Source organism: Capra hircus, chromosome 13, assembly GCF_001704415.2.
Source record: "Capra hircus breed San Clemente chromosome 13, ASM170441v1, whole genome shotgun sequence".
NCBI classification, from domain to species: domain Eukaryota; kingdom Metazoa; phylum Chordata; class Mammalia; order Artiodactyla; family Bovidae; genus Capra; species Capra hircus.
This window is the reverse complement of record NC_030820.1, coordinates 28,857,613-28,929,701: the sequence shown is the minus strand read 5'-3', so window position 1 is coordinate 28,929,701 and position 72,089 is coordinate 28,857,613. Positions and strand designations below refer to the sequence as shown.

At 40.3% G+C, this 72,089-nt stretch overlaps 3 protein-coding genes across 9 annotated transcripts in view; 1 reads left to right on the top strand and 2 right to left on the bottom strand.

Moving 5' to 3' along the window:
- MEIG1 (meiosis/spermiogenesis associated 1) overlaps positions 1-15,047 on the bottom strand; it is a 16,141-nt gene extending 1,094 nt beyond the window's left edge. Inside the window, exons 1-2 of the mRNA XM_005687963.3 lie at positions 14,860-15,047; positions 3,426-3,592 (exon numbers count right to left, since the gene is read on the bottom strand). Of these exons, the coding sequence (XP_005688020.1) occupies positions 3,426-3,592; positions 14,860-14,899 (207 nt within the window). The 5' untranslated portion in view covers positions 14,900-15,047. The remainder of the gene's footprint in view (positions 1-3,425; positions 3,593-14,859) is intronic.
- Positions 22,712-61,363, top strand: LOC102176896 (protein artemis). 6 transcript variants are annotated; one of them, XM_018057134.1, is made up of 15 exons: positions 22,712-22,908; positions 31,488-31,539; positions 34,074-34,158; positions 36,644-36,703; positions 38,386-38,441; positions 39,639-39,740; positions 40,139-40,211; positions 40,357-40,497; positions 40,854-40,955; positions 44,066-44,167; positions 50,625-50,761; positions 51,810-51,813; positions 55,378-55,466; positions 55,966-56,060; positions 58,378-61,363. In XM_018057134.1, the coding sequence occupies exons 1-15, from the start codon at positions 22,800-22,802 to the stop codon at positions 59,352-59,354; spliced, it is 2,184 nt and encodes a 727-aa protein (XP_017912623.1). In that variant the 5' UTR covers positions 22,712-22,799; the 3' UTR covers positions 59,355-61,363. The 6 variants fall into 6 exon arrangements, with proteins under 6 accessions (XP_017912623.1, XP_013823969.2, XP_005688019.2 ...); XM_013968515.2 differs by having other exon boundaries at positions 51,759-51,813; XM_005687962.3 differs by lacking the exon at positions 40,854-40,955 and having other exon boundaries at positions 51,759-51,813.
- SUV39H2 (suppressor of variegation 3-9 homolog 2) overlaps positions 64,055-72,089 on the bottom strand; it is a 22,074-nt gene continuing 14,039 nt past the window's right edge. For both annotated transcript variants that reach the window (XM_018057138.1, XM_018057139.1), the window contains 4 exons: positions 69,363-70,034; positions 67,328-67,474; positions 65,561-65,690; positions 64,055-64,733 (listed from right to left, as the gene is read on the bottom strand). In XM_018057138.1, the coding sequence (XP_017912627.1) occupies positions 64,627-64,733; positions 65,561-65,690; positions 67,328-67,474; positions 69,363-70,034 (1,056 nt within the window). In that variant the 3' untranslated portion in view covers positions 64,055-64,626. The remainder of the gene's footprint in view (positions 64,734-65,560; positions 65,691-67,327; positions 67,475-69,362; positions 70,035-72,089) is intronic.

The window sequence follows — 72,089 nt, the reverse complement described above, 5'->3', positions numbered from 1 at the left end:
CAGCTACTCATTCTCCAGACTTATAAACCACAGCTTCCAAACTGGAGTACAGAAGCTCCACGAATATAAATGGATATACATCTTTTATTTTCTAACAATGTATTTTTGCTTTCTCCTGTCATTTCATTTATTTAGGAGTTAGCAAGAATGGGTAGCAGTCTATCTGATGAACGCTGGCAGGCTCTCTGACAGGTACATCACAGAGAAAGGCGATGTTTTCCATCACTTAGGTCAAGCCTGCTTGACTTCGTGGTTTCCACTACCCTCAGTGGAGAAAGAAAGAAGTTCTCAAGACATTATTACCACTCTCTTTCTCTTGAGGCCAACAGTAGGCTCTCTCATTTACTAGGGTCCCCCAACCACCTCACTCAGTGAAGAAGCAGTAGCCTGCAGCTGGTTTAGGATTACCCACAGCACTTCATGTGGAGTGAGGAAGGAGACAGGTGGGCCCAGGCTGAGCAGCTGCGGCCACTTCTGCCGACACTTTGAGGTAAGACCAGCAGGATGAGAGCCCTGACTGGGGCAGAAGACAAAGCGACCCCATTTTTCTCATTCTTGTGGTCAAGGGGATTTCCCAGCTGGACACATGCACAGAGGAGATCATCAGTCTCAGAAGGGGACAAAAGAGGGAGGAGCCACCAGCTCACAGTATGTCCTGCCAACCTCCCAGACACCTTTGCACTGGACTTCATCTTGGGTGAAAGATGCACACACGTCCACCATGAAGGACCTTGAGTCAGACCAAATGTGGGCACAAACAAGACAGCTAGTCAGAGATAACCCAGGTGACTGCCCCCCATATCAGCGATCTAAGCCACCTCTATTGGGTACAGCTCACTCTGAGCCTGCCCAGGTGTTCCTCTACAGGTTCTTTGCTTCCAATAAACACTTTATGTGCTTCACAGTCTTTGCTGAATATTTCTTCAAGGAAGTCAAGGACCAAGGTCCTGCTTCCAGCTGCTTTGTCCCTGGAAATCAGGAGGGGCCTCCAAGTAGCTATATTGGTTTTGTCTCATCAACCTCTAGGCTTTTTTCCTTCTATAACCCTTCACTGTTTCATAATTTTTCCTTCTCGGCTTTCTACCCATCACTCCCATTCAACCTAGGAAAACTTCATTCCTTAGAGAGTGGTGGTGGGGATGGGGTTGGGGGGTTGATATAATCCTCAAGTCAGCTCTCCTTGGGCAGGAAATCAGTCAGTAACGACAGTGTCTATAAGGACATGTACTTCAGATAAGAACAAAGGGCTCAAGCCCTTCAGACAACTGCCAATCAAAGCAAGCCTTTGGGTATCATCCTGCCCATCCTCTACAGCCCACTGCAAATGCCTCTTGGGGCCCAAAGCCCTTTTGGAAGATTGTCCTTAAAGGAAGAAATTTTTATCTTCCTCTAATCTGGGGGCGCATATATTTTCACTCACGTAAGTTTTCATTGTTTGTCATTCTTAATCTTCCACTCCAAGATACAAGAACAATAAGAGCTATCATTCACCAAACACCATTCACTCAAAGAATTACTACCGAGCACCACAAAATCAGGTATTTCCAATGCTTGATTTCATTTAATTTGAGACATTATTCCAAAGCAGGCACTGGCATTGCCCTTTTACACTTGAGCTCTGCAAGGTAAGCATTAACCTTATTCAGGGTTACACAGCCAAGGAGGAGAGCCAGGATGCAAAGCCTGGACAGACTGATTTCACAGTCTGTACCCTTTCCACTGGCCCACTAAATTTCCTGAGGTCAGGCACTTGATTTTATATTTATCTTTTTAAAGCTTCTGGCACAGAAACTGGTTACAGGGCAGGTACCCAAAAAATATACACAGAAGTAAGATATAAAACATCTCTGTAATTGTCAAGTCATTCAATGGATAGTGGTGTTCTTCCCTTCATTATACACACATACACACACAAATCCCTCAGGTGCTTTTTGGGGACTTTCTCTTTAAAGGTGTTCTTCGTGTTCCCTTAAATCTGATCTCATCTCTGAGCTCAGTCCCAACAGTTTCTGTAACGGTGTAGGTGCGGGAGTGCCTGTATGTCCCTGGGTCTTTGGGTCTTATACACCTTTCAGGGGCATCCCAGTGTGAAGGCAAGGTATATGGAGCTTATTTCTGACCTGCAGTAAAATGTTAATGCTTGTGTTTTGCCTATTTAAAAGCCACAGATAATAAAGTAATGAAAACTCCCTTTTGGTAATGTGGACCAAAATGTAAAATGCTACTAGAATTGAAAAAATGGATGTGGGATGGTCACAGTCATCAGTCAAATCCTCATTAGAGAGTTTTTTTTTTTCATTAAATTTTTATTTTTACTTTATTTTACTTTACAATACAGTATTGGTTTTAAATTTTATACCTCACCACTGCTAATACTCTCTATTAAGTTAACGTCCATTAAACAAAAGAGTCTATTACACTTTAGCTCTGGGTTGCCTTCATCATATTTTTCTGTCTAGTTTTTTAGGAAATGTGGAGTAGAGATCAACAAATAGAATGAAGAAAGAAAAAGAATAAGGGGATCTGAAAAACCTGCTCATGAATGAGTCTGTTAAAAAAATAATAAAACAATTTGAAAATAAACAATAATAAACACTTTGTGGTAATATCAACTCCAAAACCTAATATACATTTATGAATACTATATCATATTCTATAATATTCCTCAAAACTCAGTCTCCCCATATTCAGTAGGATAAATGAATTTTAAAAAACACATTATAAACTAGGGCCATATCTAGATTTTGTCTAGTCTTTGAAAAGCAAAACCATGTCTCCACTCTCTCAAGAAAGCCTGGAGTATACAGCCAAAGTCAGGAAATTTTGTTGCCTAAGGCAGAATTTGGTAGGTCAACTGATAAAGAATCCACCTGCAATGCTAGAGAACCAGTTTGATCCCTGGGTTGGGAAGATCCCCTGGAGGAGGGCATGGCAACCTACTCCAGTATTCTTGCCTGGAGAATTGCCATGGATAGAGAAGCCTGGCAGGCTACAGTCCATGGGGTTGCAAAGAGTTAGATATGACTGAGCGACTAAGCATATAATTTGCAGTTGAAATTTAAAAACACAGAAAGGAAACAAACTGAATATCTGATAAGAGAACTTATCTTATCAGAACCCTCACCCTAGTGAGAGTTATGGCCTACCATAACGGATTTGTCTGGCACAGCACAGTTGCTCAGTAAAAGCTAGAAAATTCTTAATGTTTCTGTGCTGAGACCTCTTGCTGCAGTCTACCTGAAAATCATTCTTCTGAACCTTAGTCTCTTTATCAATAAAATCAGGGGGTTGGGGTAGAATTCCCTTTCAGTATTCTCTAGTGCTTTATTGGTGGTGGGTTTTCTGTTTGTTTTTTTATTTTTTAATGCTTTTCACCCTCTAACAAATTCATTTTGAGTTCCGATTTGTAGAGGCATAAATCTTACCATAGAAACTTGCTTCACTTGTTTATATTCAATTTCATCTCGATATCCTGCTTGTTGAAATCTGTACAGATTTTCTATCTCTTCTGACCATTTTTTGGCACGACTTATTGATTTTGGTTTCACGTCAGAACTAGCCATGGCTACACAGGTCTTCTTACTAAGTATTTCTGAAGGATGTTTAAAAAAAAGTTCATTAGATAACACAGTAGTGACAGTTTGGGAAACCCCTTTAAGAATGAACCAAAGTAGATTTTTTTAAAATTAGAGTTAAGAATCCCATTAAATATGTTAGCTTTTTAAACATTCAATTCCAAAAGTAAGAAGGATCCATGTTCTATTTTGGAAATAAAGTCAATCCTGAAGTGATGTCTTAAGTGGTGCAGACTGATTCTGGCATTTCAAATAATAGTTTACACATTTCTGAAATCCTTTTCTTACTTTTGTTTTTAATTTTATTTATTTATGTGTTTGGCTGTGCTAGGTCTTTTTTGCTGCGCGGGCTTTTCTCTAGTTGCAGTGCAGGCTTCTCATTGCCGTGGCGTCTTTTATTGTAGAGCATGGTCTCTAGGGTGCACAGGCTTCAGTAGTTGCAGCACGTAAGTTTAGTAACTGTGACTCCCGGGTGACTCAACAGCTGTGGTGCACCGGCTTAGCTGCTCTGAGGCACATGGAATCTTCCCAGATTAGGGATTGAACCTGTGTCTCCTGCACTGACAAGTGGATTCTTACCACTGAGCCACCAGGGAAGCGACCCCTCACTCTCTTATTTTTAACTACTCAGGAGATTGTCAAAGTATCCTACCATTATTTCATTTAATCATTTTCAAAATTTTATCTCCCTCTTTTTCCCTAAAAAGGGAATGTAAGATCAGTCTTCCTTTTCTTCTTATGGGGAAGCAAGGGTTTCCTCCTTTTTCTTTTCTTAACTGTTCGGAAATATGCCACTCACTGCAGGCCAGTAACTCAGGTCACTGTGCTCTGATGTGAGAAGATGGACCATCTACGCAGTAGGTAAAAGCTGTCTCTGTGTCCTAGTACTGAGATCACTGATTTTAAAACAACTTAGAAGCAAGACAGCTAAGATGGCAGAGGAATAGGGAGGGGGAGACCACTTTCTCCCCCACAAATTCATTGAAAGAACATTTGAACGCTGAGCAAATTCTGCAAAACAACTTCTGAATGCTGGCAGAGGACATCAGGCACCCAGAAAGGCAGCCCATTGTCTTTGAAAGGGGGTAGGAAAAATATAAAAGATAAAAAGAGAGACAAAAGAGGTAGGGATGGAGATCCATCTGGGAAGGGAGTCTTAAAAAAGAGAGACGTTTCCAAACACCAGGAAACACTCTCACCGGGGAGTGTGTGGCGAGCCTTGGAACCTCAGCGGGCAACATAACCGGGAGGAAAAATAAATAAATAATTAAACCCCACAGATTATGTGTCTAACAGCAACTCCCAGCAGAGACACAGCGCAGACACCGGCATCCGCCACTAGCAAGTGGGGACTGGACAGGGAGGCGGGGGCTACATTGCTTAGGGTAAGGACCAGCCCTGAGTGCCCCAAGGGCAATCTGAGAGAACTAACTAGAGACAGCAACCCAAAACTGCGGGATAGCTATCCCGTGAAAAGCCCTAACCTAAGACACCGCCAGGCCTGCTCACAGAACAAAGGACTGAGCAGAGCTAGCCAGCTGTGGACCAGCCCATCCCCCACCGGAGACAGGCAGGGGAGGGCAGCCATAGCCAAAATGGGGCAATCGCGGCCCCAGAGAGGCATCATCTACCAACCTGCAAGCAGGCTTCGTTGCTAACCAAGACTTCTTGGGATTCTGGATGGTCGACATCCACCGGGAGGGTCGCAGCCAGAGATCAGCTCCCAGGAGTGACACGCGGCACACCTGAGAAGGCACGGCCACTGTACACCCAGAAAACTGAGCCGCAGGGATGGGGCAGGCGATAAGCCACAGCCCCCAACTGGGGGCGACTGCACTCGCCAAGCACCTGGTCACCTGAGCTGCTCGGACCTGGGAAGGGCACAAAACGAAGGCCCAACCAAGTCTGTGCCTTTGTGGAGTACCCGAGAATCTGAATCTGAGCAGCTTAGACCTGGAAAGTCCATGCAACCCGGGGCCCACCTCAGACAGTTCCCAGCAGAGCAACCTAGAGCCTGAACAGTATAGACTGGGAAAGCACACATGCTATGAGCGGGGGCAAACCCAGTGTGGCCGAGACACTGTGAGCACTCCTCACACATGCCAGTGATATTTGTTTGCAGTGTTCCTCCCTCCCTGCAGCAGGACTGAACAAGCGAGCCTAAAAAAGTGACCACCATCTCTCCCTTGTGTCAGGGTGGAAATTAGACACTGAGTCAGTCAGTCAGTTCAGTTGCTCAGTCATGTCCAACTCTTTGAGACCCCATGAATCGCAGCACGCCAGGCCTCCCTGTCCATCACCATCTCCCGGAGTTCACTCAGATTCACATCCATCGAGTCAGTGATGCCATCCAGCTATCTCATCCTTGGTCGTCCCCTTCTCCTCCTGCCCCCAATCCCTCCCAGCATCAGAGTCTTTTCCAATGAGTCAACCCTTCGCATGAGGTGGCCAAAGTACTGGAGCTTCAGCTTTAGCATCATTCCTTCCAAAGAAATCCCAGGGAGATGAGGCCAGCAAACAGAGAAGCTAAAATGAATAGAGGGAATCACTTTGGAAGTGACAGGTACAATAGATTAAAACCCTGCAGCTAGCAACGACTACATAGGAGGGGGCCTATAGATCTTGAGAAGTATAAACTGGATCAAGGAACTATCTGAAAATGAACTGACCCCACACTGTCCACAACACCACCAGAGAAAGTCCTAGATATATTTTTACTATTATCATTTTTTAATTAAAAATATTTAAAAAATTTTTAAGTCCTCTATTACTCCTTTAATTTTCATTTTTATAACCTACTTTTACTTTGCAAAAAAAAAGGACCTATTTTAAAAGCAAACTTCATATATATATAATTTTGTGACTTTGGTTTTTTTTCTTTAGTATTTTATTTTTGAGAATCTAACCTCTACTCTAGATTTTTAATCTTTGCTTTTTGGTATTTGTTATCAGTTTTGTACCTTTAAGAACCCAATCTTCAGTACCTATTTTTACTTGAGAGTGAGATTACTCTCCCCCTTTGGTCTCTTCTTTTTCTCCACCAGGTCGCCCTCCCCCTTCTCTTCTGTACTCAACTCTGTGAATCTCCTTGTGTGTTCCGGGCTGTGGAGAACACTTAGGGAACTGATTACTGGCTAGATCTGTCTCGCTCCTTTTGATTCCCCCTTTTATCCTTCTGGCCACCTCTCTCTCCTTCCTCCCTTTTCTCTTCTCTGTATTATTCCGTGAACATCTCTGAGGGGTCCAGATTGTGGAGAGCACATAGGGAAGTGATTACTGGCTAGCTTGCTCTCTCCCCTTTTGATTCCCCCTCTTCTCCTCCTGGTCACCTCTATCTCCCTCCTCCCTCTTCTCTTCCCCATGTAACTCTGTGTACCTTTCCGGGTGTCCCTCACTGTGGAGAAACTTTTCATCATTAACCTAGATGTTTTATCATCAGTGCTGTATAGATGGAGAAGTCTTGAGGCTACTGTAAGAATAAGACTGAAAACCAGAGGCAGGAGGCTTAAGTCCAAATCCTGAGAACATCAGAGAACTCCTGACTCCAGGGAACATTAATCAATACGAGCTCATCAAACACCTCCATACCTACACTAAAACCAAGCACCACCCAAGGGCCAACAAGTTGCAGAGAAAGACATACCACACACATTCTCCAGCAACACAAGAACATAGCCCTGAGCTTCAATATGCATATTGGCTTCCCAAAGGCACACCAAACCCATTGACATCTCATAACTCATTACTGGACACTTCATTGCACTCCAGAGAGAAGAAATCCAGCTCCACCCACCAGAACACCGACACAAGCTTCCCTAACCATGAAACCTTGACAAGCCACCCGTACAACCCCACCCACAGTGAGGAATCTCCACAATAAAGAGGAACCACAAACTGCCAGGATACAGAAAGGCCACCCCAAACACAGCAATATAAATGAGAAGAAAAGGCAGAGAAATACCCAGCAGGTAAAGGAACAGGATAAATGCCCACCAAACCAAACAAAAGAGGAAGAGATAGGGAATCTACCTGATAAAGAATTCCAAATAATGAGAGTGAAAATGATCCAAAATCTTGAAAACAAAATGGAGTTACAGATAAACAGCCCGGAGACAAGGATCCAGAAGATGCAAGAAAGGTTTAACAGGGACCTAGAAGAAATAAAAAAGAGTCAATATATAATGAATAATGCAATAAATGAGATCAAAAACACTCTGGAGGGAACCAACAGGAGAATAATGGAGGCAGAAAATAGGATAAGTGAGGTAGAAGATAGAATGGTGGAAATAAAGGAAACAGAGATTAAAAAAAAAAAAAAAAAAAGAAGAACAACCTCAGAGACCTCTGGGACAATGTTAAATGCTCCGACATTCAAGTCATAGGAGTCCCAGAAGAAGACAAAAAGAAAGACCATGAGAAAATACTTGAGGAGATAATAGTTGAAAACTTCCCTAAAATGGGGAAGGAAATAATCACCCAAGTCTAAGAAACCCAGAGAGTCCCAAACAGAAACACCCCAAGACACATATTAATCAAATTAAAAAGATCAAACACAAAGAACAAATATTAAAAGCAGCAAGGGAAAAACAACAAATAATACACAAGGGGATTCCCATAAGGATAACAGCTGATCTTTCAATAGAAACTCTTCAAGCCAGGAGGGAATGGCAAGACATAATTAAAGTGATGAAAGAAAATAACCTACAGCCCAGATTACTGTACCCAGCAAGGATCTCATTCAAATATGAAGGAGAAATCAAAAGCTTTACAGACAAGCAAAAGCTGAGAGAATTCAACACCACTAAACCAGCTATCCAACAAATGTTAAAGGATCTTCTCTAGACAGGAAACACAGAAAGAGTACATAAACTCAAACCCAAAACAATAAAGTAAATGGCAATGGGATCATACTTATCAATAATTACCTTAAATGTAAATGGGTTGAATGCCCCAACCAAAAGACAAAGACTGACTGAATGGATACAAAAACAAGACCCCTATATATGTTGTCTACAAGAGATCCACCTCAAAACAAGGGACACATACAGACTGAAAGTGAAGGGCTGGAAAAAGATATTCCATGCAAACAGAGACCAAAAGAAAGCAGGAGTAGCAATACTCATGTCAGATAAAATAGACTTTAAAACAAAGGCTGTGAAAAGAGACAAAGAAGGACACTACATAATGATCAAAGGATCAATCCAAGAAGAAGATATAACAATTATAAATATATATGCACCCAATACAGGAGCACCACAATATGTAAGACAAATGCTAACAAGTATGAAAGGGGAAATTAACAATAACACAATAATAGTGGGAGACTTTAATAGCCCACTCACACCTATGGATAGATCAACTAAACAGAAAATTAACAAGGAAACACAAACTTTAAAATATGCAATAGACCAGTTAGACCTAATTGATATCTATAGGACATCTCACCCCAAAACAATGAATTTCACCTTTTTCTCAAGCACACACAGAACCTTCTCCAGGATAGATCACATTCTGGGCCATAAATCTAGCCTTGGTAAATTTAAAAAAAACCTGAAATCATTCCAAGCATCTTTTCTGACCACAACACAGTAAGATTAGATGTCAATTACAGGAGAAAAAGTATTAAAAATTCCAACATATGGAGGCTGAACAACATGCTGCTGAATAACCAACAAATCACAGAAGAAATAAAAAGAAGAAATCAAAATATGCATAGAAATGAATGAAAATGAAAACACAACAACCCAAAACCTATGGGACACTGCAAAAGCAGTGCTAAGGGGAAGGTTCATAGCAATACAGGCTTACCTCAAGAAACAAGAAAAAAGTCAAATAAATAACCTAACTCTACACCTAAAGCAACTAGAAAAGGAAGAAATGAAGAACCCCAGGGTTAGTAGAAGGAAAGAAATCTTAAAAATTAGGGCAGAAATAAATGCAAAAGAAACAATAGAGACCATAGCAAAAATCAACAAACCCAAAAGCTGGTTCTTTGAGAAGATAAATAAAATTGACAAACCATTAGCAACACTCATCAAGAAACAAAGGGAGAAAAATCAAATCAACAAAATTAGAAGTGAAAATGAAGCGATCACAACAGACAACATAGAAATACAAGGCATCATAAGAGACTACTATCAGCAACTATATGCCAATAAAATGGACAACTTGGAAGAAATGGATAAATTCTTAGAAATGTACAACTTTCAAAAACTGAACCAGGAAGAAATAGAAAATCTTAGCAGACCCATCACAAACACAGAAATTGAAACTGTAATCAGAAATCTTCCAGCAAACAAAAGCCCAGGACCAGACGGCTTCACAGCTGAATTCTACCAAAAATTTAGAGAAGAGCTAACACCTATCCTACTCAAACTCTTCCAGAAAATTGCAGAGGAAGGTAAATTTCCAAACTCATTCTATGAAGCCACCATCACCCTAATACCAAAACCTGACAAAGATGCCACAAAAAAAAGAAAACTACAGGCCAATATCACTGATGAACATAGATGCAAAACTCCTTAACAAAATTCTAGCAAACAGAATCCAACAACGTATTAAAAAGATCATTCATCATGACCAAGTGGGCTTTATCCCAGGGATGCAAGGATTCTTCAATATCTACAAATCAATCAATTTAATACTCCACATTAACAAATTGAAAAATGATTATCTCAATAGATGCAGAGAAAGCCTTTGACAAAATTCAACATCCATTTATGATTAAAAAAAAAAAAACAAACCTCCAGAAAGCAGGAATAGAAGGAACATACCTCAACATAATAAAAGCTATATATGACAAACCCTCAGCAAACATTATCCTCAATGGTGAAAAATTGAAAGCATTTCCCCTAAAGTCAGGAACAAGACAAGGGTGCCCCCTCTCACCACTACTATTCAACATAGTTTTTGAAGTTTTGGCCACAGCAATCAGAGCAGAAAAGGAAATAAAAGGAATCCAGATTGGAAAAGAAGTAAAACTCTCACTGTTTGCAGATGACATGGTCCTCTACCATAGAAAACCCTAAAGACTCCACCAGAAAATTACTAGAGCTAATCAATGAATATAGTAAAGTTGCAGGATATAAAATCAACACACAGAAATCCCTTGCATTCCTATACACTAACAATGAGAAAACAAAGAGAAATTAAGGAAACAATTCCATTCACCATTGCAACGAAAAGAATAAAATACTTAGGAATATATCTACCTAAAGAAACAAAAGACCTATATATAGAAAACTATAAAACATTGGTGAAAGAAATCAAAGAGGACACAAATAGATGGAGAAATATACCATGTTCATGGATCAGAAGAATCAATATACTGAAAATGATTATACTACCCAAAGCAATCTACAGATTCAATGCAATCCCTATCAAGCTACCAGTGGTATTTTTCACAGAGCTAGAACAAATAATTTCACAATTTGTATGGAAATACAAAAAACCTCGAATAGCCAAAGCAACCTTGACAAAGAAGGATGGAACTGGAGGAATCAATCTGCCTGACTTCAGGCTCTACTGCAAAGCCACAGTCATCATGACAGTATGGTCCTGGCACAAAGACAGAAATATAGATCAATGGAACAAAATAGAAAGCCCAGAGATAAATCCACACACCTATGGACACCTTATCTTCGACAAAGGAGGCAAGAATATACAGTGGATTAAAGACAATCTCTTTAACAAGTGGTGCTGGGAAAACTGGTCAACCACTTGTAAAAGAATGAAACTAGAACACTTTCTAACACCATACACAAAAATAAACCCAAAATGGATTAATGATCTAAATGTAAGACCAGAAACTACAAAACTCCTAGAGGAGAACATAGGCAAAACACTCTTCCACATAAATCACAGCAGGATCCTCTATGACCCACCTCCCAGAATATTGGAAGTAAAAGCAACAATAAACAAATGGGACCTAATTAAACTTAAAAGCTTTTGCACAACAAAGGAAACTATAAGCAAGGTGAAAAGACAGCCTTCAGAATGGGAGAAAATAATAGCAAATGAAGCAACTGAAAAAGAATTAATCTCAAAAATATACAAGCAACTCCTGAAGTTCAATTCTAGAAAAATAAAAGACCTAGTCAAAAAATGAGCCAAAGAATTAAACAGACATTTCTCCAAAGAAGACATACAGATGGCTAACAAACACATGAAATGATGCTCAGCATCACTCATTATCAGAGAAATGCAAATCAAAACCACAATGAGGTACCATTTCACGCCAGTCAGAATGGCTGCGATCCAAAAGTCTACAAACAATAAATGCTGGAGAGGGTGTGGAGAAAAGGGAACCCTCTTACACTGTTGGTGGGAATGCAAACTAGTACAGCCACTATGGAGAACAGTGTGGAGATTCCTTAAAAAACTGGAAATAGAACTGCCATATGACCCAGCAATCCCACTTCTGGGCATACACACCGAGGAAACCAGAATTGAAAGAGACAAGTGTATCCCAATGTTCATCACAGCACTGTTTATAATAGCCAGGACATGGAAGCAACCTAGATGTCCAATAGCTGATGAATGGATAAGAAAGCTGTGGTACATATACGCAATGCAGTATTACTCAGCCATTAAAAAGAATACATTTGAGTCAGTTCTAATAAGGTGGATGAAACTGGAGCCGATTATACAGAGTGAAGTAAGCCAGAAAGAAAAACACCAATACAGTACGCTAACACATATATATGGAATTTGAAAGATGGTAACGATAACCCTGTATGTGAGACAGCAAAAGAGACACAGATGTACAGAACAGTCTTTTGGACTCTGTGAGAGAGGGAGAGGGTGGGATGGTTTGGGAGAATGGCATTGAAACATGTATATTATCATACGTGAAATGGATTGCCAGTCCAGGTTCGATGCATGATACAGGGTGCTCGGGGCTGGTGCACTGGGATGACCCTGAGGGATGGGATGGGAAGGGAGGTGAGAGGGGGGTTCAAGATGGGGAACACATGTACACCTATGGTGGACTCATGCCAAAGTATGGCAAAACCAATACAATATTGTAAAGTAATTATCCTCCAATTAAAATAAATAAATTTATACTAAAATTTTTTAAAACAACTTAGTTCCTGAAATTAAATTTTCAACTCTAGTTTAAGTAACTGTATAGTCATCAAATCTGTATAGCCAATTTTTCAAAGACATAATCTTGCACTTGTTTTCTCAGCTACTTCTTATTACCCAAAAATATCATTCATTTAATATTTATTATATATAAGATGAGAGTGAAAAGGCTGGGTTAAAATTCGACATTCAAAAAACCAAGATCATGGCATCCAGTCCCATCACTTCATGGCAAATAGATAGTGAAAAGTGGAAACAGTGGCAGATTTTATTTTAGTGGGCTCCAGAATCACTGCAGCCTGAAGTTAAAAGTTGCTTGCTTCTTGGAAGAAAAGCTATGACACACCTAAACAGCGTATTAAAAAGCAGAGGCATCACAAAGGTCCATATAGCCAAAGTTATGTATGGTTCTTCCAGTAGTCATGTGTGCATGTGAGAGTTGGACCATAAAGAAAGTTGAATGCCCAAGAATTAATGCTTTCGAACTGTGGTGTTGGAGAAGACTCTTGAGAGTCCCTTGGACAGCAGGGAGATCAAACCAGTCAATCCTAAAGGTAATCAACCCTGAATACTCATTGGAAGGACTGAAGCTGAAGCTCCAATACTTCGGCTGTCTGATGTGAAGAGGTGACTCATTGGAAAAGACCCTGATGCTGGGAAAGATTGAGAGCAGGTGGAGAAGGGGGCAACAGAGAATGAAATGGTTGGATGTCATCACCAATTCAATGGACATGAGTTTGAGCAAACTCCTGGAGATAGAGGACAGAGAAGCCTAGTGTGCTGCAAACCACAGGGCGTAAAGAGTCAGACATGACTTAGTGACTCAACAGTGAACAATAATATTTTATAGTACATATTATATATGTATATTGCATTTTAATATTATAATTATTATATATTAGTATATATTATAGTCATTTATGAAAGTAGTGCCCAGAATTTTCATTGTGATTACTTGAATTCATTTTTCTATTTCAGTATGGTTCTATTAGCTGAAATACGTTAAATTAGACCTAATAAAGTAGATCCTGTAAGTGAATTTGAATTTCAGTTATAACAGTGAATGCTTATGACGTTAAAGCCAAGTGGAGTCTTTACCACTGTGCCACCTGCGAAACATTCTTACAGCTTTCTATTTACTAAAAACAGAATGAAACTAAAAATAGGAAAAAATCAACTTAAAATTCCTTAAAGATTTCAGTGATTCTCAGAAATTCAGTGACTGCACTAATTCTGCTTGTAACTTTTAGCACTTTGTAAGTTTTAATGACAGATGTAGCAAAAAATAACTGATATGAAATACTTTTTACCTCTGTAATACTAAGTTGTATCTGGAGACACAGATACAACATAGTAGGCAATGCCTCCCTACTATGCAAAGATCAGACTTTATTAAACAGTATTAGGATTCACATGGGTATTGAAAAATCCAACTGATATTAATTCCCTGACAATCTGAAGCTCAGATCTAACAGAAGAAGCATTTGATGTACTGTCAAACTCCTTTCTGTACAAACATGTCACCTTCTTCTCGCTTTTAAAAGTGCTTTTAGTTTTCAAACTCCAAGAGTCATCAGTAAGGCTAATCTCCCATTTTTTTGCCCATTTTATTTTTTTCTGTTCCTAGGCAAGGCAGGATTTGTCAGAAGGGCCCTTTAACTAGCAAGTCACTTGATAACCTCTAAATTTCTCACTGTTCCCAAAGTTGTTGGTGTTCAGCTGAACAACAAAACTGGTTCCCAGAGTCCAAGCCTTGGTGGTCCATCGTCCAGGTGTGCTGTGTACCTCTGCAGCATAAAGCCTCTCCTTTTGGGGACCCTCCAAGGTGACTAATGTGACTTCTCTGGTCCCTCAAACTTTTTTTTTTTTTCCTGCCAGAAATCAGCAATCACGTCTAGGCAAAATCTGCCTAGAGAAGGCTGGGATGGAGAACGTGTCCTCAACACTGGGGATCAAATGGTCGCCCCGCAGGAGGAACTCAGAAAGGAGCCCCAGAATTGCGACCCCTAAAGACAAAGGGGGCACAGGGCCGCCTGTAAACCGCCGAGAGTTGAAATTAAAGACCCTTCCATAAAAAGAGGAAACGAGAAAATAGAGGAGGGAGACAGACAAATCTCAGGTACCCTGAAGAAGAAGGGGTGGGCCCTGGATGGCTTCGGAGAGGGCGCACCCATCCCTCCGCAATGGGGCCTCTCACCCTTGGGTCCTGCTCGCAGGGGTAACCCTCGCTCAGCCATCCTTGAGAGGCCGGGGCGCCCTGCCCAGGAGCTTGCAAGCGAGCACACCGGTGCTCGTGCTCTCCACTCGGGATCCGTGGCCTGGGCTGGGCCAGCCAGAGGCCAACCGTCACGGCCTTGGCAACGCTTCCTTTACCTGGCAACGCCTTTCGCAGCTTACTTAGGCCCCTTTGTACTCACTCAGGCCCCACCCTCTGCGAATGGGCCTTTGTGCGCAAGCGCGTGGGGCGGGGCCCAGTTTGGAGCTTGAAAGCGGATCTCTGGATGGAGCTTTGCAATTGCCTCAACCCCTCTTAGAGGTGGAGAGAGGACTGTGTCACTTGCCACTGCATCAGTCACAGACAGCATTCCCTAAAAAAGCTGATCAAGGAACAGAGACCACTGGGCTTCTGGTCCCTAATACTAAATATCTCCTATCTGTCCCACCTCTGAAATTAACCAATCCATAGGGCTGAGCATAGTGCATGACAGTCTAGTAAGCCTATGATAAATGACTTCTATAGCTTTAATTATTTTTTCCAACATTACCTTCATTATTCTATTTAAAATACTGCCTCTTTACTTACAACTCTCAAATTTATTTCCTTAACCCAGATCTCTAAACTCCAAGGTGTAACAGCATCCATGTGTGTGAAAGTCACTCAGTTGTATCCGACTCTTTGCTACCCCATGGCCTATACAGCTCATGGAATTCTCTAGGCTAGAATACTGGAGTGGGTAGCCTTTCCCTTCTCCAGGGGATCTTCCCAACCCAGGGATCAAACCCAGGTTTCCCACATGGCAGGCGGATTCTTTACCAGTTGAGCCACAAGAAAAGCACTATTCAACATCCATATGGTTGTCCAAAACAACTACCCTCGAAACACCCATGCTTAATTCTTCCCCTTCCATCATCTCCCACTTTCAGTAAGTGGTCACTAGAGTTCATTTTCTCTTGCTATTCATCAGCAACATATCCATCCATCTGCAAAATCTGTTGGCTTTACAGCTTCTATCCACCATCGCTTTTCCCCTTCTGGTTATTGCAGTAGTTCCCAACAGGCTTCTCTTGTTCCCTGCAGTCTATTCTCAGCAAAACAATAGACTTGATCTTATTATAAAATTATGTAATTTCTCTTCTAATCCTGCAATGATTTCCCATTTTACAGAGTAAAACCCACCAAAGCCCGACAAGATTTGCACTCAATCACTCCTCCCTTGTTCTGTAGCCCTGGATCACACTGCTCAGCAACAGTGACCTGGCTGTTCATCTTCTAGCTCCCACAGTAAGGATTTAGTTGTAGCTGCCTCCTTCCATTTATCCCCTTGACTCACTTCCTTGTCTTCAATTCTTTGTTAATATCTCAACTCACCCATCTTCATCCACCTAGCTCGCTCTTCCCATTGTGTTCTCTAGTCCTCTTACTATGTTCTAGTGTTTCTTTTTTTTCTGCAAGTCTGATCACCTCCTAATATACTATTTTTATATTGCTTCTTGTTTCCTTTTCTTAGTGTAATGTTTTTTTATATTGGTTGTTTCTTTTTCAAAAAAATTTATTCAAGTATAGTTGCTTTACAATATTGTGTTAGTTTTTACTGTACAGCAAAGTGAATCAGCTATGAAAGTGAAAGTGTTAGTCTCTAAGTCATGTCTGACCCTTTGTGACCCCATGGAATGTAACCCACCAGGCTCCTCTGTCCGTGGAATTCTCCAGGCAAGACTACTGAAATGGGTTGACATTCCCTTCTTGAGGGGATCTTCCCAACCCAGAGTTGAACCCAGGTCTCCTTCCTTGCAGGCAGATTCTTGGCTGTCTGATCCACCAGAGAACATATACATATATCCCCTCATTTTTGGATTTCCTTCCCATTTTGGTCACCATGGAGCATTGAACAGAATTCCCTGTGCTATACAGTAGGTTCTTGTTAGTTATCTATTTTTCACGTTGTATCTATAGTGTATATATGTCAATCCCAATCTCCCAATTCATTCCACCCCCATTGCCTGTTTATATTTTAGTATTTATCTTTCACTAGAATGAAGTTTCCATCGAGAGAGATATCATTAACTAAATTCCAAGAACAGTGCTTAGCACTAAGTAGGTACTAAAACAGCATATTCGGAATAAATATATTTCACCACCACTGCTACTGTGATGCTGTGGAAGCAGTATAGCATGATGCCTAGAAGATACATTCATCTGTTGATTCCATGTCTTGGCAATTGTAAATAATGCTGCTGGATGCTTATTCCTTTGAAGAAAAGCTATAACCAACCTAGATAGCATATTAAAAAGGAGAAACATTACGTTGCCAACAAAGATCCATCTAGCCAAAGCTATGGTTTTTCTAGTAGTCACATATGGATGTGAGAGTTGGGCCATAAAAAAGACTGAGCACTGAAGAACTGATGCTTTTGAACTATGGTGTTGGAGAAGACTCTTGAGAGTACCTTGGACTGCAAGGAGATCCAACCAGTCAATCCTAAAGAAAATCAATCCTGAATATTTGTTGAAAGGACTGATGCTGAAGCTCCAATACTTTGGCCTGTGTGAAGAGCTGACTCATTGGAAAAGACCCTGATTCTGGGAAAGATTGAAGGCAGGAGAAGGGGACAAGAGAGGATGAGATGGTTGGATGGATCACCAGCTCGATGGACATGAGTCTGAGTAAGCTCTGGGAGATGGTGAAGGACACTATGCTGCAGTCCACGGGGTCACAGAGAGTTGGACACAACTGAGCAGCTGAACGACAACAATGAACATTAGTTAATTCTTTTTGAATTAATGGGTTTCTTTTTTGATATATACCCACGAGTGGAACTGATGGGTCATATGGTATTTTGGATATTGAGAAACTTCCATACTGTTTTCCAGTGGCTGCACCAACTTGTATTTCCATCAATAGTGTACAAGGGGTCTCTTTTCTCTACATCTTCACCAGCATTTGTTATTTGTATTCTTTTTGATGATAGTCATCCTGACAGGTGGAAGGTGCTATCTCATTGTAGTATTAATTTTCATTTCTCTGTTGATTAGTGATGCTGAGTATCTTTTCAAGTCCCTGTTGGTCATTTGTATGTCTTCTTTGGAAGAATGTCTATTCAGGTCTTCTACCCATTTTTAAATTGGGTTGTTTGGGGGAGGTTGCTGTTAATTGTATGAGCTGTTTATGTATTTTGGATATTAACCCCTTATGTTGTTGTTTAGTCTCTAAGTCATGTTTGACTCTTTTGAGATACCATGGGCTATATAAGTCATATTACTTGCAAATATTTTCTCCCATTTAGTAGGTTGTCTTTTGGTCTTGTCACTGGCTATCTTTGCTGTGCAATAGTTTTTTAAGTTTAATTAGGTACCATATGTTTATTTTGCTTTTATTTCCTTTGCTTTAGGAGCAGGCCTCCAAAAAAATATTGTTATAATTTGTGTCAGAGTATTACACCTGTATTTTATTCTAAGAGTTTTATGGTTTCTGTTCTTACATTTAGGTCCTTAATCCATACTGAGTTATCTTTGCATATGATGTTGTAAAAGAATGAAATTAGAACCTTTTCTATGTAGCTGTCTGGTTTTCCCAACACCACTGTTGAACAGACTGTCTTTTCTCCATTAGATATACTTGCTTCCCTTGAGGTAGATTAATTGACCATAAGTGCATGGGTTTATTTCTGGGATTTCTATCCTGTTGCACTGATCTATGAGTCTGTTCTTGTGCCAGAACCATATTGTTTTGATGATTGTAGCTTTGTAGTCCAGTCTGAAGTTAGGAAGTGTTATTCCTCCAACTCTGTTCTTTTTTTCTCAATATTGTTGGCTATCAGAGTCTTTTGTGTTTCCACATACATTTTAAAATTATTTGTTATAGTTCTGTGAAAAATGCTCTTGGTACTTTGAAAGGATTGTGTTGAATCTTACATTGGAAATGTGGAATCTTAACCACTGGACCACCAGGGAAACCTCATAGCTAGGTAGTGTCTCCTTAATCAGTCGTCTCCAATAGAGAAGGAATATCCCTACCAATCTTGTTTACTTTGTTTATATTCTCCTATGTGAGTGAGTGAAAGTCACTCAGTTGTGTCTGACTCTTTGCTACCCCATGGACTATACAGTCCATGGAATTCTCTAGGCCACGATACTGGAGTGAGTTAGCTGTTCCCTTCTCCAGGGGATCTTTCCAAGGCAGGGATTGAACCCAGGTCTCCCACATTGCAGGTGGATTCTTTACCAGCTGAGCCACCAGGGAAGCCCTGCTGCTGCTAAGTCGCTTCAGTCCTGTCCGACTCTGTGCAACCCCATAGACGGCAGCCCACCAGGCTCCCCAGTCCCTGGGATTCTCCAGGCAAGAACACTGGAGTGGGTTGCCATTTCCTTCTCTAATGCATGAAAGTGAAAAGTAAAAGTGAAGTCGCTCAGTTGTGCCCGACTCTTAGTGACCCCATGGACTGCAGCCTACCAGGCTCCTCTGTCCATGAGATTTTCTAGGCAAGAGTACTGGAGTGGGTTGCCATTGCCTTCTCCCAGGGAAGCCCTATATACGCTCCAATTTTTTTCAAATCTATTGAGCTATAATTGAAATGCAATAAATAGCACATATTTAGCAGCATGCATGGCATATGTATATACCTGTGAAATCATGACCACATCAAGTTAATGAACTTGTTTCCTTGTGTACAAAGTTGACTGTTGATTGCTTTCTGTCACTTTAGATCAGTTTACATTTTTCTATAACTTTATATAAATGGCATAATGTAGTATGTACTCTTCTTTTGTCTGGCTTCTTTTGCTCAGCAAGGTTATTTTGAGACTCATTCCTTTTGTTTTGTTGTATTAATAGCTTATTCCTTTTCTCTCCCAATTGTATTGTTATATAATTTATATATAACATTGCATAAGTTTAAGGTGAACAACATAATATCTTGGAACATATATATGCTGCACCAACATGATCACTACAATAAATCTAGCTAAGCATCTATCACCTCATATAGTTAGTTTTTTTCTAGTGATGAAAACTTAATATCCACTTCTTCAGTAACTCTCAAGTATACACTGAGCTTCCCTGGTGCCTCAGATGGTAAAGAATCTGCTTGCAATGCGGTAGATCTGGGTTTGATCCCTGGGTTGTGAAGATCCCCTGGAAGTGTGCATGGCAACCCACTCCAGTATTCTTGCCTGAAGAATCCCCATGGACAGAGGAGCCTGGTGGGCAGGCTACAGTCCATGGGGTCGCAAAGAGTTGGACACAACTGAGCAACTAAGCACAAGTATAGACTACAGTATTGCCGATTGTAGTTGCTATGCTGTACTTTCCATGCCATGACTTTTTCATCTTATAACTGGAAGTTTGTACCTTTTGACCACTTTTACTCATCTCCCCCACACCCCTCATCCTTCTCTGGCAACCACCAATCTGTTCTTTGTTTCCAAGAGTTGGATTTCTTTAGATTCCACATATCAGTGAGATCATATAGTAGTAGGTGCCCACTAAATAATAATGGCTGATATTTATTGGAAGCTTCCCTGGTGGCTCAGATGGTAAAGAATCTGCCTGCAATGCAGGAGACCCAGGTTGGATCTCTGAGTCGGGAAGATCCCTTGGAGAAGGGAATGGCAGCCCACTCCAGTATTCTTGCCTGGAGAATCCCATGAACAGAAGAGCTTGGTAGGCTACAGTCCATGGGGTTGCACAGAGTTGGACACGACTGATTGTCTAATATTTATTGAGCCCTTAGCATTTTCCAGGGCCTTGTGTGGGCTTTATTGTTATCTCCATTTTAAGATAAGAAAACTGAGTTTCAGAGAGGTTACCTTAACCAGGATTACATAAATAGTAGTGGCTCAGATGAAATGCTATTCAGGGCCTGTATTTTCTTTTCTGAAAGAATAGCATAAAACATAGTATGTGTATAATGCAAGTTATTTATATTGTCCCCTGAAAAAAAAGAACAACCTAAATATATGGCTCACTCATCCTAAGAGTACACATTACATGCCTCTGGGCAATGCTTATCCATCTTCACTATTTTCTATCCTATCTTTTCTATCCTATCCTCTTTTTATTCTAACTCTCTATTTGTCTTTATTCTCCTGTACTGTATCCACTGTGGAAAGAGAATGGGATAAACAAAGGGACAAATAAAAAAATAAGAATATGAGCCATATCAAGGCTTGTGGCCAGGAGCTTCATTGTCAGAAGTAGACACACAGGATTCTGCAGATATCAGCCTCAGTGTAAGATCTGGTTTTAGGTATAGACAGCCTAGCCACAGTGTCACTCTCTTTTATCCTATGACAAGCCATCTCATACCAAATCAAATGTGTTGGCAATATATACTAGCAGAGTATTTTACTCAGAGTAGCGACAATGGTGTGTACTCCTCCCCACTCCTTTCCCCTTTCTCTTCTTACTGTTCTTCTCCTCCTCCTCCTCCTCAGCACATCATCAGAATCTGTATTTGAATAGAACTGACTGCCAGGGCTGCAGGAATATGCTAATATTCCCTGAGGGTGACATTCTGACTCTTGATTTCCCTGGTTAGAACGAATTGTTGCTGGAATTATTCCTACATTACCTTGTGTCTCTGTGGAAGCATTTATTTACCATGTTCTGCAAAGGTCTATCTCCAAATTGATTGAAAGTGACTTGTAGGCACATCTTAGTCATCTCTGTCATCATGGCAGGGCTTGTACAGTGCTAGCACAAAGTAGTACTTTGCACAATGCTAAGCACAACTCACAGGTGTTGGAGTTGTGATTAAAATAATACTGTGCTGTCTAAGGAGACTTGCTACAAAGGGGGTGCAGATAATGCTATTGTGACTATTTGGTGAATGTTAATATTTTCACAAGACTTCTCCAATGGCTCAGCGATAAAGAATCCACCTGCAGTGCAGAAGACAAAAGTCATGGGTTCCATCCCTGGTTCAGGAAGATCCCCTGGAGGAGGAAATGGCAACCCACTCCAGTATTCTTGCCTGGAGAATCCCATAGACAGAGGGGCCTGGTGGGCAACAGTCCATAGAGTTACGAAGAGTCGGACACGACTGAGCATGTAGGCCCACACAATACTTTAGCAAACCTTTCCATAAAGTTGCTTTGATGTTTAAAAACTTCCGACCTTTCATCTATCACCCTACCATTTTTTTCTTTTATACATGTTGCTAACTTCCAGAAAACAATAACAACAATAAAACATCTCAGAAGAGTTGGATGTTGGGGAGGCTAGCAGCTAAACTCTCCCTGGGATCTTTACTTATCTACCCTAAGATCATGCATCTGAGCTTGATTGTCAGAGATTGTGTATTTTACTCAGTTTGTAGATTATAAATGGAAACTGAGACTAATAGTTTTCGAATATACCACAAGACTGATACAATTTTCTCACACAATCTTCACGATTATCCCATAAAGAAGACACTGGGAAGGGAAAGAAGAGAAGCCAAAGCAAGCTTTCAGGAACACAGTGGACAAGAAGGAAGCAGAATGCAGTCCGATTTCAAAGCCAAGCTCCGCATCTCGCTTCGCATCCTTGGATGTAGTCGCCTGCTCTGGACGTTGTCTCCCTTCGCATTCTTGTTCCTGCACAGACCCAGGCAACTCTTCAAAAGCGACGATGTGTTGTGCCAAGGTATCCGGGAGGAGGCCCACTGCTCGCGTTACAGCCTAGATTCCACCCAGCCTCTCAGCTGTGAACGCAGAGCAGGTGGTTGGTTTCAACCCGCAGGTGACTGGAGGCCGGAAATGACAGGAAGCTCGTTGGCACCGCCCACCCCGGAAGCGGAGCTGCTCTGATTGGACGTTGCTGCGCCAGGCCGGCCAATGGCGAGGCGGTGGCAAGTTCCCGGAAGTAGCGGCACGGCCGGCTGGGGCTTCCGCGGCTCACTCGCTAGGCGATTAGTCCGCTAAGGTTGACCGACGCTATGAGCTCCTTCGAGGGTCAGATGGCAGAGTATCCAACCATCTCCATAGACCGCTTCGACAGGGAGAACCTGAGGGCCCGTGCCTACTTCCTGTCCCACTGCCACAAAGGTGAGTGAGCGCAGCGCGTCGCCTCCTCCCGGGGACCCGGGCTGCGTGGGATCGGGCCTCTAGAGGAGGTCACCCATGTCTGGAGAGAGGGAAGGCGAGGGTCTTGCAGGAGGAAGTGCAGGCTTTGGGAAGCCATGCGAGAAACTAGCTTGGACCTTGTCCCAGCCGGGCTCTTCAGTCTATCCGAGACTTTATCTTCTCATCCCTCATACTGCGGGATAGAACAGCAACCACTGACCCCCGCCACTTTGATCTGCCACAACTGTTCGGTTCTTTTGAAAGCTCTCCCAGTGCCCTATAGTCAGAGGTTGACGGATATTACTTAGTCTTCCCCCACATCCTCGGGATTATGTTATAAAGACAAGTTTAGATGAAATTCAGCCATACAGTTCAGTTTAGTCGCTCAGTCGTGACTGACTCTTTGCGACTCCATGGACCGCAGCACGCCAAGCTTCCCTGTCCATCTCCAACTCCCGGAGTTTGTTCAAACTCATGTCCATCGAGTCGGTGATGCCATCCAACCATCTCATCCGCTGTCGTCCGCTTCTCCTCTTGCCTTCAATCTTTCCCATCATCAGGGTCTTTTCCAAAGAGTCAGTTCTAAGCATCAGATGGCCAAAGTGTTGGTGCCTCAACTTCAGCAACAGTCCTTCCAATGAATACTCAGGACTGATTTCCTTTAGGATGGACTGGTTGGATATCCTTGCAGTCCAAGGGACTCTCAAGAGTCTTCTCCAGCACCACATTGCAGAAGCATCAATTCTTCTGGGCTCAGCTTTCTTTATAGTCCAGCTCTCACATCCATACATGACTACTGGAAAAACCATAGCTTTGACTGGACAGACCTTTCTCGGCAAAGTAATGTCTCTGCTTTTTAACATGCTGTCTAGGTTTGTCATAGCTTTTCTTCTGAGAGAAGCGTCTTGTGCCATACTCCTACACACAGATTAGCAAGCATGCAGGCACTGAAAAGTCCTGTCTGTAAGCTCAACGAAGTGCAAGCTCCCCTCCCTTATAGATGTTCTGTCTAGAGGGGGAATGCAGGTTTCTTTTATAGAGGGCCAGGTCAGGCAACTAGAATACTAATGTTTCACAGCTGGAAGCTGTTAGGAATTAAGCCTGGCATCACCCTCTAAGGACAGTGTCCCAAGGCTAACTGCTCCAGGCAAGGCTGGAGCATCTCTAAAACGTTTTAGCCTATCTCCAGGGCTGGGGTACCTGCTGATTTCACAACCACTTTCCATTTTAACATCTGACATGCTGACTGATAGGTCGCTAACTTTACCTATGAAAACAGGCTCCATATTCATTGTGCTAATTAGCACAGCCTTGGGCATTGACCAGAGATGAAGCTTAACTGGAGCCGTCTGGAAGCTGCCTCTTGAGTGTGGACTTCCAGAGTAACTTAAGTAGGATCCCCAACCCCTATTTTGAGGAGTGACTCAGATACTTATTCATGTACAAATCACACCGTGTGATATTAAAGTAAACTGCAAATACCAAAACTTGGCCCTCGTCGTGTGGTTGGTGTGAAGACCAGCTGTTGTTTTGTGTGTGGAATCAGTCACTTTAAGGTGTAAATTGATGAAATTTCTGCTTTGGGGAAATGCCTCTGCTTTCCAGCTCTCAGCTCTTTTTCCCCCTCTCTTTAATGAGAAAAGTCTGGACCTCCTTTCCTGATTCACTGAAGAGCATAGGAGCCTCTGTACAGTCTTTCTGCGACTTGATATCATTTTTGTTTTTGTCTTGTTTTTCATTGGGAATTCACTGCTGGGTGAGAATATTTTTACCTTTTCTGTTGAGTCTCCACGGGAGGTGTCTGAACTCACATGTGGTGGCCACAATGAAAGAATGGATTCAGGGCTTGGCCTTCATATTTTGCAGTAGCGAATTGGAGAAAGAGTTCATATTCATCAAAAGGAATTTGTATGTTTGCTTGTTTTTGTATTTATATGTGTATTTATATTTTTACTTATTTTTTTAAATTGAGGAATAGTTGTGAAATCATCATCATTAGTTTGTACATTAACGAAGACTCTCCTGTCCAGCACTTTATAATAACTTTTCCTATTCTCTGATCCCACATGGGTCTGTTTTCCCAATAAGGATGTAGACTCATCAAGGGAAAGAACTCTCCTTCTACTTTCTGAGGTTTGCCACATTGCCCACTGGTGGTTTATAACCATTTTGGGAAACAGGTTTCTTTGGATGTGTTATGGAGTGACTTGTACACCGCCCCCGCCCCCCCGGCCAAAATCCAAATTCAGATACTGAGTCCCTAACTCCCAGTGTGGCTGCATTTGGAGAAGGGACTTTTAGGAAGTGATTAAGGTTAACTCCAATGTTCTGGAAAATTCCATGGACAGAGGAGCCTGGTGAGCTACACTGAATGGGGTCGCAAAGAGTCGGACACAAATGAGTAACTAACACCTGAAGGTTAAATGAGATTGTAAGGGTGAGGTTCTAATTTGATAGGATTGGTGGCCTTAGAAGAAAAGGGGGAGAGCTCGCTCCCTCCATATGCACAATGAGGAAAGGTGTGAGCACATAGCAAGAACATGGCTGTTTGTAAGGCAGGAGGAGAGGCATCCCCAGAAACCAGTCTCGTCACCTTAATCTTGAACTGTAGCTTCCAGAAGTGTTAGAAATGCATTTCTGCTTAATGCAGACTCTGATATTTTGTTATTGCAGCCTGAGCTGAGTGACACAGGATGTCTGACAAGATCTATGGCCTCTTGTTAACACATGTACATACACTGTTAGCATCACATCTTGATGAAAGTTAAGGTGGGCCATGGATCTGCTTGACGCTTGTTTATGGCCCATCTGGAATCCAATGCTGTGCTCAGGGCAGACCTGACTAAGCACCAGTGAGGCCTGGAGGACAAGAGGGGACCCATGGCCTTCTGAGAGTGGCCCAGAGGTGGGGAGGACCCCTTCTGGAGACAACTTAAGATGATTTATTTTGGTCAAGGAAAACAAAAAAGGCCCTGGAAAAGAGACTCTGGGTGCAGTCCTTGTTGTTGTTGAGTCTCTCAGTTGTGTCCAGCTGTTGTGACCCCATGGACTGTAGCCTCCCAGGCTCCTCTGTCCATAGGCTTTCCTAGGCAAGAACACTGGAGTGGGTTGCCATTTCCTCCTCCAGGGAATCTTCCTGACTCAGGGGTCAAACCTGGGTCTCCTGCACTGCATGCAGATGTTTTACCACTGAGCCACTAGCATCACAAAGTAAGCTCATCCAGGTTCCCTTGACTGCCCGTGAGGAAGGAGCATGGGGTGGTGGGCTGGACTGTCTTGATGGAACAGGGTGCTGCCCACTGAATTGGTTTGGGAACATGGAGCAGAGTCCTGAGTCAGCCTTCTATTTGTCATGACTCAAACAGTTTAGAAACTACATAACAGGGAGTCCTGCTCTGGGATGTGCTCATTGTCCTGAAAAGCCTGGACCAGCAGTGACGTGAGGAGATGACCCTCTGAGGGGGCAGGTGGACTGTCCTGTAGAGGCATGTGTTTGGTCAGCGTCGGCCACATGAGGTGTGGGGATGGCCTTATTTTCATTAGTTTAAGGATCATTACATACAAATTTGAGGGTGTGTGTGTTGGTAGTTCGGTTGCTCTGTTGTGTCTGACTCCTTGCAATCCCATGGACTGCATCATGCCAGGCTTCCCTGTCTATCACCAACTCCCAGAGCTTATTCAAACTCATGTCCATCGAGTTGGTGATGCCATCCAACCATCTTATCCTCTGCCGTCCCCTTCTCCTGCTGCCTTCAATCTTTCCCAGCATCAGGGTCTTTTCCAATGAGTCAGTTCTTCGCATCGGGTGACTAAAGTAGTGGAGCTTCAGCTTCAGCATCAGTCCTTCCAATGAATATTCGGAACTGATTTCCTTTAGGAGGGACTGGTTGGATCTCCTTGCTGTCCAAGGGACTCTCAAGAGTCTTCTCCAACACCAAAGCATCAATTCTTTGGCGCTCAGCTTTCTTTATAGTCTAGCTCTCACATCCATACATGACTACTGGAAAAACCATAGCTTTGACTGGACAGACCTTTGTCAACAAAGTAATGTCTCTGCTTTTTAATATGCTGTCTAGGTTGGTCATAACTTTCTTCTAAGGAGCAAGTGTCTTTTAATTTCATGGTTGCAGTCACCATCTGCAGTGATTTTGGAGCCCAGGAAAATAAAGTCTGTTATTGTTTCCAGTTTCCCCATCTATTTGCCATGGAATGATGGGACTGGGTGCCATGATCTTAGTTTTTTGAATGTTGAGCTTTAAGCCAACTTTTTCACTTTTTCTTCTTTCACTTTTATCAAGAGACTCTTTAGTTCTTTGCTTTCTGCCATAAGGATGGTATCATCTGCATATCTGAGGTTATTGATATTTCTCCCAGCAATCTTGATTCCAGCTTGTGCTTCATCCAGCCTGGCATTTTGCATGATGTACTCTGCATATAAGTTAAATAAGCAGGGTGACAATATACAGCATTGATGTACTCCTTTACCAATTTGGAACCAGTCTGTTGTTCCATGTCCAGTTCTAACTGTTGCTTCTTGACCTACATACAGATTTCTTAGGAGGCAGGTAAGATGGTCTCGTATTCCCATCTCTTTAAGAATTTTCCAGTTCATTGTGATCCACACAGTCAAAGGCTTTGGCATAGTCAATAAAGCAGAAGTAGATGTTTTTCTGGAATTCTCTTGCCTTTTTGATCATCCAACAGATGTTGGCAATTTGATCTCTGGTTCCTCTGCCTTTTCTAAACCCAGCTTGAACATCTGGAAGTTCACGGTTCATGTACTGTTGAAGCCTGGCTTGGAGAATTTTGAGCAATACTTTGCTAGCATGTGAGATGAGTGCAATTGTGGGGTAGTTTGAACATCCTTTGGCATTGTCCTTCTTTGGAATTGGAATGAAAACTGACCTTTTCTAGTGTTGGTAGTGAATAGGGTAATTAGATATTTTTCTTGTGGGTTATGCCACGCTATTTAACATTGTCTCCCCAACAACCAAGCTTGACTATCTTTGCTCTCATCAGGGGTGGTAATGGGCAGTGTTTACATAAATTCAAATGAAAGTCAATTTTGGTAAATGATTTGAGGAGGGAATGACTTTCAAAATAACCAAGTTAGTTATAGTTTTAAGTAAAATTAATTTCCAGCAGCATTTGTGTGTTAACCTTAAAAGAGCTGAAAAAAAGTTATATAGAGAGAATACTTTTGTTTTAATTAGCTTTAAACTTACTAAACTTATCAGCTTTTAGAAAACTTATAATGAAGATTGTTAATTTGTGGTTAGACAGCAATTTCATGGCTGAAAATGTCCTTCGTGCATATAAACCACAGTTTTCTTTATCCATTCATCCATTGATGGACACTTAAGTTGTTCCCATGTCTTGGGTGTTGTAAATAACAGTGCAATGAACCTGGGGTGCAGATATCTTTCTTCAGATAAATACACAGATTTGGAACTGCCAGATCATATGATAGTTCTGTATTTTAATTTTTTGAGGAAATTCCATATTGTTTTCTATAAAATAGGCTGCACTAATTTACATTCCCACCAACAGTGCACAAGGGTCCCCATTTCTCTACATCCTTTTCAACATTTGTTATTTTTCTTTTTGATAATAACCGTTCTAATGGGTATGAGGTAATATCTTATACTGGGTTTGATTTACATTTCACTGTGGTTAGTGATGTAGAGCATCATTTGATGTGCCTGTTGGCCATCTGTATGTCTTGGGGAAAATGTATATTTAAATCTGCCCATTAAAAAAATCACTTTGTATTGATCATTTGTTTATTTTTGCTTTTGGTGTCGGATTAAAAAAATCATCCGCAAGACCCATATCAAGTAGCTTACTGCCTGTGTTTTCATCTAGAAATTTTATGGTTTCAGATCTTACATTCAAGTCTTTAATCTGTTTTGAGTCAATTCTTATGTATAGTATAAGACAGTGGTTAGTTTTCATTCTGAGCTTAGCAACAAAGACTCAGCACAGCCAAAAATAAAAAAGTAAAGATTATATATAAATATAAACAACTATGGATTTGGGAGTAGTCTTAAATTTTGAGGCGGGCATGGTAACCCACTCCAGTATTCTTGCCTGGAGAATTACATGGACAGGGAAGCATGGCTGGCTACAGTCCATGGGGTCACAGAGAGTCAGACACAACTGAGTGACTAACATTTTCACTTTTTATCATAAATTGACACTATATATGTGGGTTTATTTCTGGGCTTATTATTCTGTTTTGTTGATCTATCTATGTGTTTTTATGCCAGTACCATACTGTTTTAACTACTATAGCTTTGAAATACATTTTGTAATCAGAAAACATGTCTCCAGTTTTGTTCTTTTTCAAGACTACTTTGGCTATCTGGAGTCTTTTGTGGTTCTATACAAATTTTATGATTATTTGCACTTTTTCTATGGATAATGTCAATGGAATTTTGATATTGGTTACATTGAGCCTGTTGATTGTTTTGTGTGGTATGGACAATTCAACAATTTAACAATACTGATTCTTTCAGTCTATGAACATGAAATAGCTTTCTACTTATTTGTGTCATCTTCAATTTATTTTATTAATGTCTTATAATTTTAAATATACAAGCCTTCATTTCCTTGGTTAAGTTTATTCCTAGGCATTTTATTCTTTTTGATGTAGTTGTGAATGTTTGCTGAGAGCTTGTTACATATGGCTTTATTATATTAAGGTATGTTCTATCTGTACCTGATTTATTGAGATTTTTTTATCATAAATGTATATTGAGTTTTGTCCAGTGCTTTTGTGCATCTGTTGAGATGATTATATGATTTTTATCCTCCATTTTGTTAATGAGATTATCACATTGATTGATTTGTGGATGTTGAACCCAGTTTGTATCCCTGGAATAAATCCACTTAACCATGGTGTATGATCCTTTTAATATATTGTTGAATTCTGTTTGCTAATATTTTGTTGAGGATTTTTTATTCTATGTACATCAGGGATATTGGGCTGTATCTTCTTTTTTGTGTGTGGTATCCTTTTCTGGTTTTGGTATCAGGGTAATACTAGCTTCATAAAATGAGTTCTTTGAATGTTTGTAGAATTCAGCAGCAAAGTCATCAGGTCTGGGACTTTCGTTTGTTGGATTTTTTAAAAATTACTGATATTAGAAAGGATATTTAATATCCTTACTAGTAATCAGTCTGCTCAGATTTTCTGTTTCATCGTGATTCAGTCCTTCTAGGTTGTATGTTTCTAAGAATTTATCAGTTTCTTCTAGGCCGTCCACTTTGTTGGTGTATAACTGTTCATAGTAGTCTCTTACTCTTTCTTTTCTGTGGCAACAGTTGTAATAACTCTTCTTTTATTTCTGATTTTATTTATTTGAGTCCTATGTGTATCTTTCTTTTTTATTGGTGAGTCTAGCAAAGACTTGCCAATTTTGTTTATCTTTTTAAAGAACCAGCTGTTAGTTTCATTGATTTTTCTCTGTTGCCTTTTTAGCCTCTATTTCTTTGTTTTTCTAATTTTTGTTACTTCCTTCCTTCTAATAGTTTTGGGCTTTGTTATTTTCCTAGTTCCTTGAAGTGTAAAATGAGGTTGATTTTTCTTATTTCTTGAGGTAGAAATTTATCACTTGCACTTCCCCCTTAGAACTGTTTTTGTGCATCCCACATATTTTGGTATGTTTTATTTCCATTTTCATTCGTTTCAAGGTATTTTTGAAGTTCTCTTTTGATTTCTTCTTTGGCCCATTGGTTGTTCAGTAGTGTGTTGTTTAATCTGCATATATTTGTGAATTTTCCAGTTTTCTTGTAATTAATTTTTTTCTAGTTTTATACCATTGTAGTTGGAAAAGATGCTTGATATGATTTTAATCTTCTTAAATATATTGAGACTCATTTTGTGGCCTAATATGTGTATGTCTTGGACAGTGTTCCTGTGCATTTGAGAAGAATGTGTGTTCTATTGCTTTTGCATGGAACGTTCTGTATATATTTGTGAAGTTCATCTGCTCTAATGTTTGTTTAAGTCCAGTGTCTATTTATTGATTTTCAACCGAGCAGTCACAGTTGGCTGAAAAGTTAATTCTTATTCTGGCCTAAGCCTGAATGGTTTCCTCAAGGATTCCATGGAAGCAAACTTGAATTTCCAGATGGACTAACTTAGTGACTGGAATTGAAGGGGTTAGAGAGAGCATGGTCCGAAGATGGTTGTATTGAAATAAAAGAGAGTAGAGGAAAATGATGGAAGCAGTTCCAAATGAGACCCTGGTCATGCATTCTTCTGTGGCTACAAGTGATTTAGACTCTGCCCTAAGATACAGAGGCTCATTCTCCTTTTAAAGGGCTTCTGTTGGCTCAGAGATGGTCCGCTTTGGTGGTTCCTGCCCTATTTTCAGTGGATTCTTCACTTGCAGAAGCAAGAGCTCTTACAAATCAATGCTCTTATAAAAGTGAAACTCTCGTTTATTTTCTCTTAAAAGGAAATCTATAAACAACAGACAACTCAGTTTCCCTGGGTCAAGGAATTCTCTGAAAAAATAATGTATTTATGATATCTGATTCTTTTATGTTTTCAGATCATATGAAAGGATTAAGAGCCCCGAGCTTGAAAAGAAGGTTGGAATGCAGGTAATTTTTTCTTGCTATTTATTTGTGTGTGCTTTTTTAAGTAAAAATTTTAATTGAGCTGTAACATCTACATAGGAAAGTACTTACATCGTAAGGAAACAGTCTGATGAACTTTCACAAGTAAACACATGTGTAGCTTCTGCGCAGGGTGAGAAGCAGAATAGCAATCACCTGGTACAGAACTCTGCGCCTCCCCACTCAGTCTTCCCCACTCGCAGATAACCTGTCTTCTGGCTTCTGTCGTCATTGTTTAGCTTTTGGTTGTGAAATCAATTCTGTTTTATAGATGAGAAAACTGAGGAACCAGAGGGATTAGATTACTTGCCCAAGGTCACACAGCTAGTAATGTGGCAGGACCAGGATTCCCACCAGGTCTGTTTGATTTTAGAGCTGGTATATTAGTTATCTATTGCTGTGTAACAAACTACCCACAAGCTCAGTGGCTTAAAATAACCCTAATCATGTATTCTGTCTATATTCTGTTTCTGAGGGTCAGGAGCTCTGACAGGGCATAGTGGGGATGGCTGGTTTCTGCCTGACTAGGTATTATATGGGGCTGACGTTACGTAGTGGAGGCTTATTCATTCAATGTCTGACACCTGGGTTAGGCAGTCGGGGCCCTTTACCCAAAGGGCCTCTAAAAATATCTCCACCTGTAAAAATATCTCTTCAGCATAGTGGTTTCAGGATAGCTGGAGTTTTTAAAGGGAAAAAAAAAGTGTACGTCCCAGATGAGAGCTGTGTTAGTTGCTCAGTTGTGTCCAACTCAATTTTGCGACCCCATGGACATAGCCCACCACGTTCCTCTGCCCTTGGGATTCTCTAGTCAAGAATACTTCAGTGGGTTGCCAATTCCTTCTCCAAGGTATCAGTCCACCCAGGGACTGAACCTAGGTCTCTTGCATTGAAGGCGAATTCTTGACCATCTGGCCACCAGAGACCTATAAAAGAGAGCTAGCGGCAGCCATATTGTCCAGAGATCTAGACACGGAAGCCCTACAGTATTACTTCCATCACATTCTGTTGGTTCAGGTTCAAGGGGAGGTCAACACAGACCCCTTCTGTCAATGGAAATTCCATGACCATTTTGTTAAGAGGACCGTGTGTGGTTGGGGGGAATATATGGTTAACATGGCCATCTTTGGAAAGTATGATCTGCCATAGACTGCATTCCTAACCTCTAAATTGGAGTGTCCGGACTCTTTGCAACCCCATGGACTAATACAGTCCATGGAATTCTCCAGAGCCAGAATACTGGAGAGGGTAGCCTTTCCCTTCTCCAGCAGATCTTCCCAACCCGGGAATTGAATCGGGGTCTCCTGCATTGAAGGCTGATTCCTTATGGCAGAAAGCAAAGAAGAACTAAAGAGCCTCTTGATGAAAGTGCAAGAAGAGAGGGAAAAGTTGGCTTACAACTCAACATTCAGAAAACTAAGATCATGGCATCTGGTCCATGGCAAACAGATGAGGAAACAATGGAAACAGTGACAGACTTTATTTTTTTGGACTCCAAAATCACTGCAGATAGTGACTGCAGGCATGAAATTAAAAGACGCTTGCTCCTTGGAAGAGAAGTTACGACCAACCTAGCATATTAAACCTCAGCATATTAAAAAGCAGAGATAGTACTTTGCCAACAAAGGTCCGTCTAGTCAAAGCTATGGTTTTTCCAGTAGTCATGTATGGATGTGAGAGTTGGACTATAAAGAAAGCTGAGCGCCGAAGAATTGATGCTTTTGAACTGTGGTGTTGGAGAAGACTCTTGAGAGTCCCTTGGACAGCATGGAGATCCAAACAGTCCATCCTAGGGCAAGTCAGTCCTGAATATTCATTAGAAGGGCTGATGTTGAAGTTGAAACTCCAATACTTTGGCCACCTGATGTGAAGAAAGACCCTGATGCTGAGAAAGATTGAAGGCGGGAGGAGAAGGGGATGACAGAGAATGAGATGGTTGGATGGCATCACCGACTCGATGGACATGAGTTTGAGTAAACTCCAGGAGTTGGTGATGGACAGGGAAGCCTGGCATGCTGCAGTCTGTGGGGTTGCAAAGAGTCGGACACGACTGAGCAACTGAACTGAACTGAAACTGGCGTGTTGAAGTTTTAATGTTTGTCATGAAATTGATTTCTGCCAACTAAAAACATAAATGGAATAGATTTATATGAAGTACAAGGCATATGTCTTCTGTCCCCTTGCACCTTCTGCAGAGGTAGTTTACCCACGTTATCTCTCCAGACACAGCTGATCCTGTAAAATGCATGTCTTGAGAATGGTGAGGACCAGCGTTTGAGGAGGTCAGAGGGCCCCATCCAATCTGTCTTCTGCTTCTTCTCTGTTGCTTTACACCATCATGGGACTGAAGTGGTTGGACTCTTGGGTGCTGGGAACAATTCTAATACATTTGTGTCAGCACAGTTTCTGATTTATTTGAGACAACTGACACACATTGAAACATATTTCCTAGTCACCCAGATGGCGGCTCATTTTGAATTGCACGCAAATGACTTTTTTCTTTTGTCTTTTTTCCCCAGCTTGAAGGTTTGCTTATACTGTTCACCTGTTACTAAAGAGTTGTTGTTAACAAGCCCGAAGTACAGGTTTTGGGAGAAACGAATTGTAAGTTTTATTTTTTGAATGACACTAATTCTTTTTTTTAAGTGGGAAATATTTTTCGAGGTGTACTGAACAAAATATTGTCGTTATTCAAAGCCCACTTCCTCACACAATGTATTTATCCACAGTAACCACCATGTCGATATTTATCCTTTGCAATTCATTAGTTTAGAAGAAGTTGACATTTTATTGTTGTTGATTTTTCTTTCTTGTCCCCCAATATGTTGACCTAGATGCTTAGTTTTGTCTAATTTCACAAGCTGTCTTGCTGAGTTGCATTTTAATGCTTTAAAATGTAAATTGTTTATTGACAGAATTAATAAACCTTTTATTTAGATCATGGAATAGATTAGGAAAAATAACATAACTTATGGCTTATCATAAGAAAAATAAACATAACATGATTTATAATAAAGAACTGAAATAAAAGTAGAATGGATAATTTTGAATCTGGCCATATAAAATGGATCTCTCCAACAGAAAGTTAAAGTAGAGGGGAGAAAAACAAAGCATGGTATGAAAATGTGAAGATGGCAGGCAAGGTTATGTTATAGGAGTAATTGCTCTAAATATAAATGGATTTATGTCAACTTTTGATCAGAAGACAAATTCTTGATTTAGGTTAAAAAAAAATAGATCCCCAAGTTTTGGTCTACAAGACATATAGATAACATTAAAGGAAAAGTTCGGGTTGAAGTGGGGTGGGGGTGAAGGGAAAAGATATACTGAACAATTAGAAACTAAAAATGCCAGAGTAGCAACTATTATATCACGCAGAGAGTTGAAGGCAAAAAATATCATTAATTTCAAAGAGTGTGTTTTTACTGTTCAAAGGGACAAGCTCTTAAAAGTATCAAGAAGATGCCACTTTGTGGTTGGGGAACTAAGATCCTACAAACTGCAAAGTGCAGCCAAAAAAGAGTAAAGATATCAACATATATGCAACTAACAAAATAGCTTCAGACCGGATATAACAGTCCCTGATCATTCAGTGACTGATCAGAGAAACAACCGACAATGAGTAGGTAGAATTAGGGGTCATTATATGGATTAAACCATCAATAACTGGGGGAGCTAGCAGAGAGTTCTGAACAAGAGTCTGTTTGACGTCTGACTGCTGGCAACTTTCAGCTCCCATGTCCGCCTTTCCCTTCTGCCCTACCTGTGGGCAAACTGATTTTTTAAAAAGTCTGCACCTTCCTTGGCACCTACATGGCATTCGAAGATGCAAGCCCAGGCCCACCCTGAAACCACAGTAAAAACCAGGACCACTCACTCCCATTTTCTCAGGCCACACAAGCCACTTTGTCCCTGCCTGGGTTCCACCCTACCTACCATAGAAAATAAACTACCACAGAAAATAAAAAGGAAGATGAATAAAAGTAAAAGCTGGCCTGTAGAGAAATAAACTTCTGCCAAGACTGAAAAAACAAAGATGCATATAAAAATAATAAATGATATAAAGGAAAATAACTTAATGAACAGCAGTGCCTTGTTTTGAAAATTAATATAGTATATTTGATGATTTAGATAGAGTGGATAAATACCTGGAAAAAGTAGGAAAATCCCAAACTGAGGCAGGAAAAGGAGGAAAATCCCAAATTGGGGCAAGAAAAGTAGACAACTTGAATAAAGAAGTAGCCATCAAAGACATTAAAGCAGTTTTCAAAGATCTCTTCTTCAAAAAAAGCCCCAGGCCCAGATGGTTTTATCTTGCCTTTTGCCAAATATTCAAAGAACAAATGATCCCTACTGTAGGAGAGAATAAAAAGATAAGCTGCTCAACCTCACTGTCAAATGGACAATGATAATACATGGGACAAAAAGGCCATTTCTATATGAGCACATGTGAACATCCCAATACTGAATCTAACAGTATCAAAAAATTAGTACATCATGAATACTGTGTGTTTAATCCAAAAATATAAGGTTATTTTCACACCTGAACCTGACTGTAGGTATTATGACATCAGTGGACTAAAAAGAAAAATTATCTTCATTTGTCAACTACTTACTGAATGCTTCTCTGTGCTGGTTGCCATTCTATAAAGTGTGGGGATAGCTTCTTGAATCTGTGAATTAGGCCAACACGTCACAGACTGATAGCAGACTGTGTTCTGCAGCAGAAAATCTAAATACAAAGAACATGTGACTACATGTTGTAAAGACTCAAGTTCAATGGGAATGGGAGGGTTGGGGAGGTGAAGGGGGGAAATTGAATTCATAGTAGAAATGCTGTGTCTGAGGATGTACAGGTTTGTAAGGCATCCAATATATACGTATTGCCACATCAACCTCAAGAAAGGTGTAATTTTAACTTTATCATGTTTTCAAGCTGTAAAACTGTTTTTATAGTGAAATCAGAAATTGTTCCGCCGAGAGTCTGTCATATCTCTTAGTTCCCTTTCTGTGTTTAGATGGCAAAGGCATATAAAGTCATGAAAGACTGTGTACAATATGATATATACCTGATGTCTTATTTTAATAGGTATCAATTGAAATTGAAACTCCTACCCAGATATCTCTAGTCGATGAAGCATCAGGCGAGGTAACTAAATATTAAATATTGTATTTCTAAAAATTGTTATTTAGCATTAAATGATTATCTTTCTCCTTGATTTTGAATGTTCATTTAGCCAGAAATAAAATTTATAGTAAGTGAATGAGTTTGTAAGGGAAAAAAAAAAAGTTTGTGATATATTTGTTTTCTACATCTAAGGGACTGAACATGGCTTCTATCCAGTTTTAAGGACAGAATTGCTTCTATTAGTGCCACATGCTAGTTATAGGAGAGCCATAGTAATGGTATGATTACTATGTAGTATGACTGTCACATGTATTAAGTTTATTATAATGTTAGGTATATAGAACAGTGTTTAATGTTTTGCAGCAAATTTATGTATATTGTGATTTTTTTCTGAATCATTTTCTTATTCAAGAAAAAGACATTGTTCAAGTGGATCTCGTTTATTTTTTGGTCCTTAAATTCAGATGCAGGTACTTGTGTGTTGTGCATTCAATTTTTTTTTTTTAATAGGAACTAGGATTGCGGACCCACCATTTATGTATATATTTATTTTTATCTCAAATTATACATCGGGCTGGGAGGTGTTTTCCTGTCTTACAGCAAATACAGTTAACATTTGTTACGTAGCCCAATTAGAACCTGCTTTAAATCTGAAGAGTGTCTTTGGTGGTGTGGCTGTCATGGGACAGGAACGGATTTTTCACATGTTCCTCCCTGGAGGAGATCAAACACTAAACTACTTTTACAGTAACTGTTCTGAGGGAGAGGGAAGGGATGGCCTGAAACCTTCCTGAATGCCATCCTGAGCTCCATTAGCTGGCACTTTTGGGAGATGCTCTCAGTCCCTGGTGGCCTGTGTTAGTGAGTGGCTTTCTCAGAATTGGGTAGCAGGCAGCAGGTGGCCCCCAGTGGTCAGAGTCCTGCTGCCCCACTCTGGTCCTTCTGTTTCTTCTCACACACTGAGGCTTGTGTGTTTGTCTCCAGCTCCAACCAGTGGGAGAGCCTGTTTTAAAGGGGCCTGGGGAATGAACAATGTCACACATAACTGGAGGAGTTACCGTAATGGAGCATAGCTGATTAACAATGTTGTGATGGTTTCAGGTGAACAGCGAAGGGACTCAACCATACATACACATGTATCTATTCTCCCCCAAACCCCCCTCCCACCCAGGCTGCCACATAACATTGAGCAGAGTTCCCTGTGCTATACAGTAGGACCTTGTTGGTTATCCATTTTAAATACAGCGTTGTGTCGATGTCCATCCAAACTCCCTAACTATCCCTTCCCTTCCCCCCATTCTTCCCCACTGGTAACCATAAGTTCATTCTTTAAGTCTCTGAGTCTGCTTCTGTTTTGTAAATAAGTTCATTTTTATCATTTCTTTTTAGATCCTGCATGTAAGGGATGTTATATGATATTTCTTCTCTGCCTGACTTCCCTCACTCAGTATGACAGTCTCTAGGCCCATCACTCCATTTCTTTCTTCCCAAGAGTGCAAGTGCTGTGTTGCGCTGGAACTCTACTTTTAACCATTTGTTTTGTGAATGAGGATTCCACTTGTTTCCGGGATTTGGAGAGTGGGGAAAGGATCAAGATACAGCACGTTCTTGAGAAGTGCTTGTGTACCTTCTACTCAGGAGGGCTTTGTTTAGCTGGGTCCTAATGATAACTTCTATTATTATTTATTTTTCTTTCTTTTTAGAAGGAAGAGATTGTTGTGACTCTTTTACCTGCTGGTCATTGCCCAGGATCAGTTATGTAAGGGGGTTCATCTATTTTGCCCATTTATTTTGTGTTGTTATGTAACACATTTGTAGAAATAAACTTGTAGGGTCTAGGAAATAACATGTACCAGGAGATTTGCTTCTTGTGATGGCAATTCCTTTAACCTTCATTTCCAGGGTTAAACTAGGGGGGACTGGGGCACAAGTCAAGTTTGAAATGGGGCTTTCTTACAATGGAAGACTTCAGTAGCAATCTTTCCATGGACGTTGCATTTTCTCATCATATGGATCTTTTTCTCCATGAGCAGGGGTGATCTCTGTATATGGTCAAAGGTGCTGATGCATTTTAGGGGACATCTCTTGCAAACTCAGTGATATATCCACCATGTTATTTTTTTCCCTCTTTGGGAAGACGTAACAGCTGAGGGTTCAGTGTGGTTTAACATTTTGGGAATTACATCAGCACCGTACCACAGTGGCTGTGTTTGGCAGACAACATGGGCTATGGATTTAATATATATTTGTATTTAGTATATATTTAGTGGGCTTCCCTGGAAGCTTAGCTGGTAAAGAATTCACCTGCAGGGCTTCCCTGGTGGCTCAGTGGTAAAGAATCTGCCTGCCAATGCAGGGGACACAGGTTCGATCCCCTGTCTGGGAAGATCCCACATGCCGCGGGACAGCTAAGCCCATGAGCCACGACTACTGAGCCTGTGCTCTGCAACAAGAGAAGTCACCTCAGTGAGAAGCCCGCAAACTGCAACTAGCGAAAGCCCATGCAGCAAGGAAGACCTAGCACAGACAAAAGCAAATAAATTTTAAAAATTATATATATAAAAAAAAGAATTCACCTGCAATGCAGGAGACCCTGGTTTGATTCCTGGGTCGGGAAGATCCCCTGAATAAGGGATAGGCTACCCATTCCAGTATTCTTGGGCTTCCCTGGTGGCTCAGATGGTAAAGAATCTGCCTGCAATGTGAGAGACCTGGGTTCGATCCCTGAGTTGGGAAGATCCCCTGGAGGAGGGCACGCAACCCACTCTAGTATTCTTGCCTGGAGAATCCCCATGGACAGAGGAGTCTGGAGAGAGCTACAGTCTATGGGGTCGCAAAGAGTCGGACACGACTGAGTGACTAATCACAGCACATATATTTAGTATATGGACTTAGAATAAATGTATTAGAATTTTGTATGAGATTTAGAAGCCACTGAGATCTATTTTTTTCCCAGGTTTTTATTTCAGGGCAACAATGGAACTGTCTTGTACACAGGAGACTTCAGATTGGCTAAAGGAGAAGCTGCCAGAATGGAGCTTCTGCACTCTGGGGGCAGGTACTGGGCTTTGTGGAGTTCTGGAACCTAATGACTGCATTGTTTTAAAGGTTTTATTGTTCGTTTCTCCCCACTAAATACCAGCCTTTGTTTCTGTTAGAAATCTAACTGGATTATAATAATATTTGTAACAGAAAGGCACGTTTTTCCTCTTGAAATGAGGGGATGGTAACATGTCATGTGTTGATCAAGGTGGTAATTACATGAATTGGTCTAAATTCACTGAACCATGTATGCAAGAGCTGTATTATTTCATCATATGGAAATCATTTCCCAACAAAGTTGATACAAGAAAAAATCCAAATGACAGAACAAACTGTAAAATAACTGAAAGTGTAGGCTTCGTATTTTATTTCCCGTGAAATGAGTCACACCCCTTGTTTCAATTTTGTTTTCAGAGTGAAAGACATCCAGAGTGTGTACTTAGACACAACTTTCTGCGACCCAAAATACTATCAAATTCCTAGTCGGGTACGTCTCCCTGGAGCACAGCTGTATTTCTTAAGAGGGCGGTTTGGGGAGTAACAGATGGGATGTTAATTGTTCCTGTTGCCGTGGGTATCTGGGAAGCCCGGGCGTGGAGCAGTGTTAACTGCCTTTGAACCTTCCTGCCCAGGAGGAGTGTCTGCGTGGAATCATGGAGCTGGTCCGAAACTGGATCTCACGGAGCCCCTACCACGTGGTGTGGCTGAACTGCAAGGCTGCCTATGGTTACGAGTATCTCTTCACCAACCTCAGCGAGGAGTTTGGACTCCAGGTACCTGACGACTTTCTTTTCTGTTGCTCTGAGCTTCCATCCTCCCATCTCCTCCTCTCCTCCCCTTCCTCATGCCCACTTCCCAGCATCCCCCAGACTGAAAACCGTAACAGATGGACACAGTCTTTAATTCGTTAATTTATTTTTGGTTGTGCTGGGTCTTCGTTGCTGTGTGGCAAGCTGGGGCTACTCTTCATTGTGATGCATGGGCTTCTCATTACAGAGGTTCCTCTGTCGTGGAGCGCAGGCTCTACGGCATGCAGCCTTCAGTAGTTGTGGCACACGGGCTTAATTGCCCCGTGGCATGTGGGATCTTCTTGGATCAGGGATCAAACACGTGTCTCCTGCATTGGCAGGTGGATTCTTCACCACTGAGCCACCAGGGAAGCCCTGAACACAGCCTTTGTCATCTTTGTTTGCTTCCTCTTGGGAGAATTGACACTGGAAAGAGCTCTTTGGTGAGAAGTCCCCTAAAGGATGTATTTTTTTTCAAAATCGCGGGTCATGAAATTTAGTGTTTGTGGCCAGCAATGAGAATACATTTGAACTAGGAAATATCTGAGGGGGTTGCTTACAGTTAAGAGTAATCACTGTCATGTGAAAATTTACGTCAGGAATCAGACACATGCCTATCTAGACCTTCCTTGAGTTAACCACAGGGCTTTGTCCTGCTAAGTCCATTGCTTATCATTAAGTCAAAAATTCCTTTAATAGCCAAGACCCATTGAACATCATAGCTTAGCCTCATCTACCTGAAATGTGCTCCAAACACAGATTAGCCTACAGTTGGACAAAACCGTCTAACACGAAGCCTATCTACAATGAAGTGTTGGGAGTCTCGTGTAACTTATTGAATGCCGACACACACAACCATTCTGGTTTTCACTTACGGCATTCAGTCAGTGTGTGAGTTGTTCACCCTCGTGATTGCGTGCCTGGCCAGGGGCTGCAGCTCTGCCTCTGCCCAGTATCCCGAGAAAGCAGTATGCCACAAATCACCAGCTTGGGAAAAGATCACAACTCAAAAACGTATTTCTTACTGGAGATCATGGTCGAAAGTGTATGGAGAATACTGTCCTGGGGCACTAAGCCCCTTCCCCTTGAAGGAAACACATCAGGTCAGGCTGGGAGTCAGTCTTCACCTGTCCCTTTCATGGGAGCTGAGTGCTGGGCTTTTGGGAACTCCGGCAGCAAGGTGAGCAGAGTGACTGCTTCTGGCAGTGCCCACGACCCCTGAGAGAAGATGGATTTTTGGTGGTGGCTCTGAACAAAAGAAATGCTGGAACGAGTTGAACGTTTAAATTCTGCTTCATTTGGCATCTTTTATTGATCCTCTGGTTAACAGACTTCTGCCATGAACTTAACACTTATATACAACACAATTTAGTAAAACTAAAAAGGTTTAGTGCTTTACATTTGAAATTTAAACAATTTCTGCTGCTCTCCATAAGCCTTAGGAAGCCTTACTTCCTAAGTCCTTCTTTCCTTAATTTCTTCCTTCCTTAAGTTTTCCTGTCCAAATATTTTTGGCATAAAGCTGCCAATTCTCCACTTTGGGAAAGATTTGCTTTCATTCTGAGATTGTGGTTCCTATGTGTTTTTGGTGTTAAAATGGCCTTTTAAATAAAAATCACAGTAATTATATGTTGTGTGTGTGTGCAAACTTGCGTATTTTAGTCTGCCTTTCCCCCCCTTCATGTCCTTTCTTGGCAAAATATAAAGCTAGCCACCACCTGTCAATCCTGAATTTATTTTGTGAATTTCAGTGGTGTGTGAAATCTATAAGACTGGAAGCTCCAGCTCACAGGCCTGGCAGGGAGAAACCCTGGGCCTAGGAGGTGCCCAGGGATGGTGGAGAGGAGGCAGGTCCTAGGAAGGTGACCCTGGAGTGAGCCCTCTTGCGAAGTCTCTTAATCCCTCTGTAGGGAACAGAAACAACTTTAGAGACAAGGGAGTACAGGGACTTGCCTGGCAGTCCAGTGGTTAAGACTCTGCACTCCCGGTGCAGGGGGCACAGGTTCGATCCCTGGTTGAGGAACTAATATCCTACATGCCTGGTGGAAAAAGAGCACACAGAAAAGGGGGAGAAGAGTGAGGTTTTTTGACAGAAGGATCTGAAAGATGAGATCTGAGGGTTGATTTATAGCAACCTCTTCAAGCACCTTCATTTTGTGAGGATGAAAATTCCCTGTGTCTCTCTGTACATCTCAGAATTCACCTCTTTTTATCTCCTTAGGCCAGAAAAATCCATCTGTTGTTTCTTCTTGTTAGTCATTAGGAAAACAGGCAGCGAGAGGAATAAGGCTAAGTCACAGTCATGCTTGGATTCTTTCCACACCTGTCTGGGTATTTAATTTCCACATTGATTTAACATTAGTCTAATCTGTTTTGTTATTCAGACTTCAAAATTAGAATGCTTTGGGGAGGGTGCCATTTCATTATCCTTGTATCAATTTAGGTACTTGTTGTTTACTCTAAAATACCCAGAAGATTTAAGTAAAACCAACATGTTGGTTTTAACAATTTAAAATGTATTAGCCTTAAAATTCTGAAGGTGGCTGAGCTTTGTTCTGTTTTGCTTTGTTGCGTCTGCCAGAGTCCTCCTTTCACCCAATAAAGAAGAGTGTGGAAAGGGAGGATCTGGGTCTCTGCTTCCTCTTCCTGCTGGCCTCCCCTCCTGCCAGCTGCCAATATGCAGCACGTTGTGTGTGTTTTCGTGAGCAAGTGAGTCCTTTTCTAAACATTTTATTTATTTATTTGTTTATTGGTCATGCCTCACTGCTTGCAGACTCTTGATTCCCTGACCAGGAATTAAACCTGGGCCCTGGCAGTGAAAGCACCAAGTCCTACCCACTAAACCTGCTAGGGAATTCCATAAGCAAGTGACTCGTTTAAAAAAATTATTAAATTATTTATTTAATTTTTGGTTTAACTGGTTCTTCATTGCTGCTCTCAGGATTTCTCTTTTGCAGTTAAGTAGGGTTACCCTTCGTTGCAGTGTGCGGGCTTCTTATTGCAGTGCCTTCTCTTGCTACAGAGCACAGGCTTTAGGCAGGCTTCAGTAGTTGAAGCCCTTGGGCTCAGTTGTTGTGGCACACGGACTTAGCTGGTCCGCTGGATGTGAGATCTTCCTGGATCAGGGATCAAACCCCCTTCCCCTGCATTGGAAGACAGATTCTTATCCACTGTACCACTAGGGAAGTCCAGCAAGTGATTCTTGGTTGTTTTTGTCTGCTGTGTACACTGCAATAAACCCAATATTTAGAATAAAGCATGATGTAGAACAGATGTACAAGAAATACGAATTGAATGACTTGATGGACAGATCCAGTGAAATCCACCAGCCAAGTCCCCACATGTTTCACTGCCACCCACAATGGGCAGTAATGCTGATTGCAGGGCTTGGGATCTCGATGTCCTGGCAGACACTAGCAGGCATTGAGAGAGCTGGAAACTAGGCTTTGAGGAAGAAGGGTTCTTTTCTAACCCCCGCCCAATTTACCCTTGAATACTTTATTTACAGGAATTACAGTTCCAATAACGTGCTTATTTGTGTTGTTTTCCTCAGGTTCACGTGAATAAACTAGACATGTTTCGAAACATGCCTGACATTCTCCACCATCTGACAACAGACCGTGACACTCAGATCCATGCGTGTCGACATCCAAAGGTACGCGGTGAACTCTTACTGTTTGTATGATTCACAGAAACCAGAATTTTAGATTCAGAAGGAACCCCAGAAATCCCATTTTCTAGGCTCTTCAATTTCCAGATGTGAAAAGTGAGGCTGAGATCCCGGTATTTGATCAGGATCATGCAGCGGTACCTCACTATATTCCGTTATCATAAACCTAATTAGTAAACAAACACAGATACTTGTAACTTCTAATGAAATATATGTATACAATTGATATATGTTTATTTGTAATGAATTATGTAACAAACAATTTATTTGTAAGGAAAGTAGTAACATTCAGTTCAGTTCAGTCGCTCAGTCGTGTCCGATTCTTTGCGACCCCATGAATCGCAGCACGCCAGGCCTTCCTGTCCATCACCAACTCCCGGAGTTCACTCAGACTCGCATCCATTGAGTCAGTGATGCCATCCAGCCATCTCATCCTCTGCCATCCCCTTCTCCTCCTGCCCCCAATCCCTCCCAGCATCAGAGTCTTTTCCAATGAGTCAACTCTTCGCATGAGGTGGCCAAAGTACTGGAGTTTCAGCTTTAGCATCATTCCTTCCAAAGAAATCCCAGGGTTGATCTCCTTAAGAATGGACTGGTTGGATCTCCTTGCAGTCCAAGGGACTCTCAAGAGTCTTCTCCAACACCACAGTTCAAAAGCATCAATTCTTCAGCGCTCAGCCTTCTTCACAGTCCAACTCTCACATCCATACATGACTACTGGAAAAACCATAGCCTTGACTAGACGGACCTTAGTCAGCAAAGTAATGTTTCTGCTTTTGAATATACTATCTAGGTTGCTCATAACTTTTCTTCCAAGGAGTAAACGTCTTTTAATTTCATGGCTGCAATCACCATCAGCAGTGATTTTGGAGCCTCAGAAAATAAAGTCTGACACTATTTCCACTGCTTCCCCATCTATTTCCCATGAAGTGATGGGACCCATGATCTTCGTTTTCTGAATGTTGAGCTTTAAGACAACTTTTTCGCTCTCCTCTTTTACTTTCATGAAGAGGCTTCTTAGTTCCTCTTCACTTTCTGCCAAAAGGGTGGTGTCATCTGCATATCTGAGGTTATTGATATTTCTCCTGGCAATCTTAATTCCAGCTTGTGTTTCTTCCAGTCCAGCGTTTCTCATGATGTACTCTGCATATAAGTTAAATAAGCAGGGTGACAATATACAGTGTTGACGTACTCCTTTTCCTATTTGGAACCAGTCTGTTGTTCCATGTCCAGTTCTAACTGTTGCTTCCCGGCCTGCATACAGGTTTCTCAAGAGGCAGGTCAGGTGCTCTGGTATGCCCATCTCTTTCAGAATCTTCCACAGTTTATTGTGATCCACACAGTCAATGGCTTTGGCATAGTCAATAAAGCAGAAATAGATGTTTTTCTGGAACTCTCTTGCTTTTTTGATGATCCATCGGATGTTGGCCATTTGATCTCTGGTTCCTCTGCCTTTTCTAAAACCAGCTTGAACATCAGGAAGTTCACAGTTCACGTATTGCTGAAGCCTGGCTTGGAGAATTTTGAGCATTACTTTACTAGCATGTGAGATGAGTGCAATTGTGCTATAGTTTGAGCATCCTTTGGCATTGCCTTTCTTTGGAATTGGAATGAAAACTGACCTGTGGCCACTGCTGAGTTTTCCAAACTTGCTGGCATATTGAGTGCACTTTCACAGCATCATCTTTCAGGATTTGAAACAGCTCTACTGGAATTCGATCACCTCCACTAGCTTTGTTCGTAGTGATGCTTTCTAAGGCCCACTTGACTTCACATTCCAAGATGTCTGGCTCTAGATGAGTGATCACACCATCGTGATTATCCGGGTCGTGAAGACTTTTTTGTACAGTTCTTCTGTGTATTCTTGCCATCTTTTCTTAATATCTTCTGCTTCTGTTATGTCCATACCATTTCTATCCTTTATTGAGCCCATCTTAGCATGAAATGTTCCCTTGGTATCTTTAATTTTCTTGAAGAGATCTCTAGTCTTTCCCATTCTGTTCTTTTCCTCTATTTCTTTGCATTGATCGCTGAAGAAGGCTTTCTTATCTCTTCTTGCTATTCTTTGGAACTCTGCATTCAGATGCTTGTATCTTTCCTTTTCTCCTTGGCTTTTCACTTCTCTTCTTTGCACAGCTATTTGTAAGGCCTCCCCAGACAGCCATTTTGCTTTTTTGCATTTCTTTTCCATGGGGATGGTCTTGATCCCTGTCTCCTGTACAATGTCATGAACCTCATTCCATAGTTCATCAGGCACTGTGTCTATCAGATCTAGGCCCTTAAATCTATTTCTCACTTCCACTGTATAATCATAAGGGATTTGATTGAGGTCATACCTGAATGGTCTAGCGGTTTTCCCTGCTTTCTTCAATTTAAGTCTGAATTTGGTAATAAGGAGTTCATGATCTGAGCCACAGTCAGCTCCTGGTCTTATTTTTGTTGACTGTATAGAGCTTCTCCATCTTTTGCTGCAGAGAATATCATCAGTCTGATTTCAGTGTTGGCCATCTGGTGATGTCCATGTGTAGAGTCTTCTCTTGTGTTGTTGGAAGAGGGTGTTTGCTATGACCAGTGCATTTTCTTGGCAAAACTCTATTAGTCTTTGCCCTGCTTCATTCCCCATTCCAAGGCCAAATTTGCCTGTTACTCCAGGAGTTTCTTGACTTCCTACTTTTGCATTCCAGTCCCCTATAATGAAAAGGACATCTTTTTGGGGTGTTAGTTCTAAAAGGTCTTGTAGGTCTTCATAGAGCCGTTCAACTTCAGCTTCTTCAGCATTACTGGTTGGGGCATAGACTTGGATTACTGTGATATTGAATGGTTTGCCTTGGAAACGAACAGAGATCATTCTGTCATTTTTGAGATTGCATCCAAGTACTGCATTTTGGACTCTTTTGTTGACCATGATGGCTACTCCATTTCTTCTGAGGGATCCCTGCCCGCAGTAGTAGATATAATGGCCATCTGAGTTAAATCACCCATTCCAGTCCATTTTAATTCGCTGATTCCTAGAATGTCGACGTTCACTCTTGCCATCTCCTGTTTGACCACTTCCAATTTGCCTTGATTTATGGACCTGACATTCCAAGTTCCTATGCAATATTGCTCTTTACAGCATGGGACCTTGCTTCTATCACCAGTCACATCCACAGCTGGGTATTGTTTTTGCTTTGGCTCCATCCCTTCATTCTTTCTGGAGTTATTTCTCCACTGACCTGCAGTAGCATATTGGGCATCTACTGACCTGGGGAGTACCTCTTTCAGTATCCTACCATTTTGCCTTTTCATACTGTTCATGGGGTTCTCAAGGCAAGAATACTGAAGTGGTTTGCCATTCCCTTCTCCAGTGGACCACATTCTGTCAGCTCTCTCCACCATGACCCCCCCGTCTTGGGTTGCCCTGCAGGCATGGTTTAGTTTCATTGAGTTAGACAAGGCTGTGGTCCTAGTGTGATTAGATTGACTAGTTTTCTGTGAGTATGGTTTCAGTGTGTCTGCCCTCTGATGTCCTCTTGCATCACCTACCATCTTACTTGGGTTTCTCTTACCTTGGGCGTGGGGTATCTCTTCACGGCTGCTCCAGCAAAGCACAGCCGCTGCTCCTTACCTTGGATGAGGGGTATGTCTTCCCGCCACCCTTCCTGACCTTCAGCATGGGATGGCTCCTCTAGGCCCTCCTGTGCCCGCACAGCCTCCACTCCTTGGGCGTGGGGTTGCCCCTCCCGGCCGCCGCCCTGGCCTCGGGTCTGGGCCGTCGCCCTTGACCTCGCACGTAGGGTAGCTCCTCTTGGCCATCGCCCTTGGCCTCGGACACGGGGTAGCTCCTCCCAGCCGCTGTTCCATTACAGCTTATAATTTAAAATTTAACAAAATGTGATCACCATCCATTGTGGCTTACTTTGAAACCCGTGACACATGCACATTTATAAACTTTATATTTTTCCTATTTGAAGTGAATATCTAAATATAACTTTGCCTTTTTAAAAAAAATTTTTTTGGCCACACCACACGGTATACAGGATCTTAGTTCCCCAACCTGGGATCAAACCCATGCCCTCTGCATTGGAAGTGTGGTGTCTTAATCACTGGAGCATCAGGGAAGTCCCTTAAATTTGGAAGTAGTTACGTGTATTGGTGATCCAGTTCCAAATGAATATTTTTAGTATCTTTGAAACTCACTGGTAATTGATTTTCTGATGCCATCATACTTTCTTCTCATATTAACTGCCAAGGATTCAATTTTGAATTTGGCTTTAACAGTTCCATTTTAATTTAGATTGTCATTCAGTGTAACTCAACTACTAATTAGTGACCATCAAATGCAGGGGGTTCGTGTGATCATAATTTTTCTCTAAATTTTTAATCTTGGCATTCAAATGCTGAGTAATTTTTATTTTAGTAAATAGCACATTTATACATTTGGATAATCACTGTAGTAGTAATACGATGTAACTCCATCAGCCACTTTGCCCTAAAGTAAAGCAAAATTAAAAAAAAGATTGTTATTCATACCATGGAGTATTCTATTTCAAACCACCACAGGAGAGATATGAGCTAAGAAATTCTTTTGATGATTGTTCAGCTGCATGTTATAATTTACATTGTAATTTACTTCATCATTTTGTTTGTGTATGTATATATACACACAAACACAGACACACACCATGCAGTTATTTATTGGATGGATAAAAATAATGTTAATACAAAGTAGAAACTGTTTTGTCCTTTTTCTATGGGACTTCTTGTCTTTTCCCCAACACCCCATAAATGTCTTAATTGGCAGATTTCTTTTTGCTTGGTATAGAAAATAGCAAACCACTCCAGTGTCCTTGTCTGGAAAATTTCATGGTTGGAGGAGCCTGGCGAGCTACAGACCATGGGGCTGTAAAGAGTCAGACATGACTGAGCAACTGAGTGCTACACTTTGTATAGTTGATGTACAATATTATATGTTATAGGTATACAATATAGTGATTCAGTTTTTAAAGGTTGCACTCCATTTATAGTTATTATAAAATATTGGCTCTATTCCCCCAGGCTGTACAATATGTCCTTGTAGCTCATTTTATACCTAATAGTTTATACGTCTTAATCCTTTACTCCTATCTGTCCCTCCCCCTTCCCTCTCCCCACTGTTAACACTAGTTTGTTCTCTGTGAGTCTGCTTGTTTTTTGTTATATTCATTAGTTTGTTGTATTTTTTAGATTCTACAAATAAGTGATATCGTATAGTATTTGTCTTTCTGTCTGGCTTATTTCACTTAATACCCTACAAGTCCATGCACGTTGTTGCAAATGGCAAAATTTCATTCTTTTCTTAAGGCACATGATCAGCGTTAGTTGAGGTGATAATGCTCCCGTTTTGTATTATTTTTTTCCTTTCCAACTTTTTATTTTGTATTGGGGTATAACCAATTAACAGCTTTGTGATAGTTTCCGGTGAACTGTGAAGGGACTCAGCCATACATATACATGTATCCATCCTCCCCCAAACTTCCCTCTCATAGCTCATGGCGTATATATGGACCACATCTTGTTGCTTCCACATGTTGGCAATTATAAGTAATGCTGCTGTGATCATTGGGGTGCATATATCTTTTCAAATTAGCATTCTTGGTTTTTTTTTTTCCGGATATATACCCTGGAGTAGAATCACTGGGTCATATGAACACCTTGTCCCTTCATCTGGATTCCACTGTGTGTTAACACCACCATGCCTTCTTCCTGGCAGCCTCATCTCTCTCTCCTGTGTGTGTGTCACCAGCATGCCACACCCCCTCCACCCCCCGCCAACCCATCTGAGTCATGACACTTCACCCTAAACAAGGACATTCTCCTATATGACCACAGTACAATTCTCACACTCAGGAAATTCAGCATCGATACAACACTGTTGGATGTGATATTGTCCATGTTCAAATATCCAGTTGTCCCATTTGTGTCCTTTATGGCTTGTGGAGGGAGGAGCAAGGCTGTCCAGGATTTAAAGAAATATATATTTATTTATTCGGATGCGCCGGATGTTAGCATGGCATATGACCTCTCAGTTACGGCATGTAGGAGCCAGTTCCCTGACCAGGTATGGAACCTGGGCCCCCTGCATTGGGAGTGTAGAGTATTGGCCACTAGACCACCACAGAAGTCCCCAGGATATTATTTAGAATCATGTGTTGCATTCACTCAGATCTCCTTAGTTTCTTTTGATGTAGATCAAGTAAGTCTCCAGTCTTTTGCTTTTCTTTCATCACAGTGACATTTTTGAAGAGTCCAGGCCAGTTATTTTGTGGAATGTTCCTCACTTTGGACTTACCTGTTTCCTCATGTCTGTCTGTCTATTATATATGTCTGAAAATTCATCTATGTTTGTTTTTGAGACCCTGCCTACAAACAGATTTGTTGAAAATGTTAAAACTGATTTTCTGTATTTTTAAAATGTTTTTAGGCAGAGGAATATTTTCAGTGGAATAAGTTACCATGTGGCATTACTTCCAAAAATAAAATTCCACTCCACACAATCAGCATTAAGCCATCTACCATGTGGTTTGGAGAAAGAACCAGAAAAACCAACATCATTGTGAGGTAAGCAAGCAGTGTCTCTGGAGAGAAACCTTGTTGGTCAGTCACTAAGTCATTTCTGACTCTTTGTGACCCCATGGACTGCAGAACACCAGACTTCCTGTCCTTCACCATCTCCCAGAGCTTGCTCAAACTCATGTCCATTGAGTTGATGGTGCCATCCAACCATTTTATCCTCTGTTGCTCCCTTCTTCTCCTGCCTTCAATCTTTCCTAGACTCAATGTCTCAGTGAGTTGCCTCTTCATATCAGGTGGCCAAAGGATTGGAGCTTTAGCTTCAGCATGAGTCCTTCCAATGAATATTCAGGACTGATCTCCTGTAGGATTGACTGGTTTGAACTCCTTGCAGTCCAAGTGACTCTCTTTCAAGAGTCTTCTCCAGCACCACAATTCGAAGGCATCAATTAAATCAATGGTTTAAGTGCAGTCTAGCCTAAACCCACTCCAGTATTCTTGCCTGGAGAATCCCAGGGACAGAGGAGCCTAGTGGGCTGCCGTCTATGGGGACACACAGAGTCGGACACGACTTAAGCGACTTAGCAGCAGCAGCAGCAGCAGCCTAAGCCCAAGAAGAGGATCCATTACAACTGTGGAAAATAACCTCTGAAATTTGAACTCTGTTTGAACTAAAGAAATGCTGCTTCCAAACTATCTATTGGCCAGTATCTCGCAGAGTCTATCTGCATTAGACAGACAAGAGGGTTAGAGCTGAGGTGTCTTGCTTGGCGGGGAGTCATGAATGGATGTTGTAGGAAGTAGAGCCCTTGGTGGAGTAGAGGAGCCCCGCACTGATCATTATGTTTTAGCAGATTTCCTTGATGTTCGCTATTCAGAATGTCTACAAACATTTTTATTTCTGGAAAGGGCTCCCCCTGTGCCAGGAAGAAATTACTGATGGTAGGATGATTTCACACTGCAGTAGCCTACATGAAAAGACTTGACGTTTAGAACTTAGTTTTGATCAAGTGACCTTTAATTTTGTGTTTGCATCTCCCACCAGGACTGGAGAGAGTTCCTACAGAGCTTGCTTTTCTTTTCATTCCTCCTACAGTGAGGTAAGAGGATCCCATAGGCTCAGAACCTTGGCAGCCTTCGTGGCTTCTGGGGGCATCTCTTTTTTCTACTGCTCAAGGTGGGCTGTGGCTTTTCCTAAAGAAATGTGGGGAAGACATCTCAGTGGATGAGGTATGTCACTAAGTCTAAAGGAAACTGCTGATCATCACCATTTTCAACTGAAACATTAAAGAAAACATATGATTAAGGTTTTCTCTCTGCCTTGCTTTCTAAATTTATTTGAAATACCCCACTCCAATTCTGTTTACTTGTCATAAAAGCATCGTAAATCTTACACAGCACATGGAACTATATTCACTGTCTTGTGATGATCTATAATGGAAAAGAATCTGAAGCTGTACACCTGAAGTGAATACAATACTATAAATCAGCTATAGTTTAATAAATAAAAGTTAAAGGCTAACAGACAAAAAAAGTGTCCCTAATGAAGTCATAGTTAAGGTAAAATACTCCATTATACAACACAAGGAATATAGTCAGTACAAGTGGAGTATAACCTTTTAAAATTATGAATCACTACATTGTATACCTATGACACATAATACTGTACATAAACTATACTTCAATAAAAAATTGAAAAATCTTAAATCTTCTTTGAAAGAGTACTTCAATAAAGACTGAAAAAATATCTTAAATCTTATTTGAAGGAGCACTGCAGATAAAACCTCATGATATGCTGCCTTGTACTGGCCAGATTCTTGGCCCCTTCTGGATTTTGATCGTACTGAAAGCCATTTACAAAATAGTCCTCAATATTCAGAAGTGTGGAAGAACAAAGCTGATTGGGGTATACACTCTGTCCTTAGTAGGGATCAGTATAGTAGAATTACTCAGTTGAAGAGGACTTAATATGGTTATGTGAGGATACTTTTTATATAAGATATTGACCTACTAGGATGGGAGCCTGACATACGTAATTTATTTGCAAAATTCTCAAGCATTTCCAAAGTAAATGCTAGCATCTTGCAAGTGCAGGGGTTTAGTAATTTCATATATTGGAGAAAAAGCGCGATCAAAGCTGGCTTTTTATGATATTTTGTCATATATGATTTCAGTTTTTCCATTTCTGCACTTAATGCATTTCCCTGATAATGGTTATTTTTTGTATTGGAGCTACACAGATACAGCTCTGCAGGACTGAGCTGTGGGCATGGTAATGATTCGAACAGTTCCAGTTAATGACATTCTTTAAAAAAAAAAATTTATTGAAGTATAGTTAGTTTACAATGTTGTTAGTTTCTAATGTATAGCAAATTCACTAATGTATAGTGATTCAGTTATTTGTATGTATGTATGTATGTGTGTGTGTATACATTCTTTTTCAGATTCTTCTCCCTTATAGGTTATTACAAAATACCGGATACAGTTCCCTGTGCTATACAGCAAGTCCTTGTTTATCTATTTTATACATAATTGTGTGTATCTGTTAATCCCAAATTCATAATTTATACCTCTGCCGCCCCCTTTCCTCTTTGGTAACCATAGGTTTGTTTTCTATGTCCTTTCTTCTCCCACCCCAAGTGTTATTCTCATTATTTGTGGATTCCTTATTACAAACCCACCTGCTCACTGACACTTGTATGAACCCTTTCATCAGTGTGCCTGGTGCTCTGTGGTCCTTTGCACACATGTACACCCGGGAAGCAAAGGATTGGACTCGCCTGACACGCACATTCCCGACTCAGGTCACACATGGTGGCCTCCTGCCTTCGTGTTTCAGCTCACAGACTGTAAACAAGTGTCCTTTTCACTATTTGCTGCTGCATTTTCCACATTTTTGTGCTTTTGGGGTGATTTTCTTGTTTGAAAGAGCCCCCAGGTGTAATGCTGAAGTGCTGGCAAGTGTGCCTAAGCGCAAGGAGGCTGCAGTGTGCCTTATAGAGGAGGTACCTGTTTGATTTTTGTTCAGTTGTGAGTTACAGAGCCACTGGCCGTGAGTTCACTGTTCATGGACCAACAGTATATATTATGTAAGATATCTTTAGAGAAACTCACATAAAGCAAGATTGTGTATTTGATTGGTTGACAAAGTGCTGTGACTAGAGGCTCACGAGAACCCTATAGTTATTCCACAAGGAACAGCAGTCTACTGTTTGCAGTGACTTTATGGACAAGCAGGAGAGTGTACTGGGTGTCTGCCTCCCTAAGCTGTTTCTGGTGTGTAGGTCTGACCTTCCTTTCTTCATTCTTATTCCCTTCAAAAGCCTCGGATTTCTACCAGCCTCAACTTTGGATTGATTATACCAATCATATAGGTTGTGGGCAGGTAACAATGGTTTTTCACTGCATGCCTGCTCCAAAAGTGCAAATGAAATTGTTTATGAAAAGTAGCCAAAGGAGGCAATGGCTCCCCACTCCAGTACTCTTGCCTGGAAACTCCCGTGGACGGAGGGGCCTGGTGGGCTACAGTCCATGGGGTCGCTAGGAGTCGGACACGACTGAGCGACTTCACTTTCACTTTTCACTTTCATGTTTTGGAGACGGAAATGGCAACCCACTCCAGTGTTCTTGCCTGGAGAATCCCAGGGACGGGGGAGCCTGGTGGGCTGCCGTCTATGGGGTCGCACAGAGTCAGACACAACTGAAGTGACTTAGCAGCAGCAGCAGCAGCCAAAGAATGGATCTTTGTCTTTCCCCTAGGCTTAATTAAGGTTCCTGTTTTGTTTTAATCCAGTTATTAATAATTGCTGAGTTCCCTACCTCTTGTGGTGCTTTACTTGAAAAAGTTGGGTGCTAATACTCAGTCTCCCCATGTGCAGAAATAAAAAAAAATCTTTGCATTGCCATGACCAACTCCTAATAGTTTTATTGAATATTTAACCATGTGCTAGGTACCAGGCTAAGCACTTCACACGTATTATGTCATTTATACGCTTAGATGAAGAATCGAAGAGACATGAGGTAACTTGACTGAGATCACAAGCTCACCAAGATCTAGTAAGTGACAAAGCACAAGCCTGTCTGGGTTGTTAAGATGTTTTGAGGAATGGTGAAAGTTCTTGTTTAGCATTCCGAGCTTTGCAGAGGGTATTCATGACATGACATGTTTGCATGTCACTGTCCTTGTTTAGAATAAATCCTGAGAACAAATTAGGCGATCTCAAAGGTGTAGTTCCTCTTGGTGTATTGCTAACAATTACACATCAGAGGAAAGGAATGCAGTTTGAAGACCTTGTTTCCTTGTGCATATTAAATACTCAGCTAAATCCCAACTTCCTGGAAGGAGAGGTATTTACTATGGGTAAGGAAATTAATGTCGTATGAAGGACAGAATCTCTGAATCCCAGTCATTAGTTAAACTCACACCTTACTGGCAACCAGAATCACTGCTTCCCAGGCCCCACTGCAGCTCGGTGTTAGGGGATCTTTGGGGATAGGGCCTGCACCTTGTGCATCTCTTCTTGAAAGGTCCTGGACACACCTCAAGTGCAGCCGATGTTGGGAGGTCTCTTGAGAGACCTCAGCTTCTCCTCTCTTTGCTCTTCTTTAACACCCAGGGTTTTCATGGGAGAGATAATTGATGCATTTTGTTTTCCTTCTTCCAGATTAAAGATTTCTTGAGCTACATCTGTCCTGTGAATGTCTATCCAAATGTCATCCCGTTGGGCACAACTATGGATAAAGTTAAAGAAATGTGAGTGGGCTACCTGTGGCATTTATGTTGTTGAATGGGATGGACCTAGAGAATAGTCTTGGGCTGAAAGTGGGAGCAAGGATGTGAAACAGGCTGCTTAGGGGCACACTGGCTTTCTTCAACCAAGTGTATTCTATATAACCCTAAAGGCTTCTGGCAATCTGGCAGAAGGAAGCTGCTGCGATACTGCAATTCCCTGAATGCCAGAAGGTGTTCCTCTATTAGTTACTAGTTAGTAGGCTAAGGACCTGCTTTTCTGCAGTGCAAGAACAAAGTTTTGCTCTCCCCAGTCCTACAATTAGATGAGGTCTACTAGGTTGTTCAAATGCTTCTGTTTACCACTTTGTTACAGGAAAGTGATTTTTGATTATTAAACATTGCTTTTCTGCTTTTAATAGTAGTGGCTTCCCCCGCCATAGTCAGGTTTTCATAACCTCTATAACACTTACATACCAGCAGCTTTTCCAACAGGAAAAATAAAATGCTCATATTATTTCAGCTTAAAGCCTTTATGCCGATCTTCCCAAAGTACTGAGCCCAAGTACAAACCTCTTGGAAAACTGAAGAGAGCTAGAACAATCCACCTAGACTCAGGTAGGAAGAATGACTCTGACGTTATGGATATGGGTTTCCCTGCAAGGCTGCTTTTCAGGGTGCTATGGTCTGGGGAAAGCTGTCTTTGTGGTGTCTTCTGAAGTATAAAAACTTAACTGTTGATGAAGTCCAATTTATCTAATTCCTTTTATAGCTTTTGCTTTTGGTGTCATATCTAAGAAAACCTATTGCTTAATCCAAGATCATGAGGATTTACTATCATATTTTATCATTTCTGGGTCAATTTTGACTTTTCCTTATTATAGGTTTTATTTTCTCACCTTTCTACACACCTATTGGATGCCGTAACTACATAATGGTATATTTGATCTGTGTCGTACATTTGTTTTGAACTTTTCCATTTTATAAATATTGTGATGAACATTATATGTTAAGTCTATTTCACAGCTCTATTATTATTGGGTTAAACTGTAGATATTACAGTATTTATATTGTCGTAGCATAGAATAATATGAAAATAAACTTCTAATAGCATAGAAATTTTACTTTTTTTCAGATACATACAGGTGAGTTAATGTGAAAATGGTCTGACAGATTATTTTTAGAGTTGAAACACACCATGATACTGTTATAGTCACTGATTCAGAAGAACATGAAGCTGTCCAGCTTTAGAGGTGATACAAAGACATTCCACAGAAAGGTAACTTTGGCACATTGTGAAGGAGCTATAACAAATGTATTAATCCCTGGCTTAAAATGAAGCCATAACTTGGACATTAGGATGACTACAGATACAGCAGCTAGACATCTTTAAGTCACCGTAAGTCCTTTAGAAGATGAGAAGATAAACAGTTGGTTGTTTGAACAATTGTCAGTTGTAACAGAACCCTGGACTTTAAGAGCTGGGTTTCCTCCCTTAATCGGCCTTTCTGGTTTCTTGACCTTTGCATTGTCACACATCTTCTCCAGGCCTGTCTCCTCAGTGGTAAGATGGGAAGCTTGATGATGGTTCCTATACCTCCCTTCCCTGTTAAAGCAGCTTTAAAAAATGTAGTTTTAAGCTATACCCTTTGTCACTGGGGAAATAGTTAACTTATAATTACCTGCTTCTTAAGACCAGCTTCACCACTAGAATAGTAAGTTACCCTATCCAGTAAGCAGTCTCATGAGCATTCCATTTCATTCTTCAAGCTCAGGTACCATCAGAGGGCAGGAAAATATTTGTTTCCCCTTCCCTAATTCCATGCCATGTCATTTTAACTTATGTAAAGTTCATTCTTTATGTAAGATTTCCTCATTTTCAGGATGTACGTGGACAGGGCTCACTTCAGGCCAGTGCAGCATGCTTGAGACAGTAACGTGACACCAGACGTGGCTTACTCGGTATTTTGGTTAGAGTCTCTTGTTCCCCCCACCCCCTCCACGTCTCTCATGGCCTTGTGCACTTGGCACAGGCTGCATGGCAACGAGCAGACACTGGGTGCTACTCACGGTCCTGGGGGCTGCTGCGATGGCAGGATCAAGGTGCTGGCAGGTCTGGGTCTTGGTGGGGGCCCACTTCCTGGGTTGTACCACCTTCTCACTGTGCACACACATGGCCTTTCCTTTGTGCATGGGCCTGGAGAAAGTGAGAAATCTGCTTCCTCTCTTCACAAAGACACTAATCCCATTGTATGTGTTGCCTCCCCTTCCCGACCATAAGCTAATTATCTTCTAAAGGTCCCACCTCCAAACACCATTGTGGAGTTAGAAATAAAGAATTTTGAAAGGACCACAGACATTTAGCCTGTAACATGCATGAATTATTAACAGATATCAAAAAATGTTCATAGAAGGAAAACTTAAAAAAATTGTCTTTTTATTAAATCAGCCAATGCACTGAACACCTACTGGCTGCAGAGCACAAAGAGTCTGCAAATCTCTCTCCTAGTGTAGATGGTTTCAAAGCTGAAATGATGTAAAGAATCAGCTGTAGAACTTAGAAAATAAATTATTCGGCCCTACTTTCAGGGACTGAGTAGGTCTGAAATGAAACGTAGAAAGCTATTTTATTTAAAAAGCTCTCCAGATAAGAACCACTGATTAAGACTCTGTGGTCTTATTTGGGGAGTGCAGGTCTCTCGTCTCAACTCACTGCCTGGCTTTATGACAAGCTGAAGGCTGGTAGTCAGGTCAAATCGTTCAGGATAATAAGCGGCCTTTTAACTTCTCCAGGAAGAAGAGTGAATTCCCATTATTTGTAATTCTATGAACTTAAAAATGCAGCTAAGTGCTGTAAATTGGATTTTTAATTAAAAGCATGAATTGGTTCCTTCTGCATTCTGTCACCTACACACCTGTTCTGTTTGTCTCACAGAGGAGGAAGATGACGATGGTCTCTTTGATGATCTTCTGCCGGCACCTTTAAGGCACAAGGTTCCAAACCACAAGACTCTTCACCCTGAGGTATTTCCCACGCCTACTATATCACAAAACCAGCCTGAGAAATGGAGAGAAAGCACAGGATGCTTCAAAGCAGAGAGTATGCCAACGGTCCTTTGGGCAAACTTTATAGATTGCGAGGAATCCAACAGTGAAAATGAAGAATCAGAAATCCTAGGATCAGCTCAAGGAGACACGGGTCCTGTCTTCCAGCCCCAGCAGAGGGCCGATGGGGAAGTACCGCAGTGGGAAGTGTTCTTTAAAAGAGATGACGAAGGCACAGACGACTGTTTGGAAAACCTCCCGTCTTCCACAGAGGCAGGGGGCTCCCAGTCCCCTAAGCTTTTCAGCGATTCTGATGGGGAGTCAACGCACATTTCTTCCCAGGCCTCCTCTCAGTCAACACACATATCAGAACAAGGAAGTCAAGGCTGGGACAGCCAATCGGACACTGTTTTGTTATCTTCCCAGGACAGAAACAGTGGGGATATTACCTCTTTGAACAAAGGGGTCTATAGGCCAGGAATCAAAGAGAATATTCCTGCCCCTCAGCCAGAACAAAATGTACTTTGCCTAAATGACACTTATTTGGATTTCAAAAGCAGAGATCAGGATGTAAATACACTTCCTAGTGCTGGAGAAACCACCACTCTAAGCAGTGGGAAACAGATGCTTCAGGAGAAAAGGCCATTGACTCTTAGCAGCAGTGCGGATTCACAAAGCTCTTCTGATTTTGAAATTCCCTGCACTCCAGAAGCTGAGCTTCCTAAACAAGAACATTTACAGTATTTATATGAGAAATTGGCAACAGGGGAGAGTATAGTAGTTGAAAAAAGAAAAGGCTTACTTCATTCTAGAGCAACCACTAAAAAATCTATACTAACAGATACCGGTCAAAATCATAATAGATAAAAATGGAATACTTAGAAATGATCCTATTACCTAAAAGGCAGCAGTAAAGAGGAAATGGATGACCGAAAAATAGAACAGAAAACATGACACAGGAGAACTAAATCCAAACATATCAACTGTTTTCCAGTCGCTGACTTGTGTGTGACTCTCTGCGACCCTGTGGACTGCAGCACCCCATGCTTCCCTGTCCTTCACTACCTCCCAGAGTTTGCTCAAACTCATGTCCAAAACACATCAATAATTACATGGGAACAGGGGAAAAGAAGTAAACCAACTATATACTGCCTATAGGAAACTGACTTCAAAAGACTTGGGTAGGTGTACCAGTGAAAGAATGGAAAACTTTATCCTGTAAACATTACTTAAAGATGCATTGTCTATATTCCAGTGTTAAAAGGTCCAGTTCACTGAGACAGAATCGAATCCTAAATCGATTCTAACACCTAAGCACCTAACAACGTTTAAATACACAAAGTGAAAACAACTGAAAGAAAACAAACTAATACATGATTACAACTATAACAGAATAAGTTTAGAAAAATAAGGATATGGAAGAAGAGAATGGCACCCTCAACCAACTGGATTTAACTGATAAAAGTACACTTCAGAGCAGAATACAAGCTTTTCGAGTTCACACAGGATGATGTTCACCGATGGATCATATCCTAGGTCATAAACACACTTCAAACTTAAATAAGCTTGAATCTATTACTATAAACTGATGGCTACAGAAGAAAGTCAGCCTCTTACCTACCTCAGGTGTTCCATCATCTTTAAGAATGTTGTGGGAAGACAGTGGTAAAATTAAAACCTAAAGAAAATACTTAAAAGGCATTCAACGTCTTTAAAATCCACCAGTAGGTTATGTATGTGCATTTAATATACTTATTCACAGACATTCATAACACTTTGGTTTGCTGATATTTCATATTAAGAAAGCAAAAGCAGAGCTTTCACTTAAGTGGAGTCTTTAAAAATCAATTTGCAGATCAATGAAACTGAAATGCATTATCACCATGCTGCACTGTAGATAAGCCAAAAATAAGTGCTGAATCCGTAAGACTAATTAAGGTTATAGGACAGAATCAGTGGGAGAGGAGAATAAACTGGGTGTTCAGGGGAGCCAATACCAAGTGGACCTAGGAAGCCAGCCCTCTTACTTGTCCAGAAGGGAATTTTCCATTACCAAGTTTTGGGAGAAGGATAAATTAGCCCGTGTCCATTTACATGGGAGGAAAACTGGACAGTGACTTTTAAGTTTCAGCTAAGAAATTGGCACCAGAGAGGGGTAACCCAACGTGATAAGGCTGAGGGCTGGGGGCCTGGTGCTACTCCTTTCTGTTCTTTGAGGAATATGTTGAATCATAATTTACAGCAAGTGTCTCTGTCCTGAATTACTCAACAATTGGTTTATTAATACATACACCAACAGAGACTGGGCTGAGCACCATAATATAGCTGCTGGTGAAGGAGCTGAAGAATGCAGAATTTTAAGGGGACACGGAACCTTTTTTCTAGCTCAGATGCTACCCTGAGTTTTTGATGAAATACACTCTACAGACTCAGTGTGACTGGGGAAGAATTATATATTCTATTTTGCACAGCTCCCCTATGAGTACCATTACCTAAATTCAACGTGAATATAAAGTCACTAGAGATGACCAGTGGCAACTACAAAATGTTTAACTCTCATAACTACAACTGGCCTATTACAGGAACCCAGAGACTTCATTTTTTATTTTTAGCTCTAAAAATTAATTATACTTCATTATCATAAGTCATATAATCAAATATAACTACTGTATACATCTGTACATACTCACTGACCCTTAAGACTTCATCTTAACAGTAGAGCTTATGATCCAAGGTGGGTGTTCAAAACATGCCTGTAAACGTTCTTCTGAATATATTTGTAGTATTTTATAATCACCATCAATTTAATATTCCATATGGCCATATTTTTATTGTTTTAGATGTGATTCGAACATAATAAATGCTAGCTGAATGTATTTAATGGCTAAGAGTACTAGAACAGACTTTGATCAAAAACCCTGCAGTGATCACCGAATATTTTACAGTATAGAATAATTACAGCTAATACTGATAAATGGTACTTCCTCTGTAACAAGGCTTAATTCTTTCACATACTCTTTACTCCTCACAACCACCCTATGAGGTAGGCACACTTACCATCTGCATTCACAAAGGAGGAGGCTAAGGCAGAGGGGTTAGTTCATTAGTAAGATGTGAAGCCAGAACTCAAACAAGACACTCAGGCACCCCAGGCCATGCTCTTAACCACTGTGCACTAAAGCCTCTCAAAAAGAGCATAAAAGTGGATAGGATTAATTACCTGGCTATTTGAGTTTTACTTCAAGAACTGTGATGTAAAAAAAAAAAAAAAAAAAAAAGAACTGTGATGTATAAGTGAAAAAAGTTTCAAAATGCCAAGCTATATTATCACAAAAAAACCCCATGGCTAACCATATTTCCTTAGAGAGGAATCCAGGACTTTTCAGTTTTTTTAAACTAACAGTAGAAACTGATTTTTTTAAAAAAAATCTGCCTGAAGTTGGTCAAATACGTTAAAAGCAGTCAAGTGTAGTTTCTGACTGTGGGGATGCTAATATTAACTGCGGCAGTCTAAGCCCATTTCTTCAGTGTGTTTAGGGAAGACAGCACCAACCTCCTCGACTCATGAGAAGCACAGGAGGACATACACAGGGCCTAAGACTTGCTCAAAGGTTATCAGCTCTAATTCTAAAATTCCTTTGCACTTCCAGGCAGAACTTAGCAAAACTGTTTAAGTACTTGGTGACTAATGCTCAAAAAATTTAAGCATCCATCTACCTTATGCTAAGTAGAAAATGGTACTTTAATATTCAAATACATGAGCCATGACAATAATAAAACTTTCTTAAAAGTAATATTTAAAAGAATGGTATAAACCTTTGGTTAATCTCAGCAACAGGTAGTCAGGAATGCATCAATAATTTTCTGCCCCTTTAGCTTTACTGAAAATGACAGTGAAATATTCAGAAATGCAGCTAAGGCATAATAAAAGAAAACCAAATGCTAAACTAAGTTTATTTTGCTAAGAGAAACTGCTTAACTATAAGTAAGTGCAGTCTAGATTTTGCGCATATGTGGGGAAAAAACCCTGAGCTTACCGTGTGTCAGAATCCTTTTCTGTAGACACGGAAAACAGTGCTTGCTATCAATACAACTTGGAACAGTGGATTAATTTACAGCTTTAACTTGATCTAAATATTGTAAACTTGATCTAAATATTTCCCTTGCATATTTGCTTGATATTGAGAGAACAAACTCTGACAACTTAGGAAACAAGAAGCTAGATGTTGACTTAAAATAGTTAAAGCTCCCAACAGCTTCATTTAGTTTCTATTATTTTACTGCTTAAGTTCAGCTTTTTTAACGACTCACGGTTAGTGCGGGTATTTAAAATGTCAAAAGCTCATTACATTTCTATTATAATAAGGACCAAGTGCAAGTTTACCGAAAATAGTTATTTTTCCCTTTGTTCTCCAGCTTTACATTTCTTTAACACAGAGTAGACAAGATCAAATAACTAGACAGTAAAACACTGACCAATGTTACATCTTGAACCTGTGAGAATTATGATTCAAAGTAAGTCTGGCCCCTGGGAGCAGCTGTAAATTTGTGACTTAAAAAAAAAAAATCACTGACACCTTGTGACTTTTTTTTTTTTTAATCAAGAACAAGAAATGGCACTAAAAAAATATTATTCTTCTTTGGCGCCTCCAAATTTTGGTAAGCAGACATACTCTGAGGCTCCAAACATGTAAACAATTCACCCTGTACTATGAAAAAGCAAAGTCCTGTGACAGCAATATTAACAAAGTGCAGCTTCTCCCAAGAAGAGAGGTTAAGGATTAAGATGTGAAATGCTGCATTCCTGAAGTCAGTTCAGTTTTACCCAAGGGTTCTGTGGGTCAGGAATACCAAAAGCCAGACTTAGCTGCTGCTGCCACTGTCCTGTTGGACACCATGTCCCGGGATCTGAAGGAGATGAAAATAGTTTTTTCCCCAACTTAGGTTTCACTATGTAGGAAAAAACAAAACAACCCCCTTGCCCCAAACAATATAGTCACTTCAGTCTTCAGAGTTCAAGTAATAAATGGTCTCATAATTCAGACACATACTTTGGCCAAGCCAAGTTTAGCTTTATCAAATTAAAAAAATTCACGTATAAAATAAGTATCTGTTCAAAATATAGATCACTTCTTAAGAAAGGCATGCAGGCCCTTTATTAATTATAAAAATAATTAAATTTAGTGGCAAGGAAATGTTAAAACTACTTGAAATTCAGAATATGCAATGTTAATTATTGTGTGGAACACTATCATTACATACAGCTGTTCTAAAGAGATAATCTTTTTACTGTGGAGACCAGAGGTATTCAGCAGAGATCGCCTGATTCATATTATCAAGAGGGTCCCATAAAGTGCTCCATCTCCCCTGCTTGGCACTCCAAAAGACCCTCATGGCCCCATGCCCCGTCCTTTCTAAGAAGTGCATCAGCCAGCCATTCTAGAATTTTAGGGAAACTTCAGATACCTTTCTTCTATAAGATTAAAAAATCTTTTACTGGTTCAGATATCCACTCCTCCTACTGGTCTAGACTGCATCAAAATATTAAATCAAGCTGTAATTAAATTTTTTTACATTTAATTTTAGACCTTAAATTTCTATATCATTAAGATACCAATGTTTTAATGAAAGTAGAAAATAGAGTATAATTCAGTATCACCTATTTGTCTCAAATACAAAGAATTGTAAGTAGGTAAACAGGAATGACAGTAACAAAAATAGAACCTGTGTATTTGTCCAATATGAACTAACTCTATTTCTCTAAATTCAAGGTGTATGGCAAATTGAATGTTCAATCTTAGCAACTGTTACATCATCAGTTTAACACTTAAACACTGAAGGAGGCATTTCTCTATATTCACATAGACTTCCTCTTAAGTATATAGCTGTTGATTTACAAATAGTTTTCCTTTCATGTTTGGTATCTAACCACTAAATATGTATATTTAGAATTAGTCTATGTGACCCTATGTTCCTCTCGTCAGAAGTATCGGTAATGCATTTGGTCAATAGGCTGAAAGGTGAATTGTAAATCATCGTAGTGTATAATCTTGATAATATGAAAAGAGTCCAAAATACTTTTAAAATGTTAACATTAGAAAAAACACTATAATCGTCATAAGTTCTGTTTCCTGAAAATTCAGTTGAGGTAACCTCTGCAAGTCACAGCTCCACATTTGCACACAGTTCTGGCCCTCTTTTTGGCTGGGCTGTGGTCAATAGAATCTGAAGATACATCTCCAGAACCTGGATACAAAGAAAAAGAAATACAAGAGAAAGACTTAAGAATTCATAATGAGTTTCAAATTTTGTATCAGTTACAAGTATAAGTGTGAATATTCAGAGACAAATTAATACGAAATGTCATGAAAGGATGGTATAGGCTAGTCAGAGGTAAAGTGTTTGTTATTACCCGATATTTATGAGGATGGATTTGTGAAATGATGAAACTTACTAGTAAAATTCAATATACAAGCATTCATTTCATAAATTTCTTAAGAGCCATAAAGCAAGGTCAAATAGTCACAATATGTAAAGGGCATCATACTTAGAAAAACAGTATGTGTTTTCTCTCCTAAGCAAAGAAAATAGTAAAGCACATAAAATTAAGTGTTCACAGTAAAGCAAAGAGAATTCAATGTTCTTTTTAAAAGCCAGATTCAAGTAGGAATGGAATAAGCTCATATATGATTTACATCATATTTTCAATCTTTTGAATATACATCTTAGTAAACATTCAGAAATGTAACGCTAAAACTTTTTAAATACAAGTAATACTGAAAAAAGATCTTATAATAAATAAGCTTCTATGTGGAAGTTCTGAAAAAAGCAGGCAGCAACATGATGTAAAGAAACAGCATTACTCAGCCCCCAAGGTCAGACAGACCTGAATTCTAGCACTAGCTCTATCAGATTAGCTTTGTGCCCTTGACTGAAAAGACAAACTCTTATAGCCTTTTTTGCCCCTTTCTATTTAGTTAGTATTTAGTTTGGTTCAGATGTTCTAAGGTCTTCTATTCTAATTAGATTTTTCACACTGAAGTTCCATCAAAGAAACTATTTGAAAATCATACCTTTCATTTGATAATCAAAAGTGAGCTCTTCTCCAGCATTGATAGTTCTCGTGGAAAATAATGCTATTCGGGGAAGACGGGTATCGAGGTTATCAATGAAAACATTGAACACCTGAAGGTTTGGGTCACACTAAAAAGGAACATGAGATCCCACTTAAGTAAAAATGACATGAATAAGCTCTTCTATATGCTATGTAAAATCATTAATTTCCCAGAGTATTAGTGTTAAATTCTATGAGAAATTAAGTGGCTTACTGTTTAGAGGGTTTTGAGGCATGCACACTGAAAAAGTGTTCCCTTACAGAAAATTTCAGACATAAACCTAGAGAAAGTAAGTTCACATACATCCACTATGCAGCTTCAAGGACTATTAACGTTTCTGTCATTCTTGTTTCATCTAATCCCAACTTCTTAATTGTTTCTGGAGAATTTTAATACAAGTGTTAGATAATATCATTTCACCTGTAAATATTTTAGTAAGGCATATATATATATTTTCTGCTTGTTTCTAAAATTTTTAATTTAATATTTTTGGAGAATGTTTGACAGCAGTAACTAAAATCATGGGAAGTGAAACTGCAGATAAGCAAGGACTACTGCATCAAAAGTTTATTGAAAAGCCTAGAAACAGTCAAAAAAGGCCCACGCAGAACATCCAGAAATAGAAATAGATTATTAAAAGTAAAAGATGCTCTAGTAAGGCTTAAAGAACTGCAGTAACTGTTCTTAAAAAATCATATCATGCAATTTCATATTGCATGAAGTTTCATTTCTTAAAACTTTTGATTGGAATTATTCATCATTTTGAGAACTCTACACTAAATTCTAGAATATGCAAGGAAGATCCAGTCAATCATACGAAGAAATAAAAATGACTGTTAAATTGTCCTTGAATAGAGTTATCTATTTTGAAAGCATTTTGATTTTATCATTAAGGAAAAATTAAATGTTTAAGTAAACCAGTAAACTAAGATGTCAGAAGGTCTCTGATATTTCATTACTCATCATAAACTAGTTTCTTGGTATAAAACCCATCAAAAGATTATCATGGGCTACCTTCCTTGTGTGGCCAACTATAAGACTGACTCTGTGAGATACATTTTCCTTATATCTATAAAATGGAGACAATGTCAGTCTCACAAGCCTAAAACTCTGTTATCCAATGAGCACTAAATAGGTGTCTAGTAACTCCTAACCTCCCTTATAGTTTTTATAGAGTGTAGCGTTTTAGAGTGTAAGTTTCTGGAGTTAAGGTTCTAACTGTATTCTAAATTTGTTTCAAATAGGAATTAAGAATACTAATTCATAATTTGGAAAAGTAGCCCTAAATACTTCAGTACTCTAGAAATCCTAAAATTTTAGAGAACACAGCAATCTTTCTTTAGTCATACATCCTAAATTTAGCTGTGTTAACTTCTGTAACCCATATAGCTGTGTTAATTTTTCAACATTTTACCTCTTAACTCCTCTGGTGATTAACTTCCTTCTCTATATGAGGATATCTTATAAAGTTGTTGGAAAGTTTAAATGAAGTAATACATGTGAAGATTCTTAAAATGGATAGTATTTGGTAGACACCTTGATGAATTTTCCTAAAAGAGCAGTAATACCAGGAATTAACAGAAAAGGCCCTTGTATTAAAATACTTTGGAAATAATGAAAAAGTATATAATTATCCCTCAAGTACAGAAAATCCTTTAAAACAGTACTAATTAGTCCTGTCTATAGTAAGTGGCCCTAGTCCTGTCTATAATAAGTATCTCTTACACTGTGATTCACAAAATGAGACACATTTCCATATCGAGCTGCATCCACTGTGAATTCGTCAGATTCATAGTCCAGATCAAAGAGATACGTGATTCCTTTGTTGTCATATAACTGCCCACGTCTCTCGGCTTCCTCACTGGTGATTACCTAAAAAGAAAAAACTATATTATATGGCTGTTGCTGAAGAAACATTCATCCATAAATCTATTAATATATTAATGGCCTTCAAGTGCATAAAAATAAAAGTGCCATCAAAATAAACATTTACATAAACTATTCTAGAAAAACTAGATGAAAAGAGGTGGGGAAAGGAGAGGAGAAAATGAGGGTGCTAAGTATGACTATTTAAATGAGAATTAGGATAACCCAACAATTATCAAGCTGAAATAGTATACTACTTTGGTTCTGATTTATTGATATGTTCAATATATTAATACAGGAGCTAAACGATAGCTCTCTGTAGAACACACCAGAATGTAAAGAACTAAGTTTACAAGTATCTGTGCTCTATAGCTAATTTTCCTATAATTAATCTGTGTGTAGTTACAAATGGAAATAAGTTGCAAATACAGGAGAGAACGTATGTTAAATCCACAGTTAACTGTATGGCAAGTTTAGTTTTGTAGAACAGGTGGTTTTCATGAAATTCTGCAACTCACGACCATCATCTGTACAGCTCCACTCTGAAGAACACAGCTTCACCACATGCTCAGATTAAGAAACCAAAAATGTCTCAAGTGATTCATGGTGGCAGCCAAATTCAGCTACATTTATTAAACTCAAAAAGAGAATGATTTGATTATATGAGATCTCGTCTCCTGAACAGTGATTTATAATAATCTGCCATTGTCTAAAAATTTAAGGATCAAAATAGGGATGCAATTTAACCTGAGAATTCTGGGTGAATGCAGATACTTAAAGGTGATCCAGTTCCAAACAACTTCTAAAATATCTGAGTTGACAACCCCAGATATGCAGTCACACTTGTATTTTTCTAGCCACAGCCTCTCCCACCATTCAGTCTGGGGAAGAATGGTACAGGGGTCAAGATTCTAGAGCCTTGGTTTTGAATGTTGGTTGGTTGTTACTATTAAGTGACCCTGGGTGAGTTGCTTTATTTTTCTCTGTGCCTCAGTTTCCTCCTGTATAATAACGGAGAGAATGCTACCATGTCATAGAGTTGCTGACAGAATTCATAAGTTAAAACACAAGGTGCTTAGAATAGTATGCAGTAAATACTGTCTTCTGTAGATCTACACTGCATGTATAAAAACAATTTGCTTAGTATTTGGTAATTTAGAGAACAGTCTTTGTAACCGAGTTACAAAGGATTTGGACGTTCCTTGCTGGCGGATGCAATACCTGTTTTTATGTGTATTTTACAGTCCTTGGTCATAAAATGTCCATTTACTCTACAGTCTTTCCTACTGGTACAAAACCGAGTTTTGCCGACTACACATAATCATATTTGGTCAAATGGAGGAAGTGAATTACAATTTAACAGTTTCCGGAGCCCAGCCTGGTACTCTGTGATGACCTAGAGGGGTGGGCTGGGGGGAGGGAGCCGTAAGAGGGAGGGGGTAGGGATACATATATATATGACTGATTTTCGTTGTTGTACAGCAGAAACCAACACAACATGGTAAAGCAATTTTCCTCCAGTTAAAAAGTAACCATCCCCCCCGCAAAGTTTCCAAGTCAGGATGTATTTATATCTGATTTTCAAAATTGTCTTAGGACTCTTGTGTAAAAGTAGTTGTCATATTTTCAAATTTACAAATGCCAGTTTCAGTGACTATGACTGGGTGTTTGTTGAAAGATGACTACTACATTTGTCATTAATTTTTTGATTCATATTCAAGTTTATATTTTTAATGATACCAGTGAACCCTTCTTTCAAACCTGAAATTTGTACATATTTGCAACAATAATTATCAAAACATACCAAATGTTTGTCACGGAGGTTAAAAAGGCAACTTTTCAAAAGCATAAACCTTCCTTGTACATTATCTGCTATGAGAGTAGGTGAACGTACCTCTCCAACATATTCCATGACAAAACTCATTCTTTTAATCTTCACAAGGGTTTTTACACCCCAGCCACAGCCATTGCTAGTTCGAAAGATGCAAAGTGAATACTGTGTGCCTTTCTGTACGATCCTGTTGGGACAGTCAGGTCCACATTGACACCTTGAGTTGCACTCGTAAATGGGGGTACCAGGTGGGATTTTAATTTGTTGATTTTTATTATAAGCCAAAAGAACTCCAGCTTCAGCAGGACAACATTTTTCAAAGAAGCAATCTGTGCATGAACAACCAAAGGTAGCTTCATTTACTAAGCTGATTCCAGGAGCTGGTTTGTATTCATTAATGTAGTAGAAGTCTGAAGGTGGCCCCTCTAAGTCCACAGTATTTTCAACAAAAATCATTCCTTTGTGAGTCTTCCTTCTGTTGAGTTCATCCTGCCATCTCTGCAGGGCTATCCTTTGTTTAGCCTTCTTTACAATGTATTCAGCAACAGCAGGTTTCAAGGCTCTGTGATTTTCTTTTAGAGTTATTGCTTTGCCTTTCTTTACCTGAGATAAATAATTATGCTTGTCATTAGAGAACTGCTGAAGTAGTAATGGGCACTTCAGATTTTGCAAAGGTTCCCAAGTATTTGTAGAATCTGGCCATCCTTTCCATTTTACAAGATAATATTCCATATCCTTAAAATATAAAAGAAAATGCAAATCAGATTATGACATATCCATTTACCGAAAATAATTAATATCTTGAAGGGTATTCATTATTATTTTTCTTAATAAAATTCATAATACACAGTTACAGGTTACTAGCAGATGAAATACAAATCATAAAATAAAGCTGTTTTTGTTTATATTACATAAAATATGTACAGAAAACTTAGATATAGCATAATGTTTGACCACAGGCAAGAGAGTCACACCTGGAGAAAGATAAAAGTAATGAAATTCATGAATATGTTACCAGTGATCAAGTTAAACAAAACAGTATTTATCTTTATATGGAAATAAGTTGTACCAAAACGAATTTATGACATAGGTCAGTGGCTTGCTTGGCCAGCACAGCCAGAGGCACCACCCTCTAAGGTCTGTAATAACCGATTCAATGGACATGAACTTGGGCGAATTCCAGGAGACAGTGAGGGACAGGGAGGCCTGGAGTGCTGCAGTCCATGGGATCACAAAGAGTTAGACATGACTTGGTGACTGAAAAAGGTCTATAATTTAATATTTTACATTGGATATGAGGGTAGTTCCTTTTCATTAATGTCCAGGACACACACAGCTCCCTAGATTTCCCAGAGTTGAGTCTCCGTCATTCCTGGCCTGCATGTCGCTCCTGAATGTGGCTGGTCCAAACTGAGATGTGCTCTCTGTGTAATACACACTGCCCTTCAAAGACGCAGCACAAAAACAACGTACACTGTTTAATTTAAAAACATTGATTACACGTGGAAATAATATTTGGGGTTAAATTAAATGTATTATTAAAAGAAGTTTCACCTGGTTCTTTCCATTTTGTTTAACACAGTTATGAGAAAAATTTTTTTAAGATTATAGTTGTCCTTTGGTATTCACCAGAGGATTGGTTTCAGGACCCCTCTCGGATACTAAAATCCACTATGCTCAAGTCCCAAATGTAAAATGGCATAGTATTTGCATACAACCTACTTGTATACTTTAAATCATCTCTAGATCTAATATAATGTGAATGCTATATAAATAGTTGTCAGCGCATGGCAAATTCAAGTTTTGCTTTGCAACTTTCTCTTTTTCAAATGTTTTCTCTCTCTGAGGTTAGCTGCATCCTGTGGAGCAGAACCTGGGGATACAGAGGGCCAACTGTATACACCTGTAGTTTGTATCATATTTCTATTGAACAGCACAATTCCAGAGACACTTGCCTGTGGCTGGATTAGGTGACAGGCCCTCAAAGCACCGAAGATCAAATATTTTGATTTATCCTTCAGACTGCTGTTGGTCACCATGGTACCCGAAATCCTGCTCTCCCACCCCAGGAGTTAGGCTGTGTCTTCTCCCAGTGCTGTATTAAGTTTCTCTTTAAAAAGCTAGTCTAGCGTGCGTGCATGTGTGCTAAGTCGCTTCCACTGTGTCTGACTCTGTGCGACCGCATGGGCTGCACCCCGCCAGGCTCCTCTGTCCATGGGAGTCTCCAGGCAAGAATACTGGAGTCGGTTGCCATGTCCTCCTCCAGGGGATCTTCCCAACCCAGGGATCGAACCTGGGTCTCTTACATCTGCACTGGCAGGCAGAAGTCTAGTGTACACACTGTACATAGTAAATTGTTCAAGTCTCAATTTTCTTTGTTCTCTGGAATAGCGAACATATACCCATGAGTGCCAGGGTAAAATGTCTTCTGAAATACAAAGTAATTAAACTGCACTCTATGGTTTTTAGTTAGCATTTTAATTCATAGATATTGATAAAAAATTAACTGGGATACATTTGATTTCCCCTGAAATTTTAAAGAGAGGTTTTATTGTAAAATAAGGGTGTCATACTAGTTCTAGTTTATTATGACCTGGCAGGTCCAAAAAATGTACTGAGGCACGATGGGGTAAGGAGCATTAAGGCAACCTGGCTACTCAAGGAGCTTCTCTCCATGTTTTATTATATTCTACTCAATACACAATAATGCTTGTTAATGAAAAGAGCTCTGCTTCTCTGTGAAATTGGTAAAAATGTTTAGTCAAAAAAAAAGTGATTAAATTATGGCAT

Coding starts and splice junctions, on each gene's coding strand:
- LOC102176896 (XM_013968515.2), top strand. CDS start 22,800: ATGAGCTCCTTCGAGGGTCAGATGGCAGAGTATCCAACCATCTCCATA. Junction 40,956..44,065: donor ACACTGGAAAGAGCTCTTTG/GTGAGAAGTCCC, acceptor TGTTTTCCTCAG/GTTCACGTGAATAAACTAGA. Junction 50,762..51,758: donor AAAACCAACATCATTGTGAG/GTAAGCAAGCAG, acceptor ATCTCCCACCAG/GACTGGAGAGAGTTCCTACA.